Genomic DNA, 72,089 nt, shown 5'->3' with positions numbered 1-72,089 from the left:
TTACATATGCTTTTATAACTTGGAATCCCTCCTAGCATTGTTAAAATTTCAATGTGGGACTCCATGTTTTGCTAAAGAAAAAATTATCAAATATTTTAATGATTAAATAATCAACTATTTAAAATTATACTTCATTCCCTCTATGAAGAAAATAAAGTATAGTTTTTGTTTCCCAACCAAGGAGATACAAAATTAAACTTTAAGTTGAAGTAAGGAATAGTAGCTATTTATAAAGAAAATAAGGTTGATCCTTGTTTTCTTAACCAATGTGGGACTTTAGTGCCTAGTGGAGTAGAGGTGAAGTTGGATCACAAATTAAAATATATAATTTGTAATCTAAATTAAAATATAAATTAGTATTAAATTTTTTTAATATAAAATATTTTTTTTTAATATAAAATATTTTTTTAATAAGAATATTTTTTTTAATATAAAATAATAAACGAGCTGCTCACGAGCTTTACGAGCCGAGCTTTGCCTAGCTCGGCTCGGCTCGTTTAAGTCTCGAGCCGAGCCCGAGCTCGAGCCGAGCTTCAACGAGCCGAGCTTTGACCGAGCCGAGCCCGAGCTGCTCGCGAGCTTGTCAGGCTCATTATCACCCCTAATGATACCAATGTCATATGTCTTATGGGTGGTTTTTGTCGACAAATAATCTCTATTCTATATGAGAAGAGAGGTAGGACATCAAAATATTAGAAACCCCATTTTACCCTCATTACATCTCTAAGTACTTTATTTAATTAAAAAATTTAAAAAAAAAAATTAAAAAAAAACTACCTACAGAATTTAAAAAATAAAAAAAGACATTACAAAAAGAAAACCATCAACAATTCAAATAGTATCTCTAATTTACTCGATATAATTAACAATTAATTTAATTTTCTACGTTCCCTAAAAAAAATTAATTTTCTACGTATTTTTGCACGCGTGGCGTGCATATAAAAACTAGTATTAATAATAAACACAAGGACAAAAATCCATTTTAAATTTCCTTGCACTCTCTCTAGTAGTCATCTTAATTCTTAAGACTATACATTATAACAACCTCTTGCGTGTGAAATTAAAAGCTACTATACTACTACTACAAAAATACTACATTTCAAGAAAGCGAGAAAATGAGGGTTGTTCTTCAGTCTGAAAACATGAAACACCTGAAAATTTCCACAATGAAAGCACTTAATTTGGAGGAATTATTACAAAAGGTAATTAGGGAATCCACCATAGCTGACATTATTCTCTTCTGGAAGAGGTATGAAAACTATTTCAACGTCGTCCAAACTTACTTGCAAGAAGCCATGGATAACGCTGATCAAGAAATCCAGAAAATTGTAGTTGTTCGTTATTTTAAGTTCTTTCAAACAATTTTCTGGATTTCTTGATCAGCGTTATCCATGGCTTCTTGCAAGTAAGTTTGGACGCTGAAGTAGTTTTCATACCTCTTCCATAAGAGAATAGTGTCAGCTATGGTGGATTCCCTAATTATCTTTTGTAAAAATTCCTCCAAATTAAGTGCTTTCATTGTCGAAATTTGCAGGTGTTTCATGTTTTCAGACTGAAGAACAACCCTCGTTTCCTCGCTTTCTTGAAATGTAGTATTTTTGTAGTAGTAGTATAGTAGCTTTTAATTTCACACGCAAGAGGTTTTTATAATGTATAGTCGTAAGAAGTAAGATGACTATGAGAGAGAGTGCAAGGAAATTTATAATGGATTTTTGTCCTTATGTTTATTTATATGATTTAGTCTTCGAGTAAAGAAAGTTCAGATAAGTTGTATAATGATATGGCCTAAGCTTATCTAAACTTATTTTATCTAATCTTATTGAACTTATCGGATTAGTAGGAAAGAAAACAGGAATGTACATATTATGCATAATGTTTTGAGGGGTAAAAGTACATTAAATGTATTAAAAATTTACAATTATATGATCAAATATATTTTTTCTTATCTTTAAACTTTCAAAACAAGGGTGACTTATATTAAATATTATACAAAAATGTGAGGGGTCAATTTACTCTAATTGAAACTTATAGGTCTAAATTTGATCAAAGTGGAAAATTTTAACTTGCCATATGACCAATGCAAATTTTGTTGAGTTAACGTTAATCTTAGGACAAAAAAAAAAAACAAATGAAAAAGTATATATTGGATATTATACAAACATTATTTAAAATATAGTAAATGCCTTGTATTCAATTTGATCCTGCGATTTCAAGTTTATATACTAAAGTCTTAATCACTAAACCAAATGATATTTGATGATATTATTTTTAAAGTAAAATATTAATAATGAAAACTATAAGTACGTACCCGGGGTATAGCCCGGGCCTATAAACTAGTTTCATTTAAATTCATGCAATCATAGAGTAGTAACTAGTCTCTTGCCACAATCCATGAAAAGTATTAATATTACTCCCTATATGCTCCTTATATGAGAAATGAGAATAAATCTCAACCACACGATTGAATTAGAGTTAAAACACTTATTCATTAGAGTTATACCCCCCCCCCCCTAAAAAAATTTCAGTCCAATAAAAAAAATCAATTTTTTTTCAAAGTTGCATCACTTTTTGATTAGACTTACATCACTTATTCATAGGAATTATAGCGCGTAAAATTCATTCTCACTTCTCATGTAAGTATGTATTCTCATATGAACCTCACTTAGCGTCTATATATACTAGCATTTTTTGCGTGCGTGTCCTGTTAACTTTTCTTGATTTTCTCAATTGGTTATTAATCAGTGTTACAAAAAATTTGATTTGTAAATATATTTATAATTATTATTAATTTTTTAACTATATTTTTCTTAAATTAATGCTTCATTGGTTTTTTTAGTCATTTGTTCATCATTATTCAAATATATTATCGAGAGAAAGAAATATACATTAGAAGAAAGTTTGTGCTCAAAGTGAAAAAATTTGTGTATCGTATCGGCTTCAATCGTCGAAAAGAGTTTGATTTACATAATACAGATTACTGAAGAATAATCAACACTTAGATTTTGAAATATTATGAGTATAATTATTAATATGAAATTCAAATTTTTATTTTTTCTTCTAATTGTGTTAATCAAGTTATTTTAATTTTTTAATAGAGTTTCTCACACATAAGTAAGAAGAGGAAATCATTCTCCTTAATTTAAGATTTAATTGAAATTTCAAATTCAATTCCGTTATTAACTTGTTCAATATATATGACAAGTAGGAGGAAAAAAACTTATCTAATATATATGACAATTTAAATTTAAGGATATATTAGACTTTTTAAGAGGGGACATCATCTTCCTTCCTCTTCACTTATTTTTTCAACGTGATTTTTTCAATTCTATGAGTGATTTGTAAAGCTTCCTAATATAAGTGATTTCTGAGTGATTGTTGAAATTTAATTTTCGGTGGCTTTGTTAGAACCCCCATTTTGGTATTGACGTTTCTTTTATAATTTAAAGAGGAAAGAGGGTAAAATATGTATTTCAAAAGAGGACACCATTGCTCTCCCCTTCCCTTATTATGTAATAGATATATATATATAAAATGTTAGTAGATTAAGGACGATCAGTCCACTAGTACATAGGGGAAAACCACTTCAGGGCAGTGATTCTCCCACACATGCTTGGTACCAAAAGGTACAATTTTTGTTCAATCATCCCTACGAATATGTGACCAAACAACATAATTAAAGCTAGAACAACGCGAAAAATTATCTTCTAAAACAATATTCAAATCTGCTGGTAAAGTGACTCCCTTAGATAAGCGGTTAATGAGACCTTAACAATCAGACTCTAACTATTAGGCCTCGTTTGGTTCACATGGGAAGTAATTTCCCATGGGAATTTACATTTCATGGGAAATTCTTTCCCATGTTAATTTCCTAGGAATTAGACAAAATTGTTTGGTTGCCACCATAGGAAATTGCATTTCCTAGGAAATTACTCACCAAGGGGGGGCTTGGTGAGTGATTTCCCATGTTTCATGGGAAATTCTATTTCCCTTGGAATTTGTATTTCCTATGTTTCTCTCATTTCCCTCCAACCAAACACAACACCCATAATGTATTTCCTAGGAATTTGTATTTCCAATAGAAATAGCTTCCAACCAAACAACACCTTAATATATCTAATTCCCTACACGTAGAATTTATAAAAATTTGATATTCTGTAAATATATATTTAGAGGAATCTAACAAGATCTCATATGACTATATTTTTCCTTATATATATTTCACAAAATACGTTAATAGAACTATAGAAGAGTGTCTAAATGGTGCAAAAGTCAAATTGTTTTATCTATTTTAAAATGGAGAAAATGATAAATTACTGTAACTTAAATTTTTTAAAAGGTTAGTATAAAAAAAAGAGTCACTATGTCATATGTCATATGGGTGGTTTTTGTCGACAATAATATTAGTAAATTGGACCAGGTCCATGCAAAACAAAATCAACAAATAAACACAAGGACAAAAATCCATTTTAAATTTCCTTGCACTCTCTCTAGTAGTCATCTTAATTCTTAAGACTATACATTATAAAACCCAATTGCGTGTGAAATTACAGGCTACTATACTACTACTACGAAAATACTACATTTCAATAAAGCGAGGAAATGAGGGTTGTTCTTCAGTCTGAAAACATGAAACACCTGAAAATTTCCACAATGAAAGCACTTAATTTGGAGGAATTATTACAAAAGGTAATTAGGGAATCCACCATAGCTGACACTATTCTCTTCTGGAAGAGGTATGAGAACTACTTCAACGTCGAAAGTTACTTGCAAGAAGCCATGGATAACACTGATCAAGAAATCCAGAAAATTGTATGTTGTTCGTCATTTTACGTTCTTTCTTTATGATTCTCTTCTTTACTCGTTTTATTTGCTTAATTACTATTTGCATCATTATTTGTGGGTCTTGGATGATGAGTACATTTTTCTACTCTTTCTTGATCATGCTAATTTGCTAAATGTAAGAACACAAATGATTTTTTTTCTATTTTTCCTTTTACGTAGTCTGAATTTTGCTCCAAAAGTATATAAAAAACCAGAGGTTTTGATTAATATATACTTCATATCTTTAAGTGAAGTCTTTTATGACATATTAGAATAAACTTTTAAAAAAAAGTGGCTGTTTGAAAAATTGGTATAAAATTTTAAAAGCTTAAGGTAATGGGTTAAAATTTATGTTGGACGTACTTAATTCTGAGACAAAAATTTAGAAAAATGGTGGAAAGAGAAGGTTTAAGGTAATGGGTCAGTATCTTTAAGTTTGGCATTTTTACAAAAGAACTTTTGGGTATATCAATATCATGGGATATTAATTTGATCGACTCTAAATTATTTTTATGTTAATTTCAGGTCCGAAAATTAGCCAATGTACCTAGGGCTGTTCAAAGTGCGGTCTGGACCGCACCAAACCGCAACCCAAACCGTTTTTTCGCGGTTTGGGTTGGTTTGCGGTTTTAAAATTGCGGTTTGGGTTATGATTTCAAGCAAACCGCGGTTTGCGGTTTGGGTTGGGTTTTAATTTTCATAAACCAAAACCGCACCGCAAACCGCAATTTTACATATTTAAAAAAAAAAAAAATTAAATACACTTATGAAGGTGACATACAAGTATAAAATTGAAAAAAGAAGTTTGAGGTAAAAAACTTTAACACTTTTGATAAATCATTATATATGTTCAATTATGAATTCAACTTCATATCTATTTGGACTCTTATTAACAATTTTTTTTTTATCTTAGATTACAAAAGTAATGTCGCGGAGAAAAAAAAATGGTTAAACCGCAACCCAAACCGCACCAAACCGTTTTGCGCGGTTTGGTTTGGGTTGGTTTGGGGAAAATTGCGGTGCGGTTTGGGTTGGAAAATTTTCAAACCGTATATTTGCGGTTTGGGTTGGGTTACATCCCAAACCGCACCAACCCAAACCGCGAACACCCCTAAATGTACCACAAGAAAGTGGTCACTTGCTGTAAAGAGTGTGTGGTGTGTGTATATGTTTTTTGTCACGTTTTTACTGGTCACAAGAATGTGGTTCTGATTCACATTCTCAGTAGTGGGTGCAGGATCCCAGGAGGATCATATTTCTTTTTGTCCTATGTACAGCTTTTTCCTATGTACAGCTGTCTTTCTTTTTGTTGTTTTCTTATCTAGGTTTGTTGTGGTGTATGAGTGTATATACTCATTTTTGTAATTCTGTAAAGTGAGAGAAAACACAAGAAATAGAAAACCTTTGATACTGGAAGTTTAAACCAGTAATCAAAAACATAAACTTTGAACTTTGAGTTTCTTCATGGTATCAGAGCAAGGCTGTTAGATCCGTTTGAGGAACTCATTTTTCAAAGTGAAAGGAAAGAAAATCCGATCAGTAAGTATGACTGAGAAAGCGAGCAACAAGAAGGGTGAAAACCAGGAAGTTCATCTCATGAACCCCTACAAAGATCCATTGTTTGTAGCAGTAAATGAAAGCTCTACAACTACATTGGGTACCATAATATTTTCTGGAAACAACTTTGCAAACTGGAGCAGAAATGTGAAAACTGCACTGGCTGCAAAGAACAAACTAGGAATATTGGAAGGAACCTGTGTGAAACCAAGTGAAAAATCTGAAGATTTTCATAGATGGATAAGGGCTGATTATATGGTGAAGAGTTGGATTCTGGCCACGATGAAACCAGAGATTGCAGAGAGTCTGGTGTTTGTTGAATCTGCAAAGGAACTGTGGGACGAGATTGTGGAGAGATATGGGCAGACGAACGCCCCACAACTGTTTCACCTCAAGAAGGAACTCTATGAACTTCAACAAAATGACCTGTCAGTAGGGGATTATTACTGTAAACTGAAAGCTCTATGGGATCAAATAGGTAACCTGGAAGGAATGCCAGTATGCAGCTGTAGAGTGATGGAAACTTGCAAATGCAATGTTTTGAAGAAACTAATGGAGATGGAAGCAAGAAACAGGTTGCTGAAATTTCTAATGGGTTTAAACAGTGGGTATAATCAGATGAAAACAAATTTTCTCTCTATGGACCCTCTGCTGCCAGTTAATAAAGCCTACAATTTAGTGCTACAGGTTGAGAGACAGAAAGAGATCTCAGGAGAAATCAATGCTGGAAGTGAAGTGAGTGCTATGGCTGTGTTTAGGCAGGAAAAGAGTCTGGGGCCCTTGAAATACTTCACTAAGAAGGATTATAAAGAAAAAAAATGGAAAAGGCTTTGAAGAAGTGTGATCACTGTGGAAAAAGAGGGCATGTGAAGGAGGAGTGCTTCAAAATCAAGGGAGCACCTGAGTGGTATGAAAACCTCCAGAAGGAGAGATACAAGCAGGCTGCTAATGTTACAAGAGAGGAAGGAAGCTATGAGGAGAACACACCATTGGATGGACTGAAGGAAGAAGCTGGAAGTAGTAGCAAAGGAGATAATGCTATGATATCAAGTGTGGTGCAGGAAGTATTGAAAGCTTTGAAGGAGAAGCAAAGTTACAGCAACTTTGCAGGTAAAGTGTCTGTTTCAAATGCTGCTATTTATTTTGAAAATGATGAAAATGCCTGGGTTGTAGACTCAGGAGCTAGTGATCATATGACTGGAAATAAGAACCTTTTAACTAACATGAGAATGTTAGATAAACATGTGAGACTGAGATTACCAGATGGGACAGTGAAGTTAGTGAAGGAAATAGGAGATGTGAAGCTTAAAAATGACATTTGGATGCCAAATGTTTTATATGTGCCTGACTTCAGAAATAATTTGCTCTCTGTGAGTAAGTTACTACAGGGAAGTAAAATGGAGTTTGTGTTTGATGAACATGGGTGCTATTTACAGGACCCTATCACTAAAGAAGAGAAGATACATGGCATAAATGAGCAAGATCTCTATAAGTTGAAAGAAGAAACAGAAGAGAGGAAGAAAGAGAGAAGTGAAGATTTTTGTAATGCTGCAGTTGCTGGGGAGAAAGAAGAGAAGAAAAAGAAAGATAATGTTAAGCTGGAACTTTTCCATGCTAGATTAGGACATATATCTTTGTCTAAAATGCAGCACATTCACTTATGCAACTGTAAACATTTAAAGCACTATTTTTGTGACATTTGTGCTCTTGCTAAGCACCACAGATTGCCATTTATGCCTAGTAGATCTATTGCTGAAAATGTCTTTGATATGATCCATGTTGATTTGTGGGGACCTTATAAAACTAAGGCTATTACAGGGTCAACTTACTTTCTGACTATTGTTGATGACAACAGTAGGGTTACATGGACACATTTGTTGTCAAACAAGGAGCAGGTAAAAGAAATTCTGAAAAATTTCTTGTTACATGTTGAAAATCACTTTGACACCAAAGTGAAGACAGTGAGGAGTGATAATGGCACAGAGATTTTACAATCTGAGTGTGGGAAGGTGTTCACAGAAAGAGGGATACTTCATCAAAGAAGTCTCCCAGGTGTCCCACAACAGAATGGGAGGGTAGAAAGAAAGCATAGGTTTCTCCTAGAAACTGCTAGGGCAATGAAACTTCATGCCAATCTACCAGACTACTTATGGGGGGAATGTATTTTAGCTGCAACACATCTTATAAACCTTCTTCCTACTGCTGTTTTAAATTGGAAAACACCCTATGAGAGATTGATGAAGAAAGAGCCTAGATATGATCACTTGAGAGTTGTAGGTAGCTTGTGTTATGCCAGTGGAAGCAAGAAGCCTAGGGATAAGTTTGCTGCAAGGGGAATAAGGTGTATTCTGGTTGGATATCCATATTGCCAAAAAGGATACAAACTGATGGATTTGGAAACTAAGAGAATTTTTGTGAGCAGAGATGTTGTATTTCATGAAAGTATCTTACCTTTCATGTTGAGTAAGGAAAAGAATGAAGTAGAAATGGCTTTGAGAAACGCAGATCATAACATTATGACAGATTTTGGATGTGATGATGGTGAGACTACATACCAGAGAGAAGAAACTGAAGAACATGAAGAAGTAAGCAATGAGAAGGAAGTGACAGCAGAAGCAGTAAATCAGGAGACAACTGGGAGCAGTGAACATCAGTGTGATGAGGTAGGTCCCAGGAAGTCTACAAGAGAAAGAGTAGCACCACAAAGGTTTCAAGATTTTGTGGTTAACATCCCTAGCAAAGGAGGAAGAAATACACAAGATTCCTCTGCTGCTTTCATGAAAGCAGATCTTGGGAATGATCACCTGTATTCTCAGGAATATGTGTGTTCCTTGAATAATGTAATGAAAATCAGGGAGCCCAATGGTTATAAAGAAGCTTCTAAAGACAAAGGATGGATAGAAGCAATGGAAAGTGAGCTGAAAGCATTAGAAGAGAATGAGACATGGGAGATTGTTGATCTACCTGAAGGTCACAAGGCTATTGACTCTAAGTGGGTCTACAAAGTCAAATTCAGACCAGATGAAAGTGTGGAGAGACTGAAGGCAAGATTAGTAGCCAGGGGAGATAGGCAGATTAAGGGAAAAGATTATAAGCACACCTTCTCCCCAGTTGCCAAGTTTACAACTGTGAGAAGCTTGATAGCTTTAGCCACCATCAAGGGATGGAAGCTACATCATGTAGACATTAACAATGCTTTTCTGCATGGATTCCTTGATGAAGATGTATACATGAAGATGCCTCAAGGATACAAAGGGGTAGAAGGAAAGGTATGCAAACTGAAAAAGAGTCTATATGGCTTAAAATAAGCCTCTAGACAGTGGAATGTTGAATTAACCAAGAGTCTTCTCAAGTTTGGTTTTGAACAATGTAAAAGGGACTACTCTTTATTCTCCAAGGTTCAGGGAGGCAAAGAGGTGAAGGTTCTTGTCTATGTTGATGATCTACTCATCAGTGGAGATAATGAAGAAGAAATTCAACTCTTGATTAACACCTTAGATAAGCAATTCACTATGAAGAATCTGGGAGAAATCAGGTATTTTCTGGGGATTGAGGTGTCCAGAAATGCCAATGGAACTCTTATGAATCAAAGGAAGTTTATCAGAGATATTATACAGGACTGTGGGATGAATGGATGTTCTGCCACTAAGTTTCCATTTCCCAAGGGGATGAAATTATCCACTGACCAAGGTGAGATTTTGGAGGATCCAGAAATATTCAGGAGGTTGGTAGGTAGACTCCTGTACCTTAATCTCACCAGGCCTGACATTTCCTACTCAGTGCAGCAACTGAGTCAATACATGTCATGTCCTAGAAAGCCACATTTGCAAGCAGGGCTTCATGTTGTTAGATATCTCTCAGGCACTATGGACTGGGGACTTTACTACTCAGCTGATTCAGACCTTGTGATCACAGGCTATTGTGACTCAGACTGGGGGACTTGTGCTTTTAGTAGGAGGTCTCTTACTGGATATTGTGTGTTCTTGGGCAAAAGTTTGATATCTTGGAAGACCAAGAAACAGAAGACTGTCTCCAAGTCTTCTTGTGAAGCTGAGTACAGGTGCATGTCTCAAACCACTAGTGAGCTGGTTTGGATACATGGCATTTTTGAAGAGTTACAAGTGAATATTACTACTCCCATTGACCTGTTTTGTGATAACAAAGCAGCTCATTACTTGGCTCAAAATCCTGTTTTTCATGACAAAACAAAGCACCTAGCCATTGATTGTCACTATGTAAGGGATAATGTTGAAGCAGGTTTCATTCAGACTCTTCATATCTCATCTTACCTTCAACTTGCAGATCTCATGACCAAATCTCTTAGTGAGAGCCAACACAATCTTTTATCTTCCAAGCTGGGTCTACTTACAGCAGCTCCACCTTGAAGGGGGGGGTGTAAAGAGTGTGTGGTGTGTGTATATGTTTTTTGTCACGTTTTTACTGGTCACAAGAATGTGGTTCTGATTCACATTCTCAGTAGTGGGTGCAGGATCCCAGGAGGATCATATTTCTTTTTGTCCTATGTACAGCTTTGTCCTATGTACAGCTGTCTTTCTTTTTGTTGTTTTCTTATCTAGGTTTGTTGTGGTGTATGAGTATATATACTCATTTTTGTAATTCTGTAAAGTGAGAGAAAACACAAGAAATAGAAAACCTTTGATACTGGAAGTTTAAACCAGTAATCAAAAACATAAACTTTGAACTTTGAGTTTCTTCACTTGCCTTACCAAAATGGGGTGCGCAATGCGAATAACAACAATAATGCAAATGTTAATGCTAATGTTAATGTCCCGTTCGACCCCTATGTTGCTGACAATTGGACAATGATTATCGGTAATGGAAATGATGGAAATAACAACGGAAATGGTGGTGGTGTTGGTGGTGGATATAAAACCGAGAATGCTGTGGTTGTTGAGTGTGTCACATTTTTCAGGTACAATGCGCGCTTTCAACTCGTACAAACCTTTCCTCGTCGTACATTGTTTGCATATGATTATAATAGTTGGAACGAATTCGCCGAGCAAATATACCGAACTTGGCTGTCCTTAAACAGAGTAGCCAACGCCAACGCCAGAGTAACCAACGCCAGAGTGACCAACGCCAGAGTAACCAACGCCAATGCCAACGCCAACGCCAACGGACTTGAGGCAATAGTCAGGACTCCTGCCAATTGTTGGCCGGGAGGTATTGCTGTCATTGGACGATTTGATGGTGACGGTAAATTCACTGCCTTACATTGGTATCATCATGCGTGGGAGAATGTCAGAATGGCATTGAATTGTGTTCTAATATTTGAGGTAGTACAGTCTAATGCATAACTTGTAAATTTTAGCTTTTTCTCATTTTGGTAATGGGAAGATTTAGTAGATTCTGTATAGATGAAAATGCTTCTCTAGTGAAGTATAGGATAATAATGCACGTATGTCATTCGTAGTTGTATAATTGTATGCATCATATCAGTTTTAGATTTTTGATCATTCTGTTTTACAAGATTCATATGAAGATGGTTTAATTTGGTTGATTTGTATCTAGTCCATATTCCATAATAGTTGTGGTATAATTGATTCATATGAAGATGGTGATATGGATTCTTCTTTCTGTATATATATATGGATAACACTTTTAAATCATTTATCCTGTTGGACAATTTATTGTTGCTTTCAAATCATTAGATGACATCTGTTAATAGGTTAAATTTTGAGTCAATATGATGTAGGAACTCATACTCAATATTTGATGAACTGTTTAAAAATTCCTACGTCACATTGATTTAACACAGAAAACTTCTCGTGCATTATGGCGGATCATTGTTAGGGCTGGTGTGGGCCTGACCCCCCCCCCCCTAATTTTATGAGATAAAAGAACTCTCTTGCAATATCATGTATGACATGCAAACTTGGCACAGTGGCAATTGCATTTAATGCAAAGCAACATTATTTCATATTTAGGGCGAGGTTCGAACCCAGTTGACAACAAAGTTTAATGCAGCAAGGAAAATAAGTTGCAATAGAGAAGCATAGACTATTGAAACAAAGTCGGTTGAATCAGTCACAAAAAAAGTTATCAGAAGAATGCTAATTGACAATGTCATACCTAGCATTATGCAAAATTGGCCTGCCTATTTACCAAGAAACACTAGTAGAAAAAGGTCAATTTGCGTCACCCCATTTGCATCGCACAAACACGGAAACGACGCAAAAATACTATTTGCGTCGCATGCAACAATGAATCGACGCACAAGAAGAACGATGTGCGTCGTATGTAACTAACGAGCGATGCAAATCATCTATGTGCGTCGCATGAAGCCCATAGTGCGATGCACATAATAAAGTAATCTGCGTCGGACCACTTGGCCCATCCGACGCAGATCGGCCCAAATCCACAACATGCGCGACTTTTAAACGACACTCCTCTCACCAGTTAGATCCCTAACTTCTCTCAAACCCTAACTTCATCTCTCTCTCTCACCTACCGTCATATCTCTCTCTCTCTCACCCACCTTCATCTCAACAACGAAATCTCCGGCATTCATCTTCGGATCTGAAATTCATCTTCGTATTTTTGGATCTCCGGCATACAAGTCGACGAGTTCTTCGTGTTTTCGGATCTTCAACATTTGCGTCCGGCCCAAAACGAAGTTCATCTCTCTCTCTCCCTCTCCCTCTCCCTCTCTTTCACTCGCCGAAATTCATCTTCGAAACTCGACGAGTTCGTTTCAGTTCGCCGAAAATGAAGGGAGTTGAATTTTGATTTCGCCGACAAGTTCATTTCATCTTCGAAACTCGACGAGTTCGTTTCATCTTCGAAACTCGACGAGTTCGTTTCATCTTCGAAACTCGACGAGTTCGTTTCACTTCGCCGACAAGTTCGTCTCTCTCTTTCAGTTTGCTTCAGTTCGCCGAAACTCGACGAGTTCGTTACAGATCAGGGGAGCCGAGTTGTGAAGGTTTTTTCTTTTTCTTTATTTTTCTTTATGTCTGATTTTTTTGTTTATTTTTTTGGTTGAATTTTGATTCTTAATCTTTTCTCGTTTTCAGATCTGGTTCTTCTCGAAGTCTTGTAGTTGCGTTTGAGGTGAAGATCTGGATTGCTATGAAGATTGCGTTTGAGTTTTGTATTTTTATTTTTAATTTTATCTCCCCTTCATCTTCTTGTTAGGGTTAGAATTTCTTTTTTCTATTTTTGATTTAGTTTCTTGATTGTTCTGTTCTCCATCGTTTGTTATTTTTTTGTATATTTTAGTTTTAGATCTGATGTTAGTGGTAATGGTGATATTTTTTTCTTGTATTTTTTTCAATTAAAATTATATAAAACCATGTAACTTCTAGTATTTTTTGCTGTTTTTCTTGTATTTTAGATCTCATGTTCTTTATTTCCTCTTCAATTACTGCACACCATGTAACTTCTAGTTTTTGCTGTTTCTGTACCACTATCAACTCCACTTTCTATGCTTTTTAGTTTTTTTTTTAATAAATTTTTTTTTTTTTTTTTAAAAAGTGCAATTTGCGTCGCACGTGGCCCAAGGTGCGACGCAAATTACTCATCTGCGTCGCACCCTAGGCGATGTGCGATGCAAATTACCCTTTGAGCTTGGTGATTTGGGCTGGCAAGATCCACTTGCGTCGCACCGTATACAGGTGCGATGCAAATAGTGAACCATTTGCGTCGTTTTTGCATACGACGCAGATCGTTTCTGAGTCATTTGCGTCGAGGGCTTTGGCGTCGCACCAAAGTCCGACGCAAATAGGCGCCTCACATCCGACGCAAATTGCCTTTTCTCTACTAGTGAAACATTCAATTGCAGCAAGATAATGCAAGACCACACATATGAGATGATTATATGAAATTCAAAGAAGCTGCAACACAGAATGGGTTGAAAATACAACTAGTAAATCAACCACCATAATCCCCTGATCTCAACTTGTTGGATTAATGTTTATAGGGCTCTTCAATCAATTCAAAATCAATCATTTCCACAAAATGTAGATGAGCTTATAACTAGAGTTCAAGATCTTATGACTTCTATGACACACAAAAGATTAAGTTTGCATGGTACAGTTACAATATGTGATGACTGAGATTTTGAAAGACAAAGGGGTAACAATTACAAGAATCTTCATCATGGAAAAGTACATTTACAGAGAATTGGGAAAGTGCCAGAGAATGTTGAGGTTGAACAATCCCTACTTGATGAGGTAGTTAAGTACCTTAATGAAAGGGAGGTTCCTATATTTTCTAACGTGCAGTAGTTCAATGAAGGAGAGGAAGTAGATGCAGATTAGTTGAGGGTGGTATATGACTTTTTTTGGCATTGGTAACTTACCAATGCGATTTTAGTTTCGTATTGATGCAACTACTGATGATTGCTACACCTAACCAGAGACTAAGTATTAGGAGAAGCATGATGACATTTTTTTTTGTTTAGACAACTTTTTGTGTAGAAGGAACATTAAGAAGTTCTGGTTATGTGTCTTTTGTGTAAATATGTAAGTGTTTAGGCAGCATGTAATGTAACACATGTTATGAACATAATAGTAGTTAAGTTTCCTTGTTATGTGTAATTAGTTTTATTTACAAATGAGATCAGGTTATGGGAACTCTCCACCCCAGTTGTATATGGCAGACAAAACATTAAAATAAAAATTTAACATCAATTGACTTCTTTAATGCATCAAGAATTAACATAATCATCAGCCCATAACCCATGCTTGATTCCTCAACAAGTTTGAATTAAGCACAAAGTGCATTCAAACTTGGAGCCCATAACATGGGTTATGTGATATGTTGAGTCCCTTCATCACTTACATTAGGTGTGACTATTATCTTTCACAAAATGATCATTGAGATGTAAAGGGACTCATTTTAACCAAGCATCCAACTAACAAACAGAAGGACAATTTTTAGGGTAACACAAATTCCAACTTCTTCCAACATAAATCAACCATAAAACCAAATAAAGGGAACCAACCAAGCAAACAACCAACCAACCAACCAACATAAATTCAAACTTCTTCCAACATAAACCAAACATCCAACCAAATTTGGGAACTCTTATAAGCAACCAAGCAGCCAACCAACCAACAGTAAGTCCAACTTCTTCCTACATGATCCAAACATAAACCAAGCAACAAACAGAAATAGAAAAATCATCACAGTGACAAAGGACTCATAACAGAGTTGGCCATAAAAATCAGCACAACACACAACAAGGATCATCAGCAAGCATGCTCTCTTGGATCCAAATCCTCCCCTTCATGAAAAGGACTCAAAGAGATGTCAGCCATCGTCGAAGTCCTCTATCATAGTCCTCATAAATTTTAAAACGACGCATGGTACCGTCTTCATCCTCCATGAACAAATCATGATAAGTCCCGCCTTCTGTAATTTCAGTTTCCCACCCACACATCACCTCACTATCACCCCCTGTTTTTCTTCCTCTTCACTGTCAACCTCCATATTAACCTCATGCATCTTCCCTTTCCCCTTTCTTTGAGGTGCAGTTCATTCAGTTAAACCCACCCCCATTAAAGCGCAGACTATCGGCAGTCTGTTGATGGGGTTAGTCCTAATTTTTTCCTCTCCTCAGAGTTAGGTTCAATATTTTTTACCCCCTTCCCCTCAGATCTTCTTGCATAAACCCTTGATCTAGGTTTAGGGATATAAGACTTACCAGTGGGGGTGTTAAAAAACAACTTCTTCTGCGCCAAGAAGAGGAACAGTGACTGGTTGGGTGTTCACCATTGAAGAATTTTGGTGAGAAGATGAAGAGAGAGAAGAAATGCGTGAGAGAGAATATGATGCAGAGAGAAGAAGATGAGGAGAAAGAAGAGGAACAGTGAGAATCGGTTGAGGAGAGGGAAGAAATTAGGGTTCTGGGTTTAGGGGGGTCTGATGATGAACATGTATGATCAGTTTCAATTTGATCATAAATGTTGGTTGGGTAGTTGAAAGGTGAGGAGTGAGATGGGAAATTTGGTAGGAATCATTAACTTAGGCATAAGGTTTTAATTTGATTTTAAATCCAAATTAGGAGAACATAAGAAAGGTTAATTAGTTTTAGTAAGAGTATTTGAGTAATTTCACACAAATTGTTTACCATAAATAGAAAGAATGAAATTATTGCAATTAATTTAAAACAACCATTTTTAGAAACTGTTGTATTTAATTTGATACGGAGGAAGTATATATGTCGCCTAAATAAATGGACATGACCAGTCAATAAATTTAGCTTTTGTGTAGCCACTAAAGACATGGCATGACACACTCTTTTTCTATTTGACATGCACTACTCTTCAACTTCTTTTTTTCTTCTGTTATATTTCCAGCATGTTGGTGAACCAAGGTTGCATCCAACCCCATCTTCACAAAGTGACTATACGTATGCCATGCATTCAAGGACTGAGGAACATCATACAAGTGGGCAATAGAAACATAGTTAATAGAGTCTGTACAAGTATGGAGAATAATTGGGTTAACCTGATCAGGTTAACCCTGACATTTAATATATAGTGGTTACAATACAGACCTAAGACTAGCAAAAGTCCATACTATCCTTTTACTTACAATCTTACTCTAATAAAGTGAATATATATACTGCAACAGTTCATCAATTTGGTGGCAAAACACTTAAACATTGCGGAATGATGCACAAGCTGGGGAGATAGCTCGATGGATCCAGCTTTATCTCCCTATTTGATTAGGAAGGCATGTATAAGGGCCAAAAGTATCATATTGTATGTTATGACTCTAAGTCAATGTTATTTTGATAATGATAAACAATGTTATTTTGATGATAAACGATTTGTGCCATAACTTGTATGAGTGTAACAGTGATCTAAGAAAGCCATGAAGACTAGACGTTCGTGAAAGATTGAAGAACTTGAAGATATGGAAGCTTAGATTTTGTTATACTCTTAATTGTGTAATGTAAAGTATTGGAACCTTGTGCTAAACTTTGTGCTAAAATTAGAAATGTGAAATTAGAGTGGTTATTTATTTTCTTAGAGTTAAGAAAATAGGTAAGCATATTACATTTCATATATCTATATAAAAAGGGAATCTTAGTTTCAAAATTAAGATATTAAAGAAAATGTTTTTTAAAAGGATTTTATAAAAACAGATTTTATTAAAAAGGATTTTATAAAAACAAATTTTATTAAAAAGGATTTTATAAAAACATATTTTATTAAAAAGGATTTTATAAAAACAGATTTTATTAAAAAGGATTTTATAAAAACAGATTTTATTAAAAAGGATTTTATAAAAAAAGATTTTATTAAAAATAGATTTTATAAAAATAGATTTTATTAAAAAGGATTTTATAAAAACATATTTTATTAAAAAGGATTTTATAAAAACAGATTTTAATAAAAAGGATTTTATAAAAACAGTTTTTTAAAAAAAGGATTTTAGAAAAACCGAGTTTAAAATATTTAGTAAAAACCAATTTTAAGGAAAAATATTTTATTAAAGAATTTCGAAAGCAAAAGGATTTTTAAGAAAAAGAACAAAGAAAAACAAGTTTGTGATAAACTATTTTGATAAAAAGATTTCGAAATAAATGAGGAATATGAGATAAAAAGGAAATCAAATTGGTTATCAAGATTATGGATAAACATTGATTTAAAGAAAACATATCTTTTTGAAATAAAGATAAAGATGAATATGATAAAGTTTTTTTTCTTAAAAGAAAATGTTTTGTCCCTTAATCTTAGAAGTAAAAGATAATCATAACTTAGAGAAGGATTTTCAATCACAATATACGCTATAAAAGGGATTGAAAATTAGTTTCATAACTCACGTTTTCAGAGAGAAAAAATTGGAGATATTAAGAACTGGAAACAGTTTCCTAAGGCACAAAGTTTATCACTGTTCTAGTCAGATTGAGTAACTATTAAAAGTTTGTAATTGTCCTCTAAGTTGCTTGATTAAGAAGCACACGTTTGAGGATCTTTTCTTTCTGTAATTTTATAATTATAGAGAGTGGCAACACTTAGAGTTAAGTGTTGGGGAGCACTACTAAGGTTAGTAGTAGGGATGGCAACGGGTCGGATCTAGATCGGGTCTAGGTGGACCCGGATCCAGATGCTGGATACAGATCCGACCCGGATCCAGATGCTGGATCCAGATCCGACCCGGATCCAGCGGGTCTGAAAATGTTGGACCCAGATCCAGATCCGACGGATCCTACGGATCCTACGGATCCGGGTCCAAAACAGATCCTTACTATTCTACTTGATTTTTAACAATTTACCAACTTTATCATAGAATTGAAATGAACAAATTTACACAAACAGTACCAAAATTGCAATCAACAAATTATTTCAAATTATGCTTCACATTTGCAGCAACAAAATCGAAAGAACAACAAAATCGAAAAAACAACAAAATCAAAACAAAACTAAAACAGTAGCAAAATTAAAACAAATATCAACATAAACCCAAAAATCAACAAATAAACAAAAATGAACCAAAAAATTAAACGAAAATCCACTAATAAACGAAAATTCAAACATAAACCCTAAAATCGAAATAAATTACATAATGACTAGATCTAAACGAAAATCAGCCAAAAAATAAATTGTTATGAAAATACAAGAGAACGAAAATATATATATGAAAATAAAAAATAAATCAAACAAAAAACTAGAGAAACTAAACCAAAAATCAGTCAATTCTTCCTTGTGCTTCCTCCGGTAGATGAGAGAGAATGGTGGGTCTTTTGATGGCGAGTGGGGGGTTGTAGTGGCGGTTGTACGTGGCCCCTGGGTGGTAGTTGTTGGTGGCGGCTGATTGTGTGAGAGAGAAGCGTTGTGTTGCGTGTGAGAAAGAGAAGCGATGTGTGAGAGAGAGAGAGGATGAGGAGCGAGAGATAGAGAGAGAGGGGATGAGGAGAGAGAGAGGATGAGGAGAGAGAGAGAAGTGGCGGAAATAGAGGGTAGGGGCTGGGGACTTGGGGTTTTAATTCTAGGGTTTTAGTAAAGCTTTTATTAAAACGGATCTGCGGATCCGGGTTCGGGTTTATTGTACAGATCCGGACCCGGATCCGTGATCTAACAAGTGGACCCGGATCCAACGGGTCCATAATTTTAGGTTCCAGACCCGAAAAAACGGATACGGGTCCACGGATCCGGGCCGGGTCCGGGATCCACTGCCATCTCTAGTTAGTAGTGGGGGAATCTTATTTTATCAAGGGTTTGATATTTTAGGATTCAAAATAATCAAAGAATTTGATTTGTGTGGACGTAGATCTCGGCTCGAGGTGAGATTGAACCACGTTATATCTTGTGTTCAAGTGTTGATTTCATATTATTTTAAGTTTAGCTTTCGCAAATACTCAAATCAGAAATTTACGAGTGAATCGTAGAGTGCCTGGCACAGTGTCATAAACTCATAACCGAGTTTTTGCGAAAAACGATTAAATTTAGTCACTCAATTCATTCCTTCTTTCTTAAATGTCACCTTGTGTTCCAACATTGTACATGGTTTTTCGAAGCAATTGAGCATGAATGTTGCAATCACATTAAGTAGAGCTCTGCCACTGTTAAACATCGAGTAATAACCTGTGGTTTTCGGAAATAGGATGTCATTTCCAACTTTTTTCTGTAGGATCTCAATTTGATTTATAGCTAAAATTTTGATGATATAATGTAATCTGCTTGTACAGTTAAAACGTCAAACTCAAGTGACACCTGAAATTTTGAAAATTTATGAAATGCTAACAGTTGCATTTTAGAAGAAAAAGAAATCCTCAAATAGAATGCTAAATTTCTCACCACGAGATGATCTTCTGCATTCTCGGAACAATTGTCAATGTCATGATGTATAATTTTGCGATACATAATCATTTATCAAGTATTCCACTCAGGATAAATCGTCATAGAGCTATGAGAACAAGGTACTCAGTTCAGGTTGTTAGCAACCACGAGGTATGGTGTGCAATCATATCTTTCTCATGCAGTAAGTATATATTTGAGGTTCCATTAAGATTCGAGATATGAAGACCATTAAAAAGGCCATCCCAAATGCTGTAAAACTTTGAACTTCTTTCCCAATTTATGCTATTTAATTTTTTATCCATATGAACCATGAAAATCGTACTCAATCTTAACTACTAGGCCAAGAGTCCAAGACATCCTTGATTCCTAATTTATGCTATTAGTAGTCTATTGATCGAGCTCCATTGATAGGGGCTCATTATAATAATCTTTCCTAAAATATGGGCTCGTAATCATTCTAATAACATGCAATCATGCATGTTCTTATTAAATTTTAATACTTCCTCTGTTTCTTTTTACTCGCTACACTTTCCATTATGGGAAGTTTCACATTACTTGCTACACTTCTTTTTTGGGCAATAAACTCTATCTATCTCTCTCCTCCCACATGGTTCCCTTTTCTTTTTACTCTCTACCTCTCTCTTCTCCAAAAATTGCCTAGGAGTCCGTGAAATAAGAAGTGTAGCGAGTAAAAAGAAAAGGAGGAAGTAAACCAAATCCTTCCTGTATGTCAACATCAAAGCTCAGAGACTTGAAACAATATGACAAACTCACTCTTCTATCCCTCTCTTTCCTGGCCCTTAAGTATTACTACCAAACAAGACGTTGAGATGCATTCCCTCATCTTTACAGTTACTAGTAGGATATTCTTTTGAATGGTGGAATCAAATTTGCTTTTTGACTAACACATACAAATGAAAAACTATTTTAATTATATCCTCAGTGAGAATGGAGATGTGTAAATTCTGGTGGTGCATTGAGAAGGCTCTATATGAAATCTCTTTGTTTATGCACAATTTTTCCATAAATTCACAACTTATTTTCATTTTAAGTAGTGTATTTATATCTTATATACAGCCCTAAGGGCAGCATATAGCATAACCTTTCTTTTTATATAAAGTTTTAAAAAATGAGAATCAATGCAACTTGACATAGGAGTAAGTTAAAAACGGAATATGCAATCACCATTAATAACTTGACAAAATAGATTGACACAGAGACGTGTTTGGTTAGATGTCATAAATGGTGGTAATGGTAATGCATTATAGTGTAAATTTGTAAAGAAAATCTCACATCATTACCCATGGTAATGCTACTTGATCCCCAAACATCTATTTTCTTCTTTAAATTTCATTACTCTCCATTACCAATTGGGAAGGTGGTATTGGGTGGTAATGGAAATTTAGATAGGAAAACACATATTTTGTGATAAAGTTTCATTACTATGGTAATTAGAGGTGGGCATGGGCCGGGCCGGCACGAGCCCGCTCGAGGCCCGACCCGTTGTCCGCTACGTGGGCCGTGGGCCTGTCACGGTCAAGAAATTTTATTTCCGGCCCACACCGGCACGAGCCCGCGTGGGCCGCCCCGGGGGCCGAACGCTCCTTTTCTTTGTTTTTTACCCTAAAATTGTAAAAAATACAACATAAAACATGGGCCGGGCCGTGGAATTTTTTTAAAAATTTCAAGCTCGGCCCGGCCCACCATTTACTCAAGCCCGTGGGTCGAGCCTGTGAACAGGCCCGACCCGGCCCATGCCCACCTCTAATGGTAATTGAAATGATAACTTCTTTACAAATTTACACTAAATTACATTACCATTACCACCATTTATGACCACTAACCAAATGATCCCTAATTCAAGAAATTAATTAGAATCTTCAATAAAAAAAAGTTAACGATATATCGTGACAATATAATACTTCGTATTTACTAAGTTCAAATAATATGGTTTATTAAAATTTATAATTGTTAAAGAACTATACTAAAGTCGCTGATAAGGAATTATTAAATCATCGACCAAATTTTCAGTGACGGTATTGAACGGTTAAAAATCGATCACCTTCAATTTAGAAAGATAATAACATCTACGAAAGAACCTCAATAATTTACATTACTACCAAATTAATTTTAGATAAAAAAAAAACATGTTCATTTGTATATATCTCTATTATATAAAGGAAGGGGGGAGATATGGTGTCCCCAAATGAAGAGACTATTTTACCCCTCTTTCCTTTCTAAATTACAAAACGAATCTCAAAACCGAAGCATTGCTTCAAACAAAAATACCAAAAATAAAATTACAACAATCACTCACAAGTCAACTAAAATCATAGAATTACATAATTCATGTTATATAAATCACTCAAATGAGGAAACTTTACAAAAACTAAAAAAAGTTACTTACAAACTATAACCAATCTCTATTATATAAGTGAATGGGGGAAGGAAGATGGTATCCCCTTACAAAAAGTCTTATATACCCTTACAAAAATTGGTTAACCGTAGTTCCCCTTGACTTATATAATAGAGATTAGGAAAAACTCTCTTGTCTCTCTCCTATCTCTTTACATTATTTTTTAGTTCTGTTTTAGTTTTCTTATTTTTTTTCTCTCTAGCTTTCTTGTAAACCCTAGTTTTTTATTCATCATTAATTAATGAGTTTATTATTTTCATTCTCTTTCTTTTATTTAGTTATTTGATTATGCTTTCCATTGTAGATTTAGATTTTATTATTTATTTCATGATCGAGTAGTTTTATTTTTAGGGTTTGAGAATCCATGTTTATATGCTATGAATAATGATTGATGTTATTGATGGTTTGATTTGTCATTGGTATCTTTAATTAATTAGTATTTTTATTGTTAATCTTACAACCTGATCAATTGTTTGATTAAATCTTCCTAATAAGAGTTAGAATTATATTGAAAGATCGACTTTTAGAGGCTTATCTATAATTAGAAAATCTGATTATGTTAGCGATTGTACTTCATATGTTGATTTGAGAGTGATAGGACCGACCGTAGGTTTAACACATGCTCTAGATATTTGATTAATTGAACTATTAATAATTTTTTGATATATTTTGATTATGAACATGGTGGATCATTGTCCTAGATCTTTTTAGTTAAATTTTCATATTTTATTAGTTTTAAACCTTAATTCTCATAATCATGATTTTGTTTAGTTTTTCTACGTTTTAGAAGGTAGATTCCTACAAACCTTCTAACAATGTAGTAGGATAAGTAGGGTTATTTTAATCTAGATCTTAAAGTTGTACACCGACAAATGTACAAAAAGAAGAAAAGAACAGAGCGACATATTTATAAAAAAAAAAAGTTCGAACTAAATATCTTTAAAAACTTTTATGGACATGGGTCCACATTAAATTAGTGTGAACATAATGCTAGTTATGTTATTATGGAAAAATGGCTCATTATGTCAAAAACAATAAATACAAAAGAGGAGTAGGTATAGATTATAAAGAATGACTATTTGAGGAAAAAAAAAACAGGTTAATATGACAAACTAATGTAAGACAGGATGATTGTGTCAAAAAAAACTGTCACTACACACTATGTTAGATTATATTTCATCTGTTTCAAAATACTTGACACACTTCTCCGAGCATGATTGCTAGTTGCCGATGCATCACTTTAACTATTAATATATCGAATTCCCTACATGTAACAATTACTACCTCCGTCCCAAAATAATCTGAACACTTTCTTTTTATGTTTGTCCCAAATTAGTTTGAACACTTCATATGGATGGTTTTTTTCGACAATAATATTAGTAAACTGAACCAGGTCCATGCAAGACTAAAATCAATAAATAAACACAAGGACAATTTCACTAATTATTTATATGATTTCCGTTATAAAAAAAAAAAACACAAGGATAAAAATCCATATTAAATTTCCTTGCACTCTCTCTTAGGGGGCGTTTGGTTCATATAATGGTATGGGTTTGGAATCAGGAATGAAACCAAGGTGGTATGGGTTTGGAACTTGATACTTAATACCTTGTGTTTGGTTTCATTTAGGAATGAAAAATCTTCTTTTATTTGATACCTAGAGATAAGGTATGAGCCATACCCACCTCCCCCCATGGGTTTCTGAACCCCATACCTTATGGGTTTGAGGTATGGGTTTAAAATTTAGAAATGAGTTAAACAAACACTAGGTATGGGTTTTGTTCATTCCAAACCCATACCTCATACCTAAAACTAGTGAACCAAACACCCCCTTATATATATGGTCAGTTATAGTCATCTTAAGACTACACAATCCTCTTGCGCGTGAAATTACAAGAAAGCGAGAAAATGAGGGTTGTTCTTCAGTCTGAAAACATGAAACAACTGAAAATTCCAACAATGAAAGCGCGTAATTTGGAGGAATTACAAAAGGTAATTAGGGAATCCACCATAGCTGACACTATTCTCTTCTGGAAGTGGTATGAAAACTACTTCAACGTCGAAAGTTACTTGCAAGAAGCCATGGATAACGCTCAAGAAATCCAGAAAATTGTATGTTGTTCGTCATTTTTAAATTCTTTCTTTATGATTCTCTTCTTTACTCGTTTTATTTGCTTACTATTTGCATCATTATTTCGGTAGCAAATGATTTTATATTTGTGGGTCTTGGATGATGAGTACATTTTTCTACTCTTTCTTGATCATGCTAATTTGCTAAATGTAAGAACACAAATTATTTTTTTTCTGTTCTTTCTTTTACGTAGTCTGAATTTTGTTCCAATGTATATAAAAAACAGAGGTTTTGATTTATATATATCTTTAAGTGAATTCTTTAATGACATATTAGAATGAAACTTTAAAAATAAGTGGCTCTTTGATTGAAAAATTGGTATAAAATACTATAAGCTTAAGGTAATGGGCTAAAATTTATGTTGGATTTACTTAATTCTGAGACAAAAATTTAGAAAAATGGTGGAAAGATAAGGTTTAAGGTAAGGCCTGGCAAAAGCTGACCCAACCCGACAACCCGACCCGAACCCGACCTGAAAATAGTGGGTTTGGGTTGAGGTTTTCAACCCGATTAGTTAAATGGGTCGACCTGAACCCGACCTGAAAGTTAAATGGGTCAGGTTCAGGTCGAATTTTCTGACCTGAAAATGACCTGCCTGACCCGAATAATTGAACTAAGAAAAAAAATATTAATGTTTTGGCACTTTGCCCAGCCCAAAATATTTCCCCAGCCCAAATGATTTCCCTAGCCCAAAAACTAAATTTCTAACTCTAAGTCTTTCACTCTCTCTAAGTCTCATAACCGGCTAACCCTAACTCCCTAAGTCTTTCACGCCTCTCACTCTCCTACCCTAATTTTCACGCCTCTCACTCTCTCTCTCTTTCTCTGAGAGTGAAATCTCTCAGTCTTTCACTCTCTCTCTCTCACAGTCTTCTTCTTCGGTGTTTTTCTTCAATATTTGATGTTCTTCGTCTCGCAAAGTCTCGCAATTTGGTCTCGCAAAGTCGCAAATTTGTTTCGCTTCTTCAACATTTGCTCTTCTTTGTCTCAGAAAGTCTCGCAATTTCGTCTTCGGCCATGCAATATCATAATATATTTTGCTCTTCTTCTACATCAGGTATTCTTCTTTTGTCATTTTTTTTTTCTTCTTTTCTCATTTATTTGCTTTCGTTTTTTTCTCCTATTTTCTGTTACTTATGGGATTTTTGTATTTTGACCTTTTTTTTCTTATTTTGTCATTTATTTTATGTTATTTATGTGATTTTCGTATTTTGTCATTTATTTTCTATTTTTCTATGTTATTTTCTGTTTAATGTTTTGTTTTTTATTTGTTTAATTTTCTGTTTTTTTTTGGTTAATTTTCTATTCAATGTTATGTTATTTATTTTCTGTTTAATTTTTCTATGTTATTTTTCTGTTTGATTTTCTGATTAATGTTCTGTCATTTATTTTTTGTTTAAGATGTCTATGCTATTTTTCTATTTAATGTTATTTTTCTATGTTATTTTCTATTTTTCCTACGAATTAGTATTAATATTTTGTCTTTTTTTCCTGTTTTCCTATCTTTTCTTGTTCTAGCAGATTGAGCTCTCATCAAGAGGAGGAGATTGACTTCACAAATGCTGTGAAACCAAAAAAAGGAGAAAGTTGATCTTAATAAGCCTAGGGTGCTACATTAATGTTGTTTTGTAATTGTTTTATAAAACTTTGTTGATTTGTTTTGTAATATTGCCAAGTATTAACTTGGTTAGCTAGAACTTTGTTGAAATTTCAAGGCCCAAGTGCCAATTATAGACTATGCAACTGTTTTGTAAAAAAAAAATCAGGTTATATGGGTTGGGTCAACCTGAAAAAATCGAGTTAAACAGGTTCAGGTTGACCCATTTATAATCCGTTTAAAAAAAATTCAGGTCAAACAGATCAGGTCAGGTTGACCCGATAACTTTCAGATCAGGTTAGGGTTGATGATATTGACCTGAAAATTTAAACAGATCAGGTTCAGGTTGGGGGTTTTCAACCCGATTTAACTTGACCCGAACACGAACCCGACCCAACCCGACCTGATTGACAGGCCTAATGGGTCACTATTTATGATTAAGCTTATGTTTGACATTACTGATTACAAAAGAACTTTTGGGTTATATTAATATCATTGGATATTAATTTGATCGACTCTAATTATTTTCACGTTAATTTCAGGTCCGAAAATTAGCCAATGCACCACAAGAAAATAGTCATTTGCCTAACCAAAGTGGTGTGCACAATGCGAATAACAACAATAATGCTAATGGTAATGGAAATGGTAATGGTAATGTCGCATTCCAGCCCAATGCTGGTGGAAATATCAATGGTAATGGAAATGGTGGAAATAACAACGGAAATGGTGGTGGTGCTGGTGTTGTAATTAGCAACGAGAATCCTAGGATATGGATGTTATTTCAAAGGTACGATGTGAACTATCGACTTGTACAAAGGTTTTATGATATTGGATTGATTCCAAGAAATTTTGAAAGTTGGGAAGCCTTCGCCAATGCAGTATACCAAACTAGGGTTAACAGGACCACCAATGCCGCCGTCCATGCCCCTCATCACGGAAGCAGATTTACCATTACCATCCTTGAATGCATGGCATACGTATAGTCACTTTGTGAAGATGGGGTTGGATGCAACCTTGGTTCACCAACATGCTGGAAATATAACAGAAGAAAAAAAGAAGTTGAAGAGTGCATGTCAAATAGAAAAAGAGTGTGTCATGCCATGTCTTTAGTGGCTACACAAAAGCTAAATTTATTAACTGGTCATGTCCATTTATTTAGGCGACCTATATACTTCCTCCGTATCAAATTAAATGCAACAGTTTCTAAAAATAGCTGTTTTAAATTAATTGCAATAATTTCATTCTTTCTATTTATGGTAAACAATTTGTGTGAAATTACTCAAATACTCTTACTAAAACTAATTAACATTTCTTATGTTCTCCTAATCTGGACTTAAAATCAAATTAAAACCTTATGCCTAAGTTAATGATTCCCACCAAATTTCCCATCTCACTCCTCACCTTTCAACTACCTAACCAACATTTATGATCAAATTGAAACTGATCACAAATGTTCATCATCAAACCCCTTAAACCCAGAACCCTAATTTGTTCCCTCTCCTCAACCCATTCTCACTCTTCCTCTTCTTTCTCCTCATCTTCTTCTCTCTCATACAGTTATTCTCTCTCTTCATCTTCTCATCACAATTCTTCAATGGCGAACACCCAACCAGTCACTGATGCGGCTTTTGCTGTGAAATCGCAAGAGGAGATGATAATTTGCAGAAATCTTGCAAATTCAATTCTCGACGGATCTCGTTATGCATGGAAGCTTTTGTACTCCGGCGAAGTTGAGAATTGTCGTAGCAAAAAATCAATGTGGGCGTTAGAAAAGGTGAGGAAAACTGCAGAGAAAGAGGAGGAAAAGAAATTGGCGCAGAAGAAGTTGTTTTTTAACAGCCCCACTAGTAAGTCTTATATCCCTAAACCTAGATCTAGGGTTTATGCAAGAAGATCTGAGGGGAAGGGGGTAAAAATTGTAGAACCTAACTCTGAGGATAGGGAAAAAATTAGGGCTAACCCCATCAACAGACTGCCGATAGTCTGCGCTTTAATGACGGTGGGTTTAACTGAACGAACTGCACCTCAAAGAAAGGGGAAAGGGAAGATGCATAAGGTTAAGATGGAGGTTGAGAGTGAAGAGGAAGAAAAACAGGGGGTTGACAGTGAGGTGATGTGTGGGTGGGAAACTGAATTTGCAGAAGGGGGGACTTACCATGATTTGTTCATAGAGGATGAAGACGGTACCATGCGTCATTTTAAAATTTATGAGGACTATGAGAGAGAACTTCGATGATTGTTGTCCTGACATCCCTTTGAGTCCCTTTCATGAAGGGGAGGATTTGGATCCAAGAAAGCATGCTTGCTGATGATGCTGTGTTGTGCTGATTTTTATGGCCAACTCTGTTATGAGTCCTCTGTCACTTTGATGATTTTTCTATTTCTGTTTGTTGATTGGTTTATGTTTGGTTTCATATTTGGATTATGTAGGAAGAAGTTGGACTTATTGTTGGTTGTTGCCTGCTTGGTTGCTTATAAGAGTTCCTAAATTTGGTTGGATGTTTGATTTATGTTGGAAGAAGTTTGAAAATCTGTTGGTTGGTTTGTTGCTTGCTTGCTTGCTTGGTTCCCTTTATTTGGTTTCATGGTTGGTTTGTTTGTTAGTTGGATGCCTGGTTGAAATGAGTCCCTTTACATCTCAATGATCATTTTGTGAGAGATAATAGTCACACCTAATGTAAATGATGAAGGGACTAAACATATCACATAACCCATGTTATGGGCTCCAAGTTTGAATGCACTTTGTGCTTCAAACTTGTTGAGGGATCAAACATGGGTTATGTGCTGATGATTATGTTAATTCCTGATGCATTAAAGAAGTCAATTGATGTTAAATTATCATTTTAATGTTTTGTCTGCCATATACAACTGGGGTGGAGAGTTCCCATAACCTGATCTCATTTGTAAATAAAACTAATTACACATAACAAGGAAACCTAACTACCATTATCTTCATAACATGCGTTACATTACATGCTGCCTCAACACTTACATATATTTACACAAAAGATACATAACCAGAACTTCTTAATGTTGCTTCTACACAAAAACTTGTCTAAACAAAAAAAATATCATCATGTTTCTCCTAATACTTAGTCTCTGGTTAGGTGTAGCAATCATCAATACTTACATCGATATGAAACTAAAATTGCATTGGTAAGTTACCAATGCCAAAAAATGTCATATACCACCCTCACCTAATCTGCATCTACTTTCTCTCCTTCATTAAAAACTGCACATTAGAAAATATAGGAACCTCCCTTTCATTAAGGTACTTAAGTGCCTCATCAAGTAGGGATTGTTCAAGCTTAACATTCTCTGGCACTTTCCCAATTCTCTGTAAATGTACTTTTCCATGATGATGATTCGTGTAATTGTTACCCCATTTCTCTTTCAAAATCTCAGTCATCACATATTGTAACTGTACCATAAAATTCATGAAAGTATGCAGGAAATAATGCAAACTTAATCTTTTGTGTGTCATAAAATTCATAAGCATCTTGAACTCTAGTTATAAGCTCATCTACATTCTGTGAAAATGATTGATTTTGAATTGATTGAAGAGCCGTAAATAAACATAAATCTAACAAGTTGAGATCAGGAGATTATGGTGGTTGATTTACCAGTTGTATGTTGAACCCATTCTGTGTTGCAGCTTCTTTGAATTTCATATCATCATCTGATATGTGTGGTCTTGCATTATCTTGCTGCAATTGAATGTTTCTTAGTAAATAGGCAGGCCAATTTTGCATAATGCTAGGTATGACATTGTATTCAACCGACTTTGTTTCAATAGTCTATGCTTCTCTATTGCAACTTCTTTTCTTTGCTGCATTAAACTTTGTTGTCAACTGGATTCTAACCTCGCCCTAAATATGAAATAATGTTGCTTTGCTTCAATGCAATTGCCATTGTGCCAACTTTGCATATCATACATGATACTGCAAGAGAGTTCTTTTATCTCATAAAATTAAGGGGGGTCAGGCCCACACCAGCTCTAACAATGATCCGCCATTATATATATATATATATATATATATATATATATATATATATATATATATAATATATATATATATATATATATATGGATAACACTTTTAAATCATTTATATTGTTGGACAACTTATTGTTGCTTTCAAATTATTAGATGACATATGTTAATAGGTTAAATTTTGAGTCAATATGATGTACGAACTCATACTCAATATTTGATGAACTGTTTAAAAATTCCTACGTCACATTGATTTAACACATAAAACTTCTCGTGCATTATGCACGGATCCAAAAACTAATTCTATCTTATATAAAAAAAGTATCTTTATTGCATTGAAACTTAGGTTGAGTACTTTCAAAACTTCATAAGGACGGAAGAATAAAGACCCTTGCATTAAATAATTTTCGATCCTATAATAATAATTTTTTCTCCTACTTCATTTACCTTCATGCAATCTTAGGGTAGTAACTACTAAATATTGACACAAAATTTTTGGTTCTCTTGCCACGATCCATGAAAAGTATTACTCCTTGTATACATCCGCAAGGGTTGAGACTAAAACATACAGAAAGAAAATCCATATCACCATCTACATATGAATCAATAATCCCACAACTATTATGGAGTATATACAAATCAACCAAATTAAACCATCTTCATTTGAATCTTGTAAAACGGAATGATCAAGAATCCATATCACCATGAAAATCTAAAACTATGAATGACGTACGTGCATTATTATCCTATACTTCACTATACAGAATCTACTAAATCTTCCCACTACCAAACTGAGAAAAAGATAAAATTTGCAAGTTATGCATTAGACTATATATACTAGCTACTAACCATTATAAAGATTTCCCTCATCTACTAGAACACAATTCAATTCCATTCTGACACTCTCCCACGCATGATCACTCCAATGTAAGGCAGTGAAATAACCCTGATCATTAAGTCGTCCAAAGGCAGCAATACCTCCCGGCCAACAATTGGCAGGAGTCGTGACTCTTGCCCCAAGTCCGTTGGCGTTGCCATTGGCGTTGGCGTTGGCATTGGTGTTTACGGACATCCAAGTTTCGAATATTTGCTCGGCGAATTCGTTCCAACTATCATAATTATATGCAAATAATGTTACACGATAAAAGGTTTGTACGAGTTCAAAGTGCTCATTGTACCTGAAAATTGTGACCCACTCAACCCCACCATTTCCGCTGTTATTTCCACCATTTCCATTAGTACCGATAAAAATTGTCCAATCCTCAGCATTATTGGGATCGAATGCGACAATACCATTACCATTAGCATTACCATTAGCATTACCATTTGCATTATTGTTGTTATTCGCATTGTGCACACCATTTTGGTTAGGCAAGTGACCATTTTCTTGTGGTGCATTGGCTAATTTTTGAACCTGAAATTAACATTAAAATAATTTAGAGTCGATCATATTAATATCCCATGATATTGATATACCCAAAAGTTCTTTTGTAAAAATGCCAAACATAAGTCTAATCATAAATACTGACCCATTACCTTAAACCTTCTCTTTCCACCATTTTTCTAAATTTTTGTCTCAGAATTAAGTAAATCCAACATAAATCATTTGTGTTTTTTTTTAATATAAAGTTTCATTCTAATATATAAATCAAAACCTCTGTTTTTTATATACATTTGGAACAAAATTCAGACTACGTAAAAGAAAGAATAGAGAAAAAATCATTTGTGTTCTTACATTTAGTAAATTAGCATGATCAAGAAAGAGTAGAAAAATGTACGCATGCATCATCCAAGACCCACAAATATAAAATCATTTGCTACCGAAATAATGATGCAAATAGTAAGCAAATAAAACGAGTAAAGAAGAGAATCATAAAGAAAGAATTTAAAATGACGAACAACATACAATTTTCTGGATTTCTTGAGCGTTATCCATGGCTTCTTGCAAGTAACTTTCGACGTTGAAGTAGTTTTCATACCTCTTCCAGAAGAGAATAGTGTCAGCTATGGTGGATTCCCTAATTACCTTTTTTAATTCCTCCAAATTATGCGCTTTCATTGTCGGAATTTTCAGTTGTTTCATGTTTTCAGACTGAAGAACAACCCTCATTTTCTCGCTTTCTTGAAATGTAGTAGTATATTTCTTGTAATTTCACGCGCAAGAGGATTGTGTAGTCTTAAGATGACTATAACTGACCATATATATAAGAGAGAGTGCAAGGAAATTTAATATGGATTTTTATCCTTGGGGTTTTTTTTTGTTGAAAACGGAAATCATATAAATAATTAGTGAAATTGTCCTTGTGTTTATTTATTGATTTTAGTCTTGCATAGACCTGGTTCAGTTTACTAATATTATTGTCGACAAAAACCATCCATATGACATAGTGACCCTTTTTTATATAGTAATCTTTTAAAAAATTTAAATTACACTAATTTATTATTACTTTCTCCATTTCAAAATAGATTGACTTTTGCACTATTCAGATACTCTTCTCTGACTGTGTTTTATGGTTTTTATACAAGGAAAAATATAGTCATATGAAATCTTGTTAGATTCGTCTAAATATATATTTACTGAATATCAACATTTTTATACTCTTCCATCCCAGAAAGAACTGAACACTGGGAGAAGCATGCTCAGAGAAGCGTGTCAATTATTCGTCTAAATATATATCATGGGACGAGGTAGTAATTGTTACATGTAGGGAATTCGATATATTAATAGTTAAAGTGATGCATCGGTAACTAGCAAGCATGCTCGGAGAAGCGTGTCAAGTATTTTGAAACAGATGAAATATTATCTAACATAGTGTGTAGTGACAGTTTTTTTTGACACATCATCGTGTCTTACATTAGTTTGTCATATTAACCTATTTTTTTCCTCAAATAGTCACTCTTTATAATCTATACCTACTCCTCTTTTGTATTTATTGTTTTTGACATAATGAGCCATTTTTCCATAATAACATGTACTAGCATTATGTCCACACTAATTTAGTGTGGACCCAAGTCCATAAAAGTTTTTAAAGATATTTAGTTCGAACTTTTTTTTTTTTACAAATATGTCCCTCCGTTCTTTTCTTCTCTTTGTACATTTGTCGGTGTACAACTTTTGGTTAGTGGTCATAAATGGTGGTAATGGTAATGTAATTTAGTGTATGGGCATGGGCCATTAGAGGTGGGCATGGGCCGGGTCGGGCCTGTTCACAGGCTCGGCCCGCGGGCTTGAGTAAATGGCGGGCTGGGCCGAGCTTGAAATTTTTTTAAAAAATCCATGGCCCGGCCCAGGCCCACGGACCGACCCATGTTTTATGTTGTATTTTTTACAGTTTTAGGGTTAAAAACAAAGAAAAGGAGCGTTCGGCCCGCGGGCCGGCCCACGCGGGCTCGTGGCGGTGCGGGCCGGAAAAAAAATTTCTTGACCGTGACAGGCTCGCGGCCCACGTAGCGGGCAACGGGTCGGGCCGGGCCTCAAGCGGGCTCGTGCCGGGCGGGCCCAAATTGTGTCGGGCTGGGCTGCGTGCCGGCCCGGCCCATGCCCACCTCTAATTACCGTGATAATGAAACTTTATCACAAAATATGTGTTTTCCTATCTAAATTTCCATTACCACCCAATACCACCTTCCCAATTGGTAATGGAGAGTAATGAGATTTTAGGAAGAAAATAAATGTTTGGGGATCAAGTAGCATCACCATGGGTAATGATGTGGGATTTCCTTTACAAATTTACACTATAATGCATTACCATTACCACCATTTATGACATCTAACCAAACACGTCTCTATGTCAATCTATTTTGTCAAGTTATTAATGGTGATTGCATATTCCGTTTTTAACTTACTCCTATGTCAAGTTGCATTGATTCTCATTTTTTTAAACTTTATATAAAAAGAAGGGTTATGTTATATGCAGCCCTTAGGGCTGTATATATGATATAAACTAGTATTTGGTCCCGGGCGATGCCCCGGGTTTTCTTTGTGCTACAATATAGTAGTTAAATGAGTCATCTCATACTCATTTAAAATTCATCTCATTCATTATGTGGATTTCAAAAGTTTTCCATTCATATATCATCATTAATTTTGATTGAAAAAGCAATAATTGGTATGGGGGAGTATGGTTGGATTTTTTTTTCTTTCATACCTGAGGTTGTGGGTTCAAATCTTCACGTCAATAATCTTCCTTTTTTTTTACTATATGAGAAAGACGTGGGTAAATGTTATTGAATGAGGGATGGTGACACGTGACACATATACGTTCTTAGGAACGCCTTTTAATATATTAGTATAGATACACTACTTAAAATGGAAATAAGTTGTAAATTTATGAAAAAAATGTGCATAAAGAAAGAAATTTCATATAGGCCTTCTCAATGCACCACCGGAATTTACACATCTCCATTCTCACTGAGGATATAATTAAAATAGTTCTTCATTTGTATGTGTTAGTCAAAAAGCAAATTTGATTCCACCATTCAAAAGAATATCCTACTAGTAACTGTAAAAATGAGGGAATGCATCTCAACGTCTTGTTTGGTAGTAATACTTAAGGGTCAGGAAAGAGAGGGATAAAAGAGTGAGTTTGTCATATTCTTTCAAGTCTCTGAGCTTTGATGTTGACATACTGGAAGGATTTGGTTTATTAAAATTTAATAAGAACATGCATAATTGCATGTTATTAGAATGATTACGAGCCCATATTTTAGGAAAGATTATTATAATGAGCCCCTATCAATGGAGCTCAATAGACTACTAATAGCATAAATTAGGAATCAAGGATGTCTTGGACTCTTGGCCTAGTAGTTAAGATGGAGTACGACTTTCATGGCTCATATGGATAAAAAATTAAATAGCATAAATTGGGAAAGAAGTTCAAAGTTTTACAGCATTTGGGACGGCCTTTTTAATGGTCTTCATATCTCGAATCTTAATGGAACCTCAAATATATACTTACTACATGAGAAAGACATGATTGCACATCATACCTCGTGGTTGCTAACAACCTGAACTTAGTACCTTGTTCTCATAGCTCTATGACGATTTATCCTGAGTGGAATACTTGATAAATGATTATGTATCGCAAAATTCTACATCATGACATTGACAATAATTGTTCCAAGAATGCAGAAGATCATCTCGTGGTGAGAAATTTAGCATTCTATTTGAGGATTTCTTTTTCTTCTAAAATGCAACAGTTGTAGGCTTGTAGCATTTCATAAATTTTCAAAATTTCAGGTGTCACTTGAGTTTGACGTTTTAACTGTACAAGCAGATTACATTATATCATCAAAATTTTAGCTATTTATCAAATTGAGATCCTACAGAAAAAAGTTGGAAATGACATCCTATTTCCAAAAACCACAGGTTATTACTCGATGTTTAACAGTGGCAGAGCTCTACTTAATGTGATTGCAACATTCATGCTCAATCGCTTCGAAAAACCATGTACAATGTTGGAACACAAGGTGACATTTAAGAAACAAGGGTTGAATTGAGTGACTAAATTTAATCGTTTTTCGCAAAAACTCGGTTATGAGTTTATGACACTGTGCCAGGCACTGTACAATTCACTCGTAAATTTCTGATTTGAGTTTTTGCGAAAGCTAAACTTAAAATAATATGAAATCAACACTTGAACACAAGATATAACGTGGTTCAATCTCACCTGGAGCTGAGATCTACGTCCACGCAAATCAAATTCTTTGATTATTTAGAATCCTAAAATATCAAACCCTTGATAAAATAAGATTCCCCCACTACTAACCTTAGTAGTACTCCCCAACACTTAACTCTAAGTGTTGCAACTCTCTATAATTATAAAATTACAGAAAGAAAAGATCCTCAAACGTGTGCTTCTTAGTTAAGCAACTTAGAGGACAATTACAAACTTTTAATAGTTACTCAATATAACTAGAACAGTGATATACTCTGTGCCTTAGGAAACTGTTTCCAATTCTTAATATCTCCAATTTTTTCTCTCTGAAAACGTGAGTTATGAAACTAATTTTCAATCCCTTTTATAGCGTATATTGTGATTGAAAATCCTTATCTAAGTTATGATTATCTTTTACTTCTAAGATTAAGGGATAAAACCTTTTCTTTTAAGAAAATAAACTTTATCATATTCATCTTTATCTTTATTTCAAAAAAGATATGTTTTCTTTAAATCAATGTTTATCCATAATCTTGATAAGCAATTTGATTTCCTTTTTATCTCATACTCCTCATTTATTTCGAAATCTTTTTATCAAAATAGTTTATCACAAACTTGTTTTCCTTTTTTCTTTTTCTTAAAAATCCTTTTGCTTTCGAAATTCTTTACTAAAATATTTTTCCTTAAAATTGGCTTTTACTAAATATTTTAAAACTTCGTTTTTCGAAAATCCTTTTTTAAAAAAAATGTTTTTATAAAATCCTTTTTTATTAAAATCTATTTTTATAAAATCATTTTTAATAAAATATGTTTTTATAAAATCCTTTTTAATAAAATATGTTTTTATAAAATCATTTTTAATAAAATATGTTTTTATAAAATCCTTTTTAATAAAATATGTTTTTATAAAATCCTTTTTAATAAAATATGTTTTTATAAAATCCTTTTTAATCAAAAATATGTATTTATAAAATCCTTTTTAAAAACATTTTCTTTAAAATATTAATTTTGAAACTAAGATTCCTTTTTTATATAGATATATGAAATTAATATGCTTACCTATTTTCTTAACTCTAAGAAAATAAATGACCACTCTAATTTCACATTTCTAATTTTAGCATAAAGTTTAGCACAAGGTTCCAATACTTTACATTACACAATTAAGAGTATAACAAAATCTAAGCTTCCATATTTTCAAGTTCTTCAATCTTTCACGAACGTCTAGTCTTCATGGCTTTCTTAGATCACTGTTACACTCATACAAGTTATGGCACAAATCGTTTATCATCAAAATAACATTGACTTAGAGTCATAACATACAATATGATACTTTTAGCCCTTATACATGCCTTCCTAATCAAATAGGGAGATAAAGTTGGATCCATGGAGCTATCTCCCCAGCTTGTGCATCATTCCACAATGTTTAAGTGTTTTGCCACCAAATTGATGAACTGTTGCAGTAAATATATACTCTTTATTAGAGTAAGATTGTATGTAAAAAGATAGTATGGACTTTTGCTAGTCTTAGGTCTGTATTGTAAACACTATATTCAATGTCAGGGTTAACCTAACCAGGTTAACATAATTATTCTCCATACTTGTACAGACTCTATTAACTATGTTTCTATTGCCCACTTGTATGATGTTCCTCAGTCCTTGAATGCATGGCATATGTATAGTCACTTTGTGAAGATGGGGTTGGATGCAACCTTGGTTCACCAACATGCATGCTGGAAATATAACAGAAGAAAAAAAGAAGTTGAAGAGTGCATGTCAAATAAAAAAAGATCAGAGTGTGTCATGCCATGTCTTTAGTGGCTACACAAAAGCTAAATTTATTGAATGGTCATGTCCATTTATTTAGGCGACCTATATACTTCCTCCGTATCAAATTAAATGCAACGGTTTCTAAAAATGGTTGTTTTAAATTAATTGCAATAATTTCATTCTTTCTATTTATGGTAAACAATTTGTGTGAAATTACTCAAATACTCTTACTAAAACTAATTAACCTTTCTTATGTTCTCCTAATCTGGACTTAAAATCAAATTAAAACCTTATGCCTAAGTTAATGATTCCCACCAAATTTCCCATCTCACTCCTCACCTTTCAACTACCCAACCAACATTTATGATCAAATTGAAACTGATCATACATGTTCATCATCAGACCCCCTAAAACCCAGAACCCTAATTTCTTCCCTCTCCTCAACCGATTCTCACTCTTCCTCTTCTTTCTCCTCATCTTCTTCTCTCTGCATCATCTTCTTTCTCTTCATCTTCTCACCAAAATTCTTCAATGGTGAACACCCAACCAGTCACTGATGCAGCTTTTGCTGCGAAATCGCAAGACAAGATGATAATTTGCAGAGATCTTGCAAATTCAATTTTCGACGGATCTCGTTATGCATGGAAGCTTTTGTACTCCGGCGAAGTTGAGAATTATCGTAGCAAAAAATCAATGAAGGCATAAAAAAAGGTGAAGAAAACAGTAGAGAAAGAGGAGGAAAATAAATTGGCGTAGAAGCAGTTGTTTTTTAACACCCCCACTGGTAAGTCTCATATCCCTAAACCTAGATCCAGGGTTTATGCAAGAAGATCTGAGGGGAAGGGGGTAAAAATTATAGAACCTAACTCTGAGGAGAGGAAAAAATTAGGACTAACCCCATCAACAGACTGCCGATAGTCTGTGCTTTAATGGCGGTGGGTTTAACTGAACGAACTACATCTCAAAGAAAGGGGAAAGGGAAGATGCATGAGGTTAATATGGAGGTTGACAGTGAAGAGGAAGAAAAATAGGGGGGTGACAGTGAGGTGATGTGTGGGTGGGAAACTGAATTTACAAAAGGCGGGACTTACCATGATTTGTTCATGGAGGATGAAGACGGTACCATGCGTCGTTTTAAAATTTATGAGGACTATGATAGAGGACTTCGACGATGGCTGTCCTGACATCCCTTTGAGTCCTTTTCATGAAGGGGATGATTTGGATCCAAGAGAGCATGCTTGCTGATGATCCTGTGTTGTGTGTTGTGCTGATTTTTATGGCCAACTCTGTTATGAGTCCTTTGTCACTTTGATAATTTTTCTATTTCTGTTTGTTGCTTGGTTTATGTTTAGATTATGTAGGAAGAAGTTGGACTTACTGTTGGTTGGTTGGCTGCTTGGTTGCTTGGTTGCTTATAAGAGTTCCCAAATTTGGTTGGATGTTTGGTTTATGTTGGAAGAAGTTTGAATTTTTGTTGGTTGGTTGGTTGGTTCCCTTTATTTGGTTTTATGGTTGGTTTATGTTGGAAGAAGTTGGAATTTGTGTTACCCTAAAAATTGTCCTTCTGTTTGTTAGTTGGATGCTTGGTTAAAATGAGTCCGTTTACATCTTAATGATCATTTTGTGAAAGATAATAGTCACACCTAATGTAAGTGATGAAGGGACTCAACATATCACATAACCCATGTTATGGGCTCCAAGTTTGAAGCACTTTGTGCTTCAAACTTGTTGAGGAATCAAGCATGGGTTATGGGCTGATGATTATGTTAATTCTTGATGCATTAAAGAAGTCAATTGATGTTAAATTTCATTTAATGTTTTGTCTGCCATATACAACTGGGGTGGAGAGTTCCCATAACCTGATCTTATTTGTAAATAAAACTAATTACACATAACAAGGAAACTTAACTACCATTATGTTCATAACATGTGTTACATGTCTAAACAAAAAAAAATGTCATCATGCTTCTCCTAATACTTAGTCTCTGGTTAGGTGTAGCAATCATCAGTACTTGCATCAATATGAAACTAAAATTGCATTGGTAAGTTACCAATGCCAAAAAATGTCATATACCACCCTCACCTAATCTGCATCTACTTCCTCTCCTTCATTGAACTACTGCACGTTAGAAAATATAGGAACCTCCCTTTCATTAAGGTACTTAACTGCCTCATCAAGTAGGGATTGTTTAACCTCAACATTCTCTGGCACTTTCCCAATTCTCTGTAAATATACTTTTCCATGATGAAGATTCTTGTAATTGTTACCCCCTTTGTCTTTCAAAATCTCAGTCATCACAGATTGTAACTGTACCATGCAAACTTAATCTTTTGTGTGTCATAGAAGGCATAAGATCTTGAACTCTAGTTATAAGCTCATCTACATTTTGTGGAAATGATTGATTTTGAATTGATTGAAGAGCCCTAAATAAACATTAATCCAACAAGTTGAGATCAGGGGATTATGGTGGTTGATTTACCAGTTGTATTTTGAACCCATTCTGTGTTGCAGCTTCTTTGAATTTCATATCATCATCTGATATGTGTGGTCTTGCATTATCTTGCTGCAATTGAATGTTTCTTGGTAAATAGGCAGGCCAATTTTGCATAATGCTAGGTATGACATTGTCAATTAGCATTCTTCTGATAACTTCTTTTGTGACTGATTCAACCGACTTTGTTTCAATAGTCTATGCTTCTCTATTGCAACTTCTTTTCGTTGCTGCATTAAACTTTGTTGTCAACTGGGTTCGAACCTCGCCCTAAATATGAAATAATGTTGCTTTGCATTAAATGCAATTGCCACTGTGCCAACTTTGCATGTCATACATGATATTGCAAGAGAGTTCTTTTATCTCATAAAGGGGGTCAGGCCCACACCAGCCCTAACATTGATCCCCCATAATGCACGAGAAGTTTTCTGTGTTAAATCAATGTGACTTAGGAATTTTTAAATAACTCATCAAATATTGAGTATGAGTTCCTACATCATATTGACTCATGATAGGCGTGTCGCGCACCTAACAAAAATAAATAACCTAACTAATCCTCCTAACTATGTAGTAGGGTAAGTCAGAGTCGATACCACAGAGAGAAAGTTGTTCTATGATTAGCCCTTAAATAATGGTAAGACTAAAGGAGATTAATATCAAGAATAATGGTGGAATTAAACTATACTAATCAATATAAATAAAAGACTCTACAGTTAAGTATCCCCACTAGCACGAAGTAATACAAAATAATTTCTACCCCAAACTAATCAATTAAATGTTCACAAGGAAAAGTACACCCTATAAAGTACCATAAACCTCTCCCGAGTATCTATGGCTTCTCTAATATGCATTCAAGCCTACTCCCGTGGAATCATGCAAATTAAAGACATTAAACACGACACTTTAACTTCCTAACAATCCATTCTACCTACTCCTGTGGAGAACTTCATGTCCTTAATTGAAATACTCAAATCCGTCAAAATCCAACTCCCGTTGTGATCAAGACAATGGAATCATAACAAAACTAGTTATCCCTAATATAGTATTGGAATATGCACAATCAATTAAGCAAGAACAATTAACAATTAATATGAGAATTTAAAGAAACAATCATGAATTAAATCATACTAGGGTTATTCAACTTAACCATAGATAAAAGAAACTACTCTATCATGAAATAAATAATGAAATCTAAAACTATAAAAGAAAACATAATTAAAGAAATCAATGAAAGAAACTAATGAAACTCATGAATTAATGAAAAAAGAATAAAAACTAGGGTTTACATTAAAAATTAGAGAGAAAGAAGAAGAGAGAAAACTAAAACCTAAAACCTAAAAAAATAAAATAACGTGAGAGGGGGGAGGAGAGAGGGAGAGAATGAAAACCTATCTAAATAAATATTCAATAACCTAATATGAATTGGAAAGTAATTTACAAGATAAGAAAAGTCTTTAATAAATCATTAATAGGCGGATTAGTGATCCGCGCGTACACGTGGCAGATTCCAGCAGAAACAGTGCAATCTTCCGAAAGGCATAACTCCTTGACTAGAAGTCTCCTCGGGGCGTGCCACCTATCGTTAGAAAGATATTCAAGTCTAGTTTCCAAATATGCTGGAATTACTCGATTTTAAGAAGCACATAAAAAGTTATGATCAGAAGAGTAGACATGACTCCTTTTTCACATTTCTTCCAATGATTTTCCGCTTCGTTTTAGCTCAAATTCGTACTATAAAATATCTATGACGATCCTTATGCATTGTAGGATCCTTCCAAGTGCTCCTAATCCTCAAGCTTAGCTAATCATAATCCAAATACGTCTTCAATGCCTGAAATTCATCAAAAACAAGAAAACATACCGAATAGAAATAGAAAAACATAACTTAAGAATATAATGCAATAATGAAACTAAATGCTCTAAAATGCAACTAAATGCATCTAAAAACTATATATAAAATTGACTTATCAACTCAAAATTTAACCTATTAAAAGATGTCATCTAATAATTTGAAAGCAACAATAAATTATCCAACAGGATAAATGATTTAAAAGTGTTATCCATATATATATAGAAAGAAGAATCCATATCACCATCTTCATATGAATCAATTATACCACAACTATTATGGACTAGATACAAATCAACCAAATTAAACCATCTTCATATGAATCTTGTAAAACAGAATGATCAAAAATCTAAAACTGATATGATGCATACAATAATGATACAACTACGAATGACATACGTGCATTATTATCCTATACTTCACTAGAGAAGCATTTTCATCTATACACCATCTACTAAATCTTCCCACTACCAAAATGAGAAAAAGATAAAATTTGCAAGTTATGCATTAGACTGTACTACCTCAAATATTAGAACACAATTCAATGCCATTCTGACATTCTCACACGCATGATGATACCAATGTAAGGCAGTGAATTTACCGTCATCATTACGTCGTCCAATGAAAGCAACACCTCCTGGCCAACAATTGGCAGGAGTCCTGACTCTTGCCTCAAGTCCGTTGGCGTTGGCGTTGGCGGCGTTGGTTACTCTGGCGTTGGCGTTGGCGTTGGCGTTGGTGTTGGCGTTGGCGTTGACGTTGGATAACGCTGATCAAGAAATCCAGAAAATTGTTTGAAAGAACTTAAAATAACGAACAACAAACAATTTTCTGGATTTCTTGATCAGCGTTACCCATGGCTTCTTGCAAGTAAGTGTGGACGTTGAAGTAGTTTTCATACCTCTTCCAGAAGAGAATAATGTCAGCTATGGTGGATTCCCTAATTACCTTTTGTAATAATTCCTCCAAATTAAGTGCTTTCATTGTGGAAATTTTCAAGTGTTTCTGAAGGATTGAAAGGGATGATTGTATTGCATTAAAGTAGTCACGTATATATAATACAAGCTATGAGAAACTAAGTACTGTAAAGTAGGAGTAAGTTACAACAAGAAGATTACATAGGAAAAGATATGTACAACTAATTAAGAGAGAATATCTCATATCTTATATAACAAACTAAGAGGATAAGATAGAGTTAGACCAAGTCTAACTTCTATCCGTAACATGCCCCGCAAGACGGACGGTCGAGATGAAAGTCCGATCTTGGATAGTAAGACATCAAGCCGAGGCCGAGAAAGAGGCTTGGATAGAGTTTCATGTTTTCAGACTGAAGAACAACCCTCATTTTCTCGCTTTCTTGAAATGTAGTATTTTTGTAGTAGTAGTATAGTAGCTTTTAATTTCACACGCAAGATGTTGTTATAATGATATTATTAAGAAATAAGAATTAAGATGACTACTAGAGAGAGTGCAAGGAAATTTCACACGCAAGAGGTTGTTATAATGATAGTATAGTTCTGTTTTAGTTTTCTTATTTTTTTTCTCTCTAGCTTTCTTGTAAATCCTAGTTTTTTATTCATCATTAATTAATGAGTTTATTATTTTCATTCTCTTTTTTTTATTTAGTTATTTGATTATGCTTTCCATTGTAGATTTAGGTTTTATTATTTATTTCATGATCGAGTAGTTTTTATTTTTAGGGTTTTATTATTTATTCCATTGTTGATTTGAGAGTGATTGGACCGACCGTAGGTTTAACACATGCTCTAGATATTTGATTAATTGAACTATTAATAATTTTTTGATATATTTTGATTATGAACATGGTGGATTATTGTCCTAGATCTTTTTAGTTAAATTTTCATATTTTATTAGTGTATGGGTATAACCCAAGTTCATTAGCGGCCTTCTTACTAGTGACCGCGAATATACTTATAGACGCGAATATGATAAAACCATTAAAAGGATCGTTCGAGCCAGTTCATCACCTGGGACCGGCAGTGTTGGCGGACGCCTAACAAGACAAAATAGAGGGAATCTTCCCACCTGCCAAATGCGTCATAGCCCTACACGTGTCAAAGGATCATACGTCTTGTCAGAGGAATAGTACTTCTATAAATACCCCAATGGTACTATTCTGCAGGTACATTCTCTTACACACTGAAAATAGCTTATCTCTCTCTCTTATTTCTCTCTCTACATCCTATTGGTCCAAATATCTGACTTGAGCGTCGGAGGGGGTTTCCTCAAAACCACCCCGAGGGTAGTTTACGTTTGCATCCTGTGCAGCTTTCCAGCAAGGACGTGAGCTCTCAAGACTTGGCGGACTCTTGCGAGGACGCTAACCGTTTCGAACCGAAACAATTTGGCGCTAGAAGGAAGGGGCCTCCCAACCTTAGCGAAGAAGCACTCATGGGTGACGTAAACAACACAAATCAAGGATCCAAGGATAAGGATGTCGGCCAGACCTCGTCGCAGCCAGTCATCACTGGGGCGATAGGAAACCCACAATTCAACTACCAATCTCCCGAGGGACAGACACCAAATAGTAATGTACCTCTCAATTTAGCTCAGCTCAGTCAATTCTCACCTGAACAGCTGCAAACTGTGGTTTCTTTCATTCAAATGTTGACTGCCAACCCCCAACAAAGCACACCCAATCAACCTGCTGGCGGTGCACGTAAGCGACCACTGGTCACGGCCGGTAGGAACGCAGACGGCACCCCCCTCCGGAAAATGCGATCTTTGAACCCTAGCGGGCGAGAGATGGAAAAAAGGATTGATCAGTCAGACTATGAAGAAGACATTCTGGAGACAGAAGAATTGTATTATTCAGAGGAAGAGGCCCAGGGTGGCTCCCGTCGTGAGTACAGTGCCTCAGGCGCTAGTAACTATTCGATGGGGGGTCACCTACTCATTAAGCCTAAGCTCTCCCCCTTCACTATGGATATTTTGAACCATCCAATGACGAGAATCAAGATGCCAACCTCCAAGTATGATGGCACTTCGGATCCAGATGACCACGTGGCTGCTTACGAAGGTCACATGTTCCTTTACACTGATGTAGACGCCATATGGTGCAAGGTCTTCCCGTCCACATTGACAGGCATAGCCCAGACTTGGTTCAAAAGTTTAAAGCCAGGTAGCATCTCTAGTTTCTCCCAGTTGTCGTCCACATTCAGTACTCATTTCGTCAGTAATAGGCGCCGCGAGCGTACTACGGGAGAGTTATTGTCTGTCAAGCAGGGGGCAAATGAAAGTTTAAGGGACTATATCGGTCGCTTTAATGTTGAAGCCGTTTCAATTCCACGCTTACAGCAAGATGTAGCGGTGCTAGCCTTGATGACTGGCCTCAAGGAAGGGTCACCATTTCGAAATTATCTGGGTCGTAAATCTTACACCACTCTGGGTCCCGTCCTGGGTAAAGCAAATGATTATATCAGAGGGGAAGAGTTTGACAAAGCTGTGGGTAACCGTGAATCTGAGAAGAAAGAGGATAAGCAAAAGAAAGATAAGGGCCGTGAATCTGATCGCGCCCGAGATGATAGACGACAAGAGTCGCATATGGTAAAAAGAGGAGATGAACGAGAAAGGGATGGCGAAAGGTATGACCGCGATCGTAGGGATCGTGAGAGGAATGTTCGGGAAGGAGGTGGGCGTGGAGATAGATTTGACGCGTACACCCAGCTGACTACCTCAAGAAGTCAGATCTTTTTGAAGAACAAGGATAGCGACAAATGGCAACGTCCTAAACCTATGTTCCACAAAAATCGTGATAAAAGCAAATGGTGTGATTTCCATGGGGATCACGGCCATGTCACGGAAGATTGTCGTCACTTGAAAGACAATCTAGAAGATTTGTTGAGAAGGGGCTATTTTAGCCAATATAAAGCACAAACGAAAGAGGGAGATCTGGTGAAACCAGTCAGCAAAAACGTTCAATCAAGGATAAGTGAAATTCACGTCATCAGTGGCGGACCTATTCATGGAGGTAGTGTGAATGGAGCCAAAGCCAGCCTGAAGGAATTCAGGCACCAAGTCAATTTCAATGAGAGCATGAAGTGGAGGCATCCGCCAGCCATGCCGGCAATGACTTTCACGCTGAAAGACGCAGAGCATGTGGTCTTCCCTCATGATGACCCATTGGTGGTCACTTTAAGAATTTCGAATTGTTTGGTCCACAGGATCCTGGTAGACGGTGGAAGTTCAGCTAACATCCTGTATCTCTCAACGTTCGAAAAATTGATGATAGGACGAGAATACTTGAAGCCAGTCCGATATCCTGTGATTGGATTCACCGGGGCGTCTGTAACTCCAGAGGGTTTGGTGAGCCTCCCGGTCCGGATAGGAGACGGCAGTGAAGTCCGAGATATCATGACTGAATTTCTGGTGGTAGACGTCCCTGGGGCCTACAACGCCATAGTAGGACGCCCTCTGATACATGACGTCCAAGGTGTCGTTTCCACTTATCATCTGACAATGCTGTATGTCACTAATGAAGGGATGACAGCTAAGCTAAGGGGAAATCAGGAAGCAGCAAAATCATGCTACTTGACAACCTTGAAACAGCCGGCTAGAAGGATGCTAGTGGAAGAAGCAAATCCACCCGGGAGAAAGCAAAGAAGGGCTCAAAGAAGGGCCGCGATGAATGAACAAGGAGAGAAAGGGTCAGAAAAAGATGAGGAGATGATGGAAATATCAATGGAGGAGTTAGAGGCCAGGCCAGAGGATACGCCAAGGCCGAAGCCTGATGGGGAAACTCAACAAGAAATGCTAGCAGAAGATCCGACGAGGACGGTGGCTGTAGGGACGGATATAGATCCGGAGGTGAGGGTCAATTTGGTAGCACTTTTAAGGGAGAATGCAGACGTCTTCGCGTTCTCCGCTGATGAAATGCCAGGGATAGATCCCTCTGTAATTGTCCACCGCTTAAATGTGGATGGTGCCATCCGCCCAATCAAGCAGAAGAAAAGAAATTTTTCGGCAGACAAGAATAAAGCCATAAAAGAGGAAGTAGATAAATTGTTAGCGGCAGGATTTATCGAGCCATGTGACTACCCAGAATGGTTGGCTAACGTCGTTATGGTAAAGAAAGCGAACGGCCAGTGGAGAATGTGTGTGGACTTCACGGATCTCAATAGGGCCTGCCCAAAAGACAGCTATCCTTTGCCTAGGATAGACCAGCTAGTAGATTCTACTAGTGGCCATGCTCTGCTCAGCTTTATGGATGCATTCTCAGGATATCATCAAATCAGTTTACTTGAAGCAGATAGAAAGAAGACGGCATTTATAACAGATTGTGGAGTTTACAACTACAAGGCGATGCCTTTTGGGCTTCGTAATGCCGGAGCCACTTACCAGAAGTTGGTCGATAAGGTATTTGCGGATCAGAGAGGCAGAAACATAGAAGCTTATGTTGACGACTCCATTGTCAAAAGCAAATCTGACCGCGAGCACCTGGAGGATTTGGCTGAAACATTTAGAACGCTGAGAAGGTACCAGATGAAGCTTAATCCTAAAAAATGTGTGTTCGGGGTAAAGGCTGGGAAGTTTCTTGGATTCCTTGTCAGCAAAAGAGGAATAGATGCCAATCCGGAAAAGATTCAGGCAATCATGACCTTGCCAGAACCTAAGGGGGTGAAAGACATCCAGAGGTTAACAGGGAGGATGGCATCACTTACTCGATTTATTTCCAAGTTAGCCGACAAGGCCTTGCCTTTCTTCGCTTTGTTAAGGGGAAACAGAAAGTTCGAATGGGGAGAAGACCAGAGCAAAGCTTTCGCGGCTGTGAAAGAGCACTTGAAAAAATTACCTACAATCACAAGACCAGAAACAGGGGACGTACTGCAGTTGTATGTTTCAGCGTCACCAAAGACGGTCGCGGCCGTACTATTGGTGGAAAAGGAGAAACGACAGTGCCCCATATACTTTATAAGCCATATCCTTAACGGCCCAGAAAGCCGTTACCAGTTGGTAGAAAAGATGGCCTTGGCGGTCATCATAGCAGCCAGGAAACTCAGGCCATACTTCGATTGCCATCCCATCCAGGTGCTCACAAATCAACCACTGGAAAAAGCTTTTCAGAAAATGGATAGCTCGGGTCGTCTGCTGAAATGGGCCGTAGAGCTATCCGAGTATGATATTCAGTACAAGCCCAGAACCGCCATCAAAGCTCAGGCCTTGGCGGATTTCATGGTGGAGGCCTCGTATGAAGAAGAAGAAATAGAGCAGAAAGAAAGTTGGCTGTTGGAGGTGGATGGATCCGCTGCTGATAGCGGCTCAGGAGCCGGTATAGTAATGACAAGTCCGGAAGGTAACACTTTTCAATACGCTATCAGATTCGGTTTCCCAGCATCAAACAATGAAGCAGAATATGAAGCAGCCATAGCTGGTCTGAGAATGTGCTTGGCGGCTGGCGCCCAGCAAGTACTACTAAAGACTGATTCCCAATTGGTTAGCGGCCAGCTAAAAGGGGATTTTGAAGTTAGAGGGGTAAACATGGCGAAGTATGTGCAGAAGGCAAAGGAATTAATAGCTCAGCTCCGGCATTTCGAAGTGCAGGCCATACCACGAGCCGAGAATGCAAAAGCAGATGCTCTTTCTAAGCTAGCCAACTCCAATTCATTCAACGTTGAAAGGACAGTCACCATCGACATGCAAAAAGACAAAAGCATTTTAGAAGAGATTGTGACCGTCAACATGGTAAACCAGCAGGGGGAATGGTTCAGTGAGCTGGTGGCATATAAACTGACAGGGGTACTCCCAAGCAATCCTTTCGCCGCGAAGAAATTAAGACGACAGGCAAACTGGTACATCATATACAGGGATGAGCTGTACAGAAAGTCATTTAGCCTGCCTCTACTGAAATGCGCAACGGCGTGGGAAGCGAAGAGGATACTGGAGGAAATACATGAGGGCATTTGCGGTAATCACATCGGAGGAAAAGCTTTAGCGTTAAAGGCGCTAAGGGCAGGTTTCTACTGGCCAACCATGCTCGCGGATGCTCAAAGCTATGTCAAAAAATGTGATAAGTGTCAAAGATTTGCTCCCGTCATCAACAGACCAGCCAATGATCTGCAGCCCATATTTTGCCCCATCCCATTTGCGCAGTGGGGAATGGATATCCTGGGGCCGTTTACAAAAGCGGCCGGGGGAAGGAAGTTCTTGATAGTGGGCATAGATTATTTCACAAAGTGGATAGAAGCAGAACCGACAGTCCAAATTAAAGCCCACCAAGTCAAGAGATTCATTTGGCAGAATATAATGACAAGGTTTGGGATTCCCATGGCTATTGTTTTTGACCATGGCGTCCAGTTCGACTGTCGTCCAATTCAAGCTTTTCTGACAGAGTACAGGGTAAAATTCGCATACTCAGCTGTGTGCCACCCACAAAGCAATGGCCAGGCGGAGGCCGCGAATAAACAAATCCTAAACGCCCTAAAGAAGAAGCTGGATGAATTTAAGGGAAAATGGGCAGATATGGTTCCTGCCGTCCTATGGTCGAACAGAACAACAGAAAAAGAAGCGACGGGCGAAAATCCTTTCAAACTGGCTTTCGGGGCAGAAGCAGTGTTGCCGGTCGAAGTGGGTCTGCCCTCATACCGGGTGAAACATCAGGATCTAGACGCGAATGAGCAGGCTCTCAAGGAAAGTCTAGATTTCTTACCCGAGGTAAGGCTCATGGCGGAATTAAGAGCAGCTGCTTATAAGAACAGAATTAGCAAGGCCTACAACAAGAGAGTCTGGGAAAGACAGCTGGAGGTCAATGATCTCGTCCTCAGGAGAACAGCCGCCACTGGTAAAGCGCATGCTGAGGGGAAGCTAACTGCAAACTGGGAAGGACCGTACATAATCGCTAAGAAGATAGGCCCCGGTTCCTTTATCCTCAAAGACATGGACGGTAAAGAACTCAAGAATTGCTGGAATGCGGATGTTCTGAAAAAATATTATGTGTAGGCAATAATTGTAATTGGCCAAGAGCCCTTGATTGAATTACACAGATAATAAAACCTGCACTAGCGTCCTGATGAATTCTATTGTTTGTTATTGTATCGTATCTTTGTCGAAAAAAGTAAGTGCATTAACGGTCATATGACAGACCTAGCACACAAACTAAAGCCATATAACAGGCTAAGTGCATTAACGGTCATATGACAGACCTAGCACATAAACTAAAGCCATATAACAGGCTAAGTGCATTAACGGTCATATGACAGACCTAGCACATAAACTAAAGCCATATAACAGGCTAAGTGCATTAATGGTCATATGACAGACCTAGCACATAAACAAAAGCCATATAACAGGCTAAGTGCATTAACGGTCATATGACAGACCTAGCACATAAACTAAAGCCATATAACAGGCTAAGTGCATTAACGGTCATATGACAGACCTAGCACACAAACTAAAGCCATATGACAGGCTAAGTACATTAACGGTCATATGACAGACCTGGCACACAACCTAAAGCCATATAACAGGCTAAAAATATATTGACGGTCACATCAGCATACGGACGATAAGCAAAAGCAAACAATCAGACTTTAGAAGTACTTTTCATAGATTAAAAGCTACTGGCTTGGCGGCCAACTACAAAAAAAATTATGGCGGCCAATATGAAAAAAGGCTTTTAGTCATAGCAAAAAGTACTTAGAAAAATAAAACAAAGTAATAGTTCAAGACGCCACCAAAGGGCGAGTTACAACACCAATAGTTCAAAAAAGATATTACAAACTCGGATGCAAAAAACGAAAACTAAAGACTGTTTGAAGAACAGGAAGAGCTGGTAGATGGCCGCCAAAAGCTTCAAGGGGCATGAGGTCCTGGCGTCGTGGGCTCCCGAGGATCCACATCTGCTATGGCGTCCTCATCCGCAAAGTTAGGATCCCCCTCAAAAGGTGACAGATGTTGGCCCGCCGCATGAGCATCTTCAATAACGTTCCAGTCAAAGCCTGGAACGGTTTTGCAGACACATCTCATAGCAGCGGCCCAGCCACCGTCATATCTCTTATGCAGCTCCGCCACATACTCATCGGACGCTTTGAACTCAGCAACAGCGTTGGCGGCCCCCCGAGCCTCAGCGGCGGAGGCGTCCAGAACAGCTATCTCTTTCTCATTATTAGCGACCTCCACCGCCTTAGTCAGAGCTTTAACATTCTCTTCAGTCTCTTCCAGGAGTGACGCCCTGTCCCTCAAGGTCGCCACTTCATCCTCTAGAGGCGCCACCTTCTTCTCGGCCTCCTGAAGTAACTCCTGGCAAGTCTCCAGCGAGGTTTTGTAGGAGTCCGCCAGCCTCTGGTACTCCAAGTACTGCTCTATCAGCTCGATAGCAGCATTGTTGGCCTATGAAAGAAAGTAAGGGACGTTAGCAAAAAAAAAAAAAAAAAAAAAAAAAAAAGAGAAAGAAAAGAAAGAGAAGAGTTAAAACCATACCACTAACTGGTCATGAGCCAGCCTAGCAGCAGGAGTCTTCAGAGAGCCTGAAGGGCGATCCAAGGGCAGCTGCATACCCTTGAGAATACGGTAGGCAAGAATGCCACCGTTCTCAGGGATGTCAGAGTACAAGGATTCATCCTCCCTGACGTCCCAATTTGGCTGATAGATCTTGCCAGGGGTCACAGCCTGAGGAGCGAAAGCGGCCGCCACCGTGTCGCTTAACGGCACCTCCTTTTTCTCAATCCATTCCCGGAACCTATAAAAGATCCCAGGAGAAAGGTTGGAGAGGAAGCTAGGAGTGGCAATCAGCTCTCTCAACTTCTCCTTAATAGAAGAAGTGTTTTGAGATACCAGAGAACCACCCACAGCTGTGCCGGCACCAGGAGCAGTGGCGCCCTCATCTCGTACTTCCTCAGCAGAAGGATCCAAGTCCTCAACAAGGACTTCATTGACAGATGGGCCCTCTACTGCCTGCCTCTTGTTGGCGGTAGAGTCCTCAGCAGCTTGTTCCCGAGAGCGCCTCATATTCAAAGTGCCGCCCCTGGTGACGGTCCTGGTGGTGGAAGACCTCAAGGGGACGGTAGGTGAGTTGGCAGCAGAAGTGGCTGCAACCACAGGGACGCGAGTGCTGGTGGACGCGCCACGACCCCTTCTCGGAGCGGTTTGGGGGCCATGACGGTTCCCTCCCCGGCGACCATTTGTAGCACTGTGCATTGTCAGATAGTCGGAAGGAGGAGGAGCAGGTAAATGTGTTAGTGGTTTATAGTCGTCGTCGACGCCAAGAATGTCAAGATCAAGGCAGCCAAGACCTGCGAAAAAAAAAAAAAAAAAAAAAAAAAAAAAAGGAAAAAGACATCATCAGGACGATTGAATATATATATGTGCATGTATAAAAAGAACATAATAATCTTATACATATGTTGCCGCCATCAAACGGACCAATCCGACAACATTACTTACCATTCTCATGGGCAGGAGACAATAAGAGAGCCGACAAGGGCTTGTCCCCTAAGATGTACTTCGTATGGGGAAGCCAGGTTGAAGGCTCTTTAGACTTAACAACTCTCCCATCCTCATAAGTGATATCGTAATCGACCGAATCAAAGTAATCATAAGCCGCTAACTCTTCCCCAGTTAGCGGCTTCAGAGTCAAGTGCTCCATATGTGGAGCAGGTTCTGTAAAATGGCGGCGTACGGGGTAGTCGTCCGGCACCCGTACCCAGAAGAAGGCATCCTGCCAGCCTTTCAGGCTGGTCATCTTGGGCTGAACCGTCATCTTCTTATCAGCCGTCATAAGGGACCACCATCCAGCCAGACGGGAGGACCCGTTCTTCTTCAACCAATGAAGATGGCGGAACAAATTGAGGGTAGGGGGAAAGTCCAGAAAGCGTATCACCCATATATACGCAATAATGTTGCGGACGGCCAGAGGAGTCAGTTGGGCCAAGCAAACGTTGACGGCATTCAAAATCTCCACCAAAAAGGAATCCAGAGGGAAACAGAGACCAAACTCGAAGTGATGTGTGTAAACGGCCACATGACCGGGAGGACAGTCCGTTATAATAGATCCTTCTGACGGTACGATCAATCGGTAAGGGGCCGGCATGTGGTATAAATCCCGGGCCACCCGAGGATAATGCAACTCCAAAGCCTCTCGACGCCAGGACTCATCTATCACTACAGAAAGAGGACCATTACAGGCGTCCTCAGGAAGCCAGACAGCATTGGTTCCAGGACCCACCTCATCACCCCCCTCTCGGCCCGACCGAGAGCTCTCTTCAACCATCGGGGCTTTGGAAGCCGCCACTCCAGTGCGACGCTGGTAAACAACCTCAGTATTATCCTCTTGGGCCATAGCAGGTGAAGCACTGTCGTCACCTAAATCAACAATAGGGGGGTTAGGAGTTATGCACTCCTGCAAACGGTCGTAACAGTCGGACGAAACTCTAACCCCGCATCCGCCAAGCTATCTAACCAAGCATGTTCCCTAAGAGGAAGGACATCAAGACCAGGGACGGCATCTGTTGGCGGATGCCTACGGGTGCGCCTAGCTAAAATCTGGTGCCTAAGTTCCCTAAGCGTCTGCTTATCACCACTCTGGCGAGCATTCAGATATTTCAAAGTCAGATTTTGCTCCTCCGGAGTAGCAGGGTCGTTAAGGAACTTAGACCTCAACTCTTTTTCTCTATCAACAGTAGGGGGTATGTCCGCCAACAACCTAGTTCTTCCCACAGGGCAGGGTCAGACTCATAGGCTTGGTCAATAGAGGGGGAAGAAGGGTCACTTTCAATCATAAAAACCTCATTGAAGGCATTTTGGCTATCAGATTGGTCCGACATGGCAAACACAAGAAAAAGAAACGGAAATGAGGGAAAAAAGTATGTAATTACCTGGAAGTGTAAAATCGCCGAAAAAAGAGAAGAGACAGGGAGCGAAACTTGCCGAAAAGACAGATAAAACTCCAAAACACCAAAAGCTGAGACCTTGGACCGGAAAACCACCGAAAAATCACGAAAACCAGAGCAAGGTAAAACCCGGAAAATACAAGTCAAGAAAAAGTGAAATCCTGAGTGTCACCGGAACCGGAAGAAGGAAACCAAGAAAGTGACGAGCTTTTGGGTGGCAATGGAGCACTAAAAAGCAAGCTTTAGAACAATGTAAGCTTTGGCTATGGAGGTTTTTGCCAGAGAGTAAAAGTAAGGAAGGAGGAAGCTCTTTGAAAAATGAGATAAAAAGTCAGAAACAAAAACCGCCTTTTGTTTTTATACCAGGATGAGCGGTTAAGATCGAGTAAACTCTTCAACTTCCTCTCAGATACGTGCCAAGTGTCAAGCCTGCATTAAAACCTAATAAAGCATTTGGGCGGGATTTTCGGAAAAGGTAATCATTAACTTTTCGAAATCCTTCAACTCCCTACGACGACACGTGGCACTCCACAAACCTACCCCACTAAGAAAGGACAAAAGATCACGATAAAACTAAAAAGAAATATAAAAATACCGTCACAAAAATGTCCGCGTCCATCCGACAACATCTTCAGTGGTCGCGACCACAAAAGATGCTGGGGGGCTAGTTGTATGGGTATAACCCAAGTTCATTAGCGGCCTTCTTACTAGTGACCGCGAATATACTTATAGACGCGAATATGATAAAACCATTAAAAGGATCGTTCGAGCCAGTTCATCACCTGGGACCGGCAGTGTTGGCGGACGCCTAACAAGACAAAATAGAGGGAATCTTCCCACCTGCCAAATGCGTCATAGCCCTACACGTGTCAAAGGATCATACGTCTTGTCAGAGGAATAGTACTTCTATAAATACCCCAATGGTACTATTCTGCAGGTACATTCTCTTACACACTGAAAATAGCTTATCTCTCTCTCTCTTATTTCTCTCTCTACATCCTATTGGTCCAAATATCTGACTTGAGCGTCGAAGGGGGTTTCCTCAAAACCACCCCGAGGGTAGTTTACGTTTGCATCCTGTGCAGCTTTCCAGCAAGGACGTGAGCTCTCAAGACTTGGCGGACTCTTGCGAGGACGCTAACCGTTTCGAACCGAAACAATTAGTTTAAAACCTTAATTCTCATAATCATGATTTTGTTTAGTTATTCTACATTTTAGAAGGTAGATTCCTACAAACCTTCTAACAATGTAGTAAGATAAGTAGGGTTATTTTAATCTAGATCTTAAAGTTGTACACCGACAAATGTACAAAGAGAAGAAAAGAACGGAGGGACATATTTATAAAAAAAAATAAACATCTATATAACTAAAGATATTAATGATTAAAATTTTGTCTCAACAAGTGTATAAACTCAAATGTTACGATTAATAAAACGGAGGAAGTATATAAGAAACTAATTACCTAGAATTGTTTTCATGATAAAACTACAAATAGATGATTTATGTTTGATACTACAAATAAACGGTCCTCACTTAATCTGCACATCAGATCCTCTGTCAGCAGCCAGTGTGAGAATAAACATCACTTGAATCTCATTTTCTCCAAATTCGTCTTGTAGGATTTGAAGAAGAGGCTGGATGAGATTCCCATCAATAAACATCTGTTTAAAGATTACATGCACACCCTTAAACTTGTAAGTATATCTTCACTTCAAAGTTCAAAAAGAGCTCCTTAGTTTAGAGATGGACATGAATTGAAATGTAGAGTTTTTACTGCCCGTTTGGTAGTCGTTAATAAATTGTGATAATGAGAATGCATTTTAAGTGTAATTTTATTAGGGAACCAACCTTAAAATCTCCATGGGGAGGATCTTTTCTCTATTGGCAAGCAATCTCACCTCTAAACTTGTGTTTTTGTCTCCAAGGGGAAGCAGTTTTCATTACCACTCATTACCACTTACAAGGTGGTATTGGATGGGAATGAAAATTCAAGAAGGAAAGTGGACACTTTAGGATAAATTAGCATTACCATGGGAATGGACAATGATATTTTTCAGAAATTTACACACAAATTCACTCCCATTACCACCATTTATAACCAACTACCAAACAAGCCGTTAGAGTTCTTTCCTGGCTTTGTTTGCCAGGTTGTGGGCTCTTTGAACTACTTCCCTTTTGACTTTCATACACGTGAAGAATTGAAATGTAGTAGGCTAGTAGCTATGTTCTTGATTTCTTTGATCATATGGTATATGTCCTTGTTGCATTGATGGTGGTTACGGAGAGCACTAACTATCTCTGCACAATTAGTTTTTATTTGAATGTCTGCGCATCTCCACTGAAGATCTTTGGTTGCTTGGAGTACTGCTCTAGCTTCTGCTTGTAGGGGGACACAACAAAGATTCTTTCTGACTTGAAGTCTGGGGAATTCTCTTGTTGTGTTGTCCATAACACTTTTAAATCATTTATCCGGTTGGAAAATTTATTGTTGCTTTCAAATTATTAGATAACATCTGTTAATTTGAGTGAATATGATGTAGGAACTCATACTCAGTATTTAATGAACTGTTTAAAAGTTCCTACATCACATTGATTTATAATATTTGAAATTTTGAATAATAATCGCTTTTAGAAAATATGCATTCATAACATTTAAATATAAGTATATTTATTGAACATATATAAAACTTCTCGTGCATTATGCACGGATTTAAAAACTAGTTATATCTTATATATACTTCCTCCGTTCTGTTTTAAATGAAACGTTTGCTTTTTGACGCACCCCAATGCGCTTCTTTAATCGTTAATATCTTTAGTTGTGCACAAGTAAGAAATATATATACTTCCTCCGTTTGTTTTTAGATGTTACACTTTCTATTTTAGGAAGTTTTAAATTAGATGTTACACTTTTATTTTGGGTAATAATTGTTGTAGCCTAAAAAATCAACGGCTATTGCGCTGACACGTGGCCTCATCAGGGCCCTACATGTGGCATACATGCAGGGGAGTAAAGTACAAAGGGTCTGAAAGTGGCAGGCCTAAAAGTACGTTTCTCTGAAGAAAGTGTACTAAAGGCCCCTCTCCTGGCCCCAAAGATTGTACTTAGGCCCAGTAAAAATGATCTACACCTTTATATGAAAGTGAGGTGTGCTGACCAATTAATTACTGCCACGTGTCCACTACTTTGATTAGCCAATCAGATGCTCCCAAATTAGGGTGACATCAAGGCACAACATCATTTCAAACAGTATAAATAGTCCTTGATTTCAGGGTGAAAGGTACGTTTTTCAGAGCATAGTACTGTTACTCTGTCATAAATTCTTCTCTCTCTCTCTCTCTATTTCTCTCTCTAAAAGTTCCTTTACATCCCTGACATCTGACTTAAGCATCGGAGGGGGAAATACCACCCAAACCTCCAGTGTGGGCCCCTTTTTTGCAGGTTGCTGGTCAGGAGTTAGCTACGGGATTCGAACCCATCGTTGTGCACAAGTCTCCAGTTCTAAGAACCCATCTTTGGGAGTGTGATATAAGTTTGCTAGTTTTACACTACATAACATTTGGCGCCGTCTGTGGGGAGACGCAACAATGACGGACTGTCACTCATCGAATGTCGCAAGGAACAGAAGTTTTAGAGTTCAGGTTGATGATACCGTTGATGACGAGAGACCACCTCGTGGACGGGATCAGGGCCATGCTGCCGTTCATCTAGAGGGTAGGACTGTACTCCAGTCATCCAAGAGAATCTTGACCGTCCAGTGACAGCTGGTCATTTGGAAAATGTGTTGAATGACTTCCAGGCAAGAATGGCCGCTGTTATGGAAGCAGATTAAGAACAATATGTTGTTTTTCAGATGAGTCCGGGAGGAGAGGCAGCTGCGCCGCTCAAAGGGCGATCCCAGGAGGGTCGTCCAGGACCTAGTCGGCCACCTCGGCCAGAGTTGACTAGGCCGCCTTCCAAAGGAAAGCAGCCAGCAGTTAGTGATTCTAGGAGGAAGATGGACTGGAAACTGGTGGTCCGTCCAGCGATAATATCCCTCCTACTGGTCACATGATGGAGACTGATGCCAGGGAGTACTTGGAGGCCAAGAGGGCGGCAGCGCAGCAGCGTTCGCCTCTGGCTCCACGCCATATATGAAGGATCCGTCCTTAAGGCTCCCGTCCAGAACAGTGGCACGAAGCCGTGGCCACTCAGCTTTCCAGCCAAGGCAGGAGAAGACAGTTTTGCAGCTATGGTGTACAGGCGTCAAGCCTTAGCTAACACCTCATCTAATCCGGTTTTGAAAGAGTACCGTCAGGAGCACATACCCATTGAGGGGCAGGTGGCGGCACTCCAGATCAATTGGCCCACTCCTTTCTCGGTCAGGATCATGGAGTCCCTCCTTTCCCAAAGGTTAAGCTCCCAACCATTGAACCTTTTGACGGAACTACTGATCCGGACGATCACCTATCAGCTTACAAGCATCAGATGTATGTCCAAGGGGTGGACGATGCTACTTGGTGTAAGAATTTTCCAGCTACTTTGAAGGGGTAGCGCAAAAATGGTTTAACAACTTGCCACCTAACTCAGTGAACAATTTTACTGAACTTAGCATTCTATTCACCAGTCACTTTGTGGCTAATCGTCAGAACAAAAAACAAGCATGCACCTGGGAAAGGTCATCCAAGGTCCTAAGGAGGCCTTGAGAGGTTATGTGAAGAGATTTAATCTAGAGGCATTGCAGATCCAAGATCTGAATGCAGGTGTGGCGTTTGACGCCTTCATCAGAGGCTAAGCCAGGAAGTTTTAAGTTTATTGGTGAAGAAGAAAATCACTACTTTACGGAAGCATTGAGGGAGGCTGAAGCATTCATTCATGCCACAGAGGTTTGTGCTGAAGCAAAGCAGCCAGAAGTGAAGAAAGTGAGAAGCTGTTCAGCCAAAAAGAATCCGCCCAAAAGGCTGAGACTTGGGCAATGACTTCTATGACCACCTCGTCCAAGAGAAGTAGGCGGTCAGAGCCGGCGGCCTCAGCTGAACCAATAGAGTTCAACAAAGATCAATATTCCATTTTGATGGAAATAAAAGATCAGCATGAGCTAAAGGCGCCGGCCGAAATGAAGACGCCTTACCGTAACAGAGACAAGAGCAAGTATTGTCACTTTCACAAAGATTGTGGGCATGAAACCAATGAATGCAAGCATTTGAAGCGAGCGCTAGAAGAGTTGGCTCGAAAAGGAAAATGAACAATTACCTACCCTCGTCAGGAAGGAAGTTTCAGAAAAGGGATAACCGTCAAGGAAGAAAGATGGACGGAGATAGCACGGATGATGATGTAGTAATGGTATCTCAGGAGGATTTGCGGCTGGAGGTCCAACAAATCGTGGCCACAAAAACTATTTGAGGGAACTCAGCCAGGTTATGCTCACAACCAGGCCGAGTCTGATCCTTTCCAAAAATAGTGGTCAGCGAGCTGGACCGAGGGAAGATAAGGACGCCGCATGATGATCCACTAGTGGTGGAAATGAAGATTGCCAACCTTAGGGTTAGGCGAATTTGATTGATACGGAAGCTCCACTGATATAATCAGTGCTGATTGTTTGTCTCGTTAAAGTTTGACAAAAATGATTTGATGCCAGTCAATCATCCTATAATCGGTTTTGGCGAGGGTCATACACCCTATGGGAACCGTCACATTGCCCGTCAGGGTTGGAGAAAAAGATGCGGCCAGGAGCTTTTTGTGAAATTTTTGGTAGTACGAGACTTGACAGCTTATAATGTCATTCTCGGCGACCTACCTTAAATCACATCAAGGCTTCATTGTGACCATCTGATGTTAATGAAGTTTGAGTGTGATGGAGGAAAGATTGGCTCTCTTTATGGAGATCAGCAAGCTGCTAGAGAATGCTATATCACCACACTTAAACAGTCATCATGGAAAGAGAAGGCAGAGTGTCCAAAGGATAAGAGGATGATCGGCCGAGAAGTAAAGGCCAAATTGTTGAGCTTAAGAAGGAAGTGAGAAGGTTCAAGAGTCACCCTTCCTGAAAGCAACCGTCCATGCTTTTGCCTAGCAAGAAGAGAAAGTGTTTGGCAATTAAAGAAGAAAAACATTCTCTGAGATAATGGCTATAATGGTCTGGGACTAGAACGTCCAGAACCGTGGAAAGTCCAGTAGAGATTTGCTTGAATCCAGAACGTCCGGAAAGGACATTGAAAATTGGATCAGTTTTGAGATCAGAAATTCAGGACGCCTTAGTTGCGTTGCTGCGAGAATTCGAAGATGTGTTTGCCTATGCTGTAGAGGAGATGCCTGGGATAGACCCTGAAGTGGCCGTCCATAAGCTCAACATTGAGCCGGGGCAAAAGCCTATTCGGCAGAAAAAGAGACTGGGGCCGGCCAGAAATAAGGCCGTTGATGAAGAAGTCCAAAAGCTGCTAAGTCTAATTCATCCGGGAAACATATTACCCAGATTGGGTAGCAAATGTTGTGATGGTTCCAAAGCCGAATGGCACTTGGAGATGTGTGTTGATTATACGGATCTAACAAGGCTTGTCCTAAGGACAGCTTCCGTTGCCTAAAATTGATCGTCTGGTGGATTCTACGGCCGGCATGCCCTGCTGAGTTTATGGACGCCTATTCTGGCTTCCACCAGATTCCTATGTGGCCGGATGATCAAGATAAGACTTCCTTCATTACTGAGAAAGGATTGTATGGATGGCTCAGGATGCCCTTGGCCTAAGAAATGCGCCAGCCACATTTCAGAGGCTCATTAATACGGTATTTCAGCCACAGCTTGGGCGAAATATGGAAGCCTATATCGGACATGATCGTCAAGAGTAAAGAAGAAAGATCATCTGGACGATCTAGGGAAACTTCCTCACTTTGAGAAAATTTAAGTTGAAGCTCAATCCGCAGAAATGTGTGTTCGGTGTAGTTGCTGGGAAATTTTGGGATCTTGTTGATCAGAGAGGGATTGAACAAATCCCGATAAAATTCAAGCTATTATGAATATGTCTTCGCCGTCCAAGTCAAAGAAGTTCAGAGGTTGACGGGCTGTTTGGCTGCTCTTGGACGGTTTCTCTCAAAATCAGGAGACAAATGTCACCATTTCTTTGCTACTATCAAGAAGAATGCCAAGTTTGAGTGGTCGGAAGAAGCTGAGGTGGCGCTTCAGCAAGTCAAAGACCATCTTCGGCAGCTGCCTAGGTTGATCAGTCCGGCCGAAGGTGAAAAGTTGTATGTATACCTGGCTGTATCACCTTCGCGTAAGTGCAGTCCTCTTGGCTGAAAGAGACGCGGTGCAGATACCCGTCTATTTGTGAGCCATGTGCTGAAAGATGCTGAGAAAGATATTCGTCCATCGAGAAATTCGGCTTGGCTTTGTTGATGGCTAGCCGGAAGTTAAGGCCTTACTTCTTAGCCCACAGCATTCTTGTATATACAGATCAGCCGCTTAGGCAAGTGTTGCATAAGATGGATGCTCTGGCCGGATGTTAAAATGGGCTGTTGAGCTTAATATGTTTGATTTAACATTTGAGCCTAGAAAGGCAATCAAGGGCCAAGCTTTGGCTGATTTCATTGTAGAGCTTACTCGGCCTACGATAGAAAGCGTCCAAGATCCGGCGGCAGGAAGGCGTCATTGGACCCTTATGGTGGACGGATCCTCAACTGCTAACGGATGTGGGGCAGGAATCATTTTTCAATCTCCAGAAGGGGATAAGTTTGAATATGCTATGAAGTTCAAATTCCAGGCGTCCAATAATGAAGCAGAGTATGAAGCTCTCTTAGCCGGCATAAAAATGTGCAAAGCGGCTGGGGCCTTGGAAATTGAAGCTAAAACTGACTCTCTGCTGGTTGTCAGTCAAGTCAATGGTGAGTTTGAATGCAAGGAAGCGTCCATGAGCAAGTATATGAATTTGGTCAAGAAGAGATCAAGTCTTTAAAGAGGTTCGTCCTAGATCAGGTGCCCAGATCAGAGAACCATCAAGCTGATGCCCTCTCTAAACTGGCCAGCTCGGCTGAAGGAGATGTTCCTAGAACAGTCTTCTGGGAAGTAAAGGCGGCCAAGAGCATTGAGGCCGGAGAAGTGCTGTTTCTCAGCCGGAGATGAGTGGATGAGTCCAATCATTGAATTCAAGAAAACTGGCCGTCTGCCTCTTGATCCAACTTGAAGCCAAGTATGTGAAAGCAAGGGACAAGTGGTTTGAATTGTGGAATGAGACTCTATACAAAAATCCTATAATCGGCCTCTTCTCAAGTGCATCAGCCGAAAGGAAGGTCTGGACGTTTTGAAGGAGTTGCATGAGGGAGCTTGTGCTTCTCACATTGGAGGAAGAGCTTTGGCAGAAAGGGCTCTCAGGACGGGCTACTTTTGGCCGTCCTTAAAAGAAGATGCACTGCTCATGCAAGAAGTGTGATAGTTGCCAAAGCATGGTAATATCTACAAAAGCCGTCCAATTACTTGACGCCCATTCTCTTTCCTCTTCCCTTTGCTAAATGGGGGATGGACATCCTTGGGCCTTTTCCTATTGCTGCCGGCCAGAAGAAATTTGTAATAGTAGCTGTGGACTACTTTACAAAATGGGTTGAAGCTGAAGCATTAAGGGGCATCACCACCAATGACGTCAAAGGGTTCATCTGGAAGAACTTGATTACAAGGTTTGGCATGCCCCAGTCGATCGTCTTTGATAATGGGCCGCAATTTGAAACACCAAGCTTCGTCAATGGTTGGCTGACCAAGGAATCAAAGCTCACTTTGCAGCAGTAGCTCATCCACAGGCTAATGGGCAAGTGGAGGCTTTTAACAAGATTCTTTCGGCCGGGTAAAAAAGAAGTTGGACAATGCAAGGGGCTTTGGGTAGAAGAATTGCAGCTGGTCTTATGGTCAATAAGGACAACGGCCAAGAATTCCATGGGAGAGAATCCTTTTATGATGGTTTATGGCTCTGAGGCCATCCTTCCTATTGAGGTTGAAGAACCCACTTTAAGGTAATGATGTATCAGAAAGCGCTAACTGGGCAGCTCTTAGGACGGCTCTGGACTTAGTTCCTGAAGTCAGGGGCAAGCTTTGCTGAGGATGCAACTATACAAGTTGAGAATGGCAGAGACTTCAACAAAAGAGTTGCAAGGTCCGTTAAAGCTGGGAGACCTCGTCCTAAGAAAAATGGAAGCGGTCGGCCGAGCCAAAGAGTTAGGCAAGCTTACTCCTAACTGGGAAGGACCCTATAAGATAATCGAAGTAGTTCAGAATGGCACCTTTCGTCTAGAAGGATTGGACGGACGTTCTATTCCTAGGACGTGGAATTCTGACACTTTGAAGAAATACTTTGTTTAGGGCATCCAGCTAAATTGTAATCTTTTGTTAATGCATTACAAAGAAAAAGTAGAATGTATACATGTATCTTGACTATTCGTCAAGCAAACTTCATATAATACAACTCTACTTCTCTATGACTTTGTTTGATTTATTTGCTTAAAGTTATTACAATCGTCCAAAGTCATTAAATTTAACAAAGCAAAAAGACAATGCACCTTTCATTAGGAGGTCGGCCGAACATGTTATCGTCCTTAAATGGATAAATATGCAAGATTTGGCCGGGTTTACTTAAAGAGTTGAACACCTCCTGAACAAGGTCGGCTAGGATTAGGACGCCTTAGTAAAGGTGTCCTACTTTCCGTCAAACAGCCACAAACTTCGAAATAACAACCTTAGTAAAGGAACAAGTTATTTCATAATTTAACAAAGATGGACGAGTTACAATCACTCTTAGAAAAACGTCCAAGTTATTTAAAAATTATCTTCTTAACTCCTTCTTGAACAGGAAAAGTTATAAAACTCTTCGTCCAAGAAGGGGGGCATATAGGGGCATAATTTATAAATTGACTAAGTCTTTGTCCAATGACGAACATACCCAGGTTCTGGCCGAGCAACATTTATACTTGGCAGTTTTTTGAAACCCAAAAATTAAAAACAAGTCTTTGCTTGAGCATCTGGTGATGAACGTCCAGAAAAGGCTACTGGGTCAGATAAAAAATGTATTGACGAATTACTTTTATACTTGGCTTTAATGAAGGTTGTGAATGTAATCAGCCAAAAGGTTGATTAGATCGGCCAAATATATGACGAGTTGCTTGTACTTGTATAATTATGGGATTGAGTAATAGTATAGTGTCGTCAAAACAGTAAAGCATAGAACAAGAGAGATTGAAAAAGATAGCTTTTCATAAATGTAAAAAGATGATTACAACCTAATTCATCTAGGTACAAAAAAAAAAAAAAACAATAAAGTACATATGGCCCACGGCCAAGATACAACAAAAGACTAGGCGGCAGGAGGATCATTGTCTTCTTCGTCCTGGGCCTCCATATCGTCTTCTCCCTCTTCATCCTCAGAAGATTCTTCAAAGACGGGAGGGTCGGCTCCAGATATAGTTGCCTTGTGCAAGGCTTCTTGGAACTCCAGCCGACGAGCATATCTGGGGATATCCTCCTCTTCGGCCATCATGCCAAAAGCCTGCACCGCCCATTCTTTTGAGGTGTCTATGACGGTGTTCATAGCCTCTTTAGCAGCAGCAACTGTGTCTGCAACCTCAGCGCGAAGGGCTTGGTTCTAACCTTCAGGACGAGTTCTCTTTATAGAAATCAGCAGCCATTGTCATGACTGAATTCCTCTCGTCCGTCAGGGCACGCTCCAATGATGCCCGTTCGTCCAGCATCTCCGTCAACCGAAGGAGGTAGACTTTGATCTGAGATTCCAGCTCGGCTGACCGCTTTTCCAGGGCAATTTGGTCTGCTGATGCAACACCTCTTGCTGGGCCATAGCAAACTGAGCATGGTCAGCGGCCGCCGTCACATCGTGGATGAGCTTTTTGTTTTCTTTTCTGAGCTCCTTCGCCCAGTCTTCTGTTATCATGCTGCGAGCAAAAAGCTGAAAATATGAAAGGAGAAGGCATGTCAGGTTGGCTGAAAAAGAAGTAAATAAATGCCAAGTAAAAAACATAAGCGTCTAAAGAGAGAAGGATGTACCTCGGCAGCAAGCTGAGACATGTATCCTACATGTCCAGACGATGCTCCCCTTAACCCCTTAATATAGGGTTCAGGAAAGCACTTGAAAAGCTCCGTCTTGAGCTTCTCACGTGGCGACGACATCTTTCCGAAAGCTGGAGAAGATTCATCGTCAGAAAGGCTAGGGGAGCCGTCAACAGCTGGACCCTTCCCTTTATCTGAAAGATTAGACTCGTCAGTACATCTGATGGGAATTACAACGGCTTGTTTGTTGGACGGACTCATCGGACGCCCGCCAACCCGTAGTGTTCTAACTACGTTTGAGTAATAAGACTCACCAGAAGAACGGGAAGCCGTCCTATAAGCAGTAGGCATCTGCTCTACCAGCTTGGCCACTGGCCCAGAAAAGGCAGACCCGTCAGCAGCCGCGTCCGGCTGAGAAGACTGACCCGCGTCATCCAAAATAACAACCTCGTCAGGTTGTGGCGCTGCAAGCTGCTCAGCAGGCCCAGCATATGTTACCAGAGCCATGGGGCCGACCTCGGCCGGTTCTTCCTTGGCCTCCTCTTTGGCCGGGAGGTCTATCACGACCTTAGGAACCGGCCGTGTTGATTTCTTCTTTTTGGCTGTAAACCCCTTTGGCTTCTTGGAGGGGGGTGCTTCGCTGGTCCAGCCGGCCGCTTTTTTGCTGCCGCTTTCTCGGCCAATGCCTTTGATTTTGGGGCATTTTTCTATAAATTATTATTATTAGAAGCATGAAAAGAAAATTAGTGGTTCTTCAAAGAGGCAGGTCGTCCAAGAAAAATCGGACGAGTTTATCCACGAAGAGGGAGTTCGTCCAGCCATAATCCGGACGAGATGCTCTCCACATAGACAGCCCGTCAAGATATAATCTGGACGAGTTGCTCTCCCAAGAAGCAGCCCGTCCATCTATAGTCTGGACGAGTTGCTCTCCAAAGAAGCAGCTCGTCCTGTCCTTGTCCAGATGAGTTGCTCTCCCAAGAAGCAGCCCGTCCATCAATAATCTGGACGAGTTGCTCTCCAAAGAAGCAGCTCGTCCTCTCCTTGTCCAGATGTGTTGCTTTTCGAAGAAGCAGTCCGTCCAGACATAACTTGGACGAGTTGCTCTTCAAAGAGGCAGCTCGTCCAGTCGATGTCTGGACGTGTTGCTCCTTGATAGGGCAGCACGTCCGAAAGTCAGCTTGGACGAGTTGCCTCTCGAATAAGCAGCTCATCCAGTTGTTGCTAAAAAAAAAAAATGAATGAAATCTTACCAGAGTGTCAGCCCTCTTCTCAGCACCTGACTTGCTGTATTCTTTCCAGAGAGTATCAGCAAATCTGGACGAACTCATATCTCCAATCCAAGATTTTCTGAGTTTACTTCTGGCTGAATCTGCAAAAAAGAAAAACAAAACAGCAGGTGTTAGACGGATGACACACAGGCCGGGAATTTTACTTAGAGAATCATTAGTAATTATACCTCTGTCCTCGTCCTGCCGCAAGCCGGCAGCGACAAGGAAATTATCATGATACACTAGTGGAAAATACTACTTTTGCTACTTTTCAAATGCTCCGGTTGACTAATCAACCCGAGCATTTGTAAAAATTTAATATAAAAATTCACAAATGCTCATCAAATGCTCCGGTTGACAACCCGAGCATTTGAACCCTCTTTCAATTCATGAAACTTACTGTACGCAGTGGCGGATTTACCAGCAATAAAAAAAAAAGAAAAAAACAATTCCAATTCACGCATCTTTCAGCGACTCATTTTCATTTTCGCACTCTCTCAACCTCTCTTTCTCTCACATCTCACTTCATCTCAAACCTCAGTTCTCCCTTTCTCTCTCATACAACCTCAGATCCAGTCACCTTCACTCCTCCCTCATACGCCCTCACCGACGGCGGCGCACGCATCTAAAGATGGTCGTGAAATCGTGACTCGGAGTCTCGGACCTCCTGCCGGCTGCTGTTGCCTGATTGCTTCGTAATCGCCGACCTGCAGCCGCAACGTTTTGGCTCGAAACTCGATGGATGACGGTGTGACTCGTGACTAGCAGACTAGGTACATCTTAATCTGCTCAATTTTGTTGATTTCTTGTTTTACTTTACATATTAGGGTTTATCAATTTCATGAGAATTGGAAAATAAATTGCAATTTCACTTGTTAGGGGTGTTTATATACATATTATATAATTTAGAATTGTTATAAACGTTAATTTTGTTGGTGTACTTTGATTTGGGTGTTATTGGTGTTTATAAATTGAAATGGCATTATATTTGAATTGGGCATTATCAATGTCAATGTTGATTTTGTTTTATGGTCTATGGCAAATTGGCAGCATGTTTCATTAGGATTTCTCTCGCTAAACATCAGGTGAGTTTTTTTTGTTTGTTTGAAATTCAGTTTCATTGGTTCAGTTTTGAGTTTTTATATTTTGTTGATGCAGAATGATAATGAAGTGTTCTGTGCAGGCATCCCAATATTTTCGAATTTTTCCTTACAATCATGAAATTTGTGTCTCACAGTAAATTCTACCTCCCTCATATTTCATCTACGAACCAGAAATACTCCAGAATACTTGTAGGTTTGTTTGTGTAACTTTGAGACTGTCAATTTCCTAAACCCAATTAGGGCAGACTTGTTGATGGTCTCAATTTAGAAAAACCTTTATACTCAACCCCTTCTCCATGTCATATTGGTCTTTCTGCGTACTTTGGAAGCATTGCCTTATCGACACTTCTACGTCATATTGTTGTTAATGTCTTCTTGCCACTCACCTTCCAGATTTTCTATGCTATTCCCGAGATGTTACTTCATGGCAAAAAAGGAAAATTAAGAAATTTGTTCTTGTCGATACCCCTCAATGTAATATTGTTTCCTGCAAATCGTCACGGTTGCCTTTGAACAATTATCTTTGTGAAAATTTCATGAACTACGTGATACCAACCCTTCATTTGGGGTAAAAATGAAAAGGAGTTGTCCTGCTCCTTTTCCTTTCTCAGTGTTTGGTTCACTTTTTGTTTTGGTTAATGAAGTTAACCTGAATGTAATACTATCCCTTTTTTTACAAGGTGGGGATCTCATTTTTTGCGTCACCGTGTCATCTTATTGTTTCGATCATGTTTCTGATTTTTAGATCTTCATCTGTAGTTATTTTCAAATGGGATGAGGGAATCTGAACAGCGACATGTGACTTTGCGAATCCATGCCTCTGGTAAGTGCAAATGAAATTATGTGTTTGGATTTTTGTTTATAATCCCTCGCAAGAAATAGGAAATAGATGGTCACTTACATCACATGGGGAGTGACTGGTCTAAGCTGACTAGATGCTTTGCACAGTCAGGAAGTGGCTATTTTATCTATTATCAATCTAGGTTTGGATCTATATCTCCGTTAATATATCTATTATCTCCGTTAATATTATGTTACAATTCCATTTCTGCAGGAGTTCAGTTTTCATTTTCATTATTCTCACCAAATAATTTGTATTATAAATTGTTATTTCTTTGAAGTATCTTTAATTAACTCTGCAAAGTTTCTTCTTGGAATGTGCTTTGAAGCATATACTTATAATGTTCTCATATTATCCATGGAGCAGAAGAAGTTGCGCTCATGGATCTCCTGAATTTTATGTACAGCAATACATTGCAAACGAACACTCCTGCTTACCAGATTTCATGATGACATGTCTAAGTAAGTTCACCTGAAATCATCTATAAAAGATGGAGAGAAAAGAAAATTTTTGTGAATTTTCTAAATAATAGGCCCCATTTCTTCTAATTTTGAACTCCCCCATGTGAGAGTAATAGCTGACAGGCCATTTCTTTACCAGATTTCATGATGAGGTGATGAATCTTCCTCTTGTTGGAGTCGAGGCAGTGTTGTCTAGTGATGATCTCCAAATTGCTTTAGAAGATGTTGTTTATGATTTCGCTGTGAAGTGGACTAGGAATCATTACTCGAAGTTGCAAGAGCGACAAAACACATAGCTTGATGCTTTTATACGCATTTTCGTGGTGTTACATGTTGCTGACTTTCATTCTTTCTTTCAGTGTCCACTGTTGAATATAAGTTACTGTCCTGCATCTGAAACTGATCTCTCTCATGGGAAGAATTTGGTACTAGTAGACTTCATTTATACGCATTTTCAATGTCCATTTCACAAAAATATTTCATAGGCATATTTGATCTTATAATATTGTCATCTCACTGTTCGTATATGTCAATTGGTCAGGTTGTGGTAATCTATAATCCTCTTAATTAGATGGAAGAGAGAAGATATTGTTCGTATCCATGTAAGTAACACCTTTGCCTTGTAAGCATTCTGTATGGTTACTTAAGCAACTTGAAACTAAACTAGTACTGAGTTCAAATTAATTGAAGGATGTTTCTATAATTTACTCCTGTAGTCCTGTGTTTTTTTCTATTACTCTCTGAACTTTTGAAATTGTGTGCATGGTATCTCTAATGTCAACAAATCGTCAATGAATTGCATTAAATCAGTTAATTTTTTTGAATTGGATTTCATTTTCCTCATCAAACCGCATCAACTTTAAGATACAAAAAATCAATTGAATTGACGAGATATGACAAAGAGAGTATTGTGTAGACAATTTGAAGGGTCATGAGAACTATGTGGAATATTTCAAAACCATGGGAACAATTTAGAAATCAAAGAAACAAAGGGGTACAGGTACAATGTAAGAAAAAATCATAACTACAACAACCTAGCCTTATTCCGAGTATGATTTGTGGTCGGGTAGACAAGACTCATAATAAGGATATAGTGTGTACAAAATGATTGTGAATTGTTTGGCTTGATGATACAATACTTTAAACTTAAAAGCTTATTTGGAGGTTATGCACCTATTCTTCGTGACACATCTTCTTTTTTCAAGAAACAACATGATGTTCCTTTTGTGAAGTTATTTTGGCAAGTTGTTCTGCAAGTCCAAGTGAATTGAACTTTATTATTTAAATTTGTATGTTTCTCTCAGTAGCTTTTTCTGTTGTTGCACTATTGTGTGATACATAAATTCCAAAGAAGGTTATCTGATACTGCAAGGAATTACAGCCAAATGCTTTTTTTTCCCCCTAAAAATCAATGTGTCTCTCGTCTCCACTGTACTTGGTTTTCGTTATCCCCTGGCTGGTTCCTGAATGTGAAAGTTAATTATTTTAAGGTTCTTGTGTCAACAGGATACAAGACCCATGGTAAACTGTGTGAAACTGTGACCGATTCACTTGCTAGGGAAATGCTAGCTAGAGAAAAATGCTACATGTTGGATTGTGATGCAGAGGTGTATGTTTGGATGGGAAGGTGTACCTCAATGACAGAACGTAAGATATTAGTAACTACAACAGAAGTAAGAATTTTTTTTCTTTCTGCCTCACTTCATGCTGATTTGTGGGTGATGAAGGAGTATGGAATCAAGGATTCGTGGATTCCAGCGATTCGTATCAACAAGCAGGATAGTAGTTTGATTGATTTTAGGCATGTTGGTTGTTCTGGTGACAAGGAAATTTTTTTGGTTGAGGTGGATAATTGGTAGCTGCATTGGTGTGAGCTATTGCTATTGCTATTGCTACTTCATCCAGAAATGGTTTTCTTTCCTCTGTGTTCTGTTTTATTGTTGTCTTAAATCTTTATGTCCTTATAACATTTAAGGAATATGTTCATATGGATATATTAGTTTACCTTAATGTTAATTGTTATTTATTTGTACTATATCTTGTATTTATGAACAAAAATATTAGAAATGAAACTTTTATCTATATGTAAATGATTGTCCATCAATTTAGGATAAAAAAAGGCAAAAAAAAAAAATTTTTTTTTTTAAAATTTTTAGGGGCTCAAATGCTCCGGTTTTATCTTAAAAACCGGAGCATTTGTGTTACAAATGCTCCGGTTACAACCGGAGCATTTGTAAATGTCTCAAATGCTCGGGCGACATCTGCTACGCGTCAAATACGGAGCATTTGTGGCTTAAAAAACCGGAGCATTTGAGGTTTTTTCTACTAGTGATAAAACATCTCTTTAAAAGGGATCCAATTGGACGGACCTGTGAAAGAGACGTCTTCCATGGAATACTCTGAAACCCGGAAATACTCCACCATCTCCTCCGCAGAGCTATCCTCTAGTTCCAGATACGAAGCCATTCGTCCAGTATTGGTGGTAGATCGGCTAAAATACCGAAGCCGACTAGCCACCACTTTGCTGGGCGCCTGGACGAAGAGGAACTCACCTTTCCAAGAGTGCATCTTGGATGTTTTATCCCAAGACGTCAAGAAGCCTTGACGGTTGCATACACTCAGCCAGCTCCCTTCGACAGTTCTAGGAACCTTGGCCACGTAATGGATATGGGTGAAGGCAGCCAGAGAAGGGTTCTTCCCTTTCAAATTGCACACGGCCAGAAAGGTCAGGATGTTTTGCCAAGAGTTTGGGGCAAGCTGATTATGTCCTATACCGTAACAATGGAGCAGTTGGCTGATGAAAGGGTGGAGAGGAAAGCGAAGGCCGACATCTAATGCCAGCCGATAAACAGAAAAATGGCCGGAAGGGGCACTAAAGATGGTATCTTCCCGGCCAGGGAGAACGAATTTGTAGCCCGGCATGGGCATGGCCGTTGAAAAGGAGCTAAGGTCTGAACCTAATCGTCCCAGCCAAGTGTTATCGGCCAGGATGAATCTAGGGTCAGAGAGGGGACCTAGCTGTCGTCTTATTTCAGACGAAGTCGTCGACGGCTCTTCTGAATCACTGGCAGGGTTGGAAGAGCTGGCCGTCTTTGGCTCATCCGAGACCGTCTCGTGTGTGGACGGGTTGGGGTCTGGAGAGCCTCTGGTTACATGTTCATCCTGAACATATTCAGGAGAAGGATTTGGAACTGCTGGACGAGCGCTTTGAACTTCTCGCTCCCCGTCAGTAGGATTTCGCCCCATAGATGCCTCCATTTCCGAGCTGGAGGCCGGTAGGTTAACTCCTCGTCTGATACGAGCTGTTTGCTTAACACGAGCTAGATTACCCTGCACAGGTAAAGATTGGGTCGTCTGACTTAGCCGGCCATGAGAAAAGAAAAAGAATGCATGTCCGGCCAAGATGGGTCCAACTCTAGAAGATGCCGAAGAAGATAGGCCCTCTGTTCTAGGGCTAGTACCAACCCTTGAGCGGCCGGGTTTGTTCGATGAAGAAGACGAGCTC

General features: G+C 38.2%; 2 protein-coding genes across 2 annotated transcripts; one reads left to right on the top strand and one right to left on the bottom strand.

Moving 5' to 3' along the window:
• Window positions 1-24,480: 24,480 nt before the first annotated feature.
• Window positions 24,481-27,283, top strand: LOC130590638 (uncharacterized). Its single transcript, XM_057393126.1, has 2 exons — window positions 24,481-24,684; window positions 26,843-27,283. The coding sequence occupies exons 1-2, from the start codon at window positions 24,481-24,483 to the stop codon at window positions 27,281-27,283; spliced, it is 645 nt and encodes a 214-aa protein (XP_057249109.1).
• Window positions 27,284-50,737: 23,454 nt separating this feature from the next.
• LOC125495242 (uncharacterized) lies at window positions 50,738-52,325 on the bottom strand. The gene is made up of 2 exons (XM_057392407.1): window positions 51,495-52,325; window positions 50,738-51,404 (listed from the first exon to the last, which is right to left on the bottom strand). The coding sequence occupies exons 1-2, from the start codon at window positions 52,209-52,211 to the stop codon at window positions 50,868-50,870; spliced, it is 1,254 nt and encodes a 417-aa protein (XP_057248390.1). The 5' UTR covers window positions 52,212-52,325; the 3' UTR covers window positions 50,738-50,867.
• Between the last annotated feature and the right edge of the window lie 19,764 nt (window positions 52,326-72,089).

The sequence above is a fragment of the Beta vulgaris genome, chromosome 2, assembly GCF_026745355.1.
Source record: "Beta vulgaris subsp. vulgaris cultivar EL10 chromosome 2, EL10.2, whole genome shotgun sequence".
Classification (NCBI taxonomy): Eukaryota; Viridiplantae; Streptophyta; class Magnoliopsida; order Caryophyllales; family Amaranthaceae; genus Beta; species Beta vulgaris.
This window is presented reverse-complemented; position numbering and strand designations above follow the sequence as displayed.

Coding starts and splice junctions, on each gene's coding strand:
- LOC130590638 (XM_057393126.1), top strand. CDS start 24,481: ATGAGGGTTGTTCTTCAGTCTGAAAACATGAAACAACTGAAAATTCCA. Junction 24,685..26,842: donor CTCAAGAAATCCAGAAAATT/GTATGTTGTTCG, acceptor CGTTAATTTCAG/GTCCGAAAATTAGCCAATGC.
- LOC125495242 (XM_057392407.1), bottom strand. CDS start 52,211: ATGCACAGTGCTACAAATGGTCGCCGGGGAGGGAACCGTCATGGCCCC. Junction 51,405..51,494: donor TGGCTCATGACCAGTTAGTG/GTATGGTTTTAA, acceptor TTTCTTTCATAG/GCCAACAATGCTGCTATCGA.